This window comes from Rhipicephalus sanguineus, chromosome 1 (genome assembly GCF_013339695.2).
Source record: "Rhipicephalus sanguineus isolate Rsan-2018 chromosome 1, BIME_Rsan_1.4, whole genome shotgun sequence".
Taxonomy (NCBI): Eukaryota; Metazoa; Arthropoda; class Arachnida; order Ixodida; family Ixodidae; genus Rhipicephalus; species Rhipicephalus sanguineus.
In genome coordinates this window covers 282,672,411-282,733,687 of record NC_051176.1, presented here as the reverse complement: position 1 = coordinate 282,733,687, position 61,277 = coordinate 282,672,411, and the positions used below count along the sequence as shown (strand labels likewise).

General features: G+C 44.4%; 2 protein-coding genes across 2 annotated transcripts; both read left to right on the top strand.

The window, feature by feature from the left end:
• The first annotated feature begins 4,045 nt into the window (after positions 1-4,045).
• Positions 4,046-5,079, top strand: LOC119379141 (endoribonuclease LACTB2). The gene has a single exon (XM_037648332.2). It carries the CDS (start codon positions 4,204-4,206, stop codon positions 5,038-5,040), a length of 837 nt encoding a protein of 278 aa, XP_037504260.1. The 5' UTR covers positions 4,046-4,203; the 3' UTR covers positions 5,041-5,079.
• A 524-nt stretch (positions 5,080-5,603) lies between these two features.
• On the top strand, positions 5,604-40,096 carry LOC119379139 (actin-interacting protein 1). The gene is made up of 16 exons (XM_049411878.1): positions 5,604-5,787; positions 9,362-9,483; positions 14,772-14,862; positions 14,948-15,095; positions 15,160-15,340; positions 21,722-21,799; positions 21,890-21,967; positions 22,054-22,145; positions 24,370-24,511; positions 25,281-25,363; positions 25,464-25,616; positions 25,862-25,946; positions 28,496-28,606; positions 35,447-35,614; positions 37,981-38,131; positions 38,970-40,096. Exons 1-16 carry the CDS (start codon positions 5,772-5,774, stop codon positions 39,077-39,079), a joined length of 1,809 nt encoding a protein of 602 aa, XP_049267835.1. The 5' UTR covers positions 5,604-5,771; the 3' UTR covers positions 39,080-40,096.
• Positions 40,097-61,277: the final 21,181 nt, after the last annotated feature.

Below are 61,277 nucleotides of genomic sequence, written 5' to 3'. Positions count from 1 at the left end.
AAATGTGAACATGAGTTCAAGGGCACTGCAGCATGCTTGCTTCAGAGATATGCAAAAAAGAGAAAAAAAAACAAAAAAAAAAAAAACAAATGTACTCGTCGAGACCACATCGTAACGTTAATGATTTGGTTTGTAAACGCCGAATGACCCGAATAGGCGAGAGTATGAAGCTCTTTTAAGAACGCAGAAATGGAGGAAGAGGAAACCAGCGAGTCGGGCAGCAAGTTCTATTCATTAATTACTCGTGGAAAATAGCTATACTTAAAGGAGTCGATTTTTTAACGGCGAAGCTGTTTAGCAAATTGTTTCTTGTGAGTCGATCGCAGAAAACTATCATCTTAACGGGTATGTGCCACAGTGCGGTTACGTGAGAACGAGTAGAGAGAGAGAGAGAGAGAAACAAACAGACAGGAAAGAAAGATGTAAAGAGAAAAATTCTTGCCGAAAGAAATTATTCACGAGGCGGGATTCGAACCCGCGTACCCTCGATCCGAAGGCGAGCGTCGCAACTGTGGTGTAGTGTTCCTTCTTAGTCCAGTGTTCCAGTGTCCAGTTCAGTGTTCCTTTAGTCCTTCGATTTTCGCGCTAGCCAATTTTGAAGAATGTGGTGTAGTGGTTTCGGTTCCCTTTTCGGAACCGGTTCTCCTGCCCCCAGGGGGCACACTTCGATTGTATATATTCCACTGTACATATTAAACAGAGGGCGTTCGGTCTTCCGCACGGCACCCTGCTATGCCACCATAACCCTGCTGCGTGCCTTTCGTGGGCTTCGGGGCCACCGTTCCGGCGTGCACCCGGCGTTCCTTCGACGTGGCGTCTTAGGCGCCCACGTCGATACCACACTAACCACTCGGCTATCCAGGCACGCTAGCAGAGCATAGCATTGTATAAAAAAATCATAAGCCCTGACGAAGACCGGTCCCCCGGTCGAAACCGTTGGCAATTAAAATTAAGATAATCGCTTAGTTGTGTCTCTTAATCTCTTCCTATATATATATATATATATAGTCGTGCATTTACGACTAATTACTTTCATATGAGATAGCGCGCGCGACTTGCCATCTGGCGCGTTCGGGTCTGCGGGCGACATCGTTCCTGAAACTGTTCCAAGACAGCGTGCCTCACTGTGCGAGGAACTCCGTCAGTCGAGGTCACCATCGATTACCTAATAATTTAGTTGGCTATTGGTAAATATTCATCAGGGCCGGGTGGCCCTGATGCATATTTTACTATTACTGTCGCAAATTTTATGAGAACAATTCTACGTACTATATAAAACGCTATGCTTACCTTGACCCGGGCGACCGTTGTGCTCCTCCCGGCGACGTTCTTGTGGTCCTGTCCAAGGCTCGTGAAAGCCAAGCACGTTCGTCCGCGAGGCGCAAGCGCTCGGTGAACGTTCATCGGGGCCACAATTAACTTCTTCATCGTTCATTTTCTCTGTGGCACAAGCTGCAGTGGGAAAACACAAATTACCGGCGCAAAAAGCGGAGTCCTTGCTGATCCACGTCTCTTTTTGGGCCGTTCATTCGTGTTTTCCGACTAACAGCACACATCACGACGGATAGATTTGGCTCACATAACATTCAGAAAAAGTTTATCAGACCCAGTAGTGACGAAAACTTTGAAATTGAGTTGCAAAATTAGGCTGTACAGCAGTGGTAATTAAAGCTATGGCTATAATATTTGCAAGGAATTTTAAGATAGACGCAGGTTGCATTAGAGCTCAAGATTAGTTTTAAATTGTATTTATAGTGTTTTTTATTTTTTTTTTTCAGTTTTTCCACATATGTACTTTTTTGTTAAGATCTAATATATGCAGAGCATTGCGATTCTGTACAAGGGTAGCTACCAACTAAATTGTGAGCGTACAGCAAAAACTAGATTTGTTATGTTTTTTTACGTTTGTGTATGAACAATTGATCACTTGCGGCATATGGATGGTTTTTTATGCTAAAAAATACAAATGCACTTAGGCTACTGATTCTAGTTATGTATAAATACTACTAATTAACATATTTGTTAATTTTTGTTTTTTCATGTGCTATACTTCCCGAGAAAAGGTGCGCGAACTTCCAAAAATGTTGTTTTGAGAAAAACTAAGAGACCACGTAGGGGTGCACCCACATATTTCCTGTCAACATGTCGAAAAAAAAGGGCCAAGAATTATTGTTGAAACCGCGAGTATCCAAGTGAGATAATCAGATGATTGCAAAATTTGAAAATTGAATTTTTTGACCAAACGAATTTTCACCCCACTTTAATTTTTGTTTCCCTGGCGCAGCGATTTACCCGATTCAAGGATCATGGAAGTTCCCATTACAATTAGTTTCGTTGCCGCGTAATTACCTCCCTCAATTTTTACTTGCATAGATCAGGTTTATATATAGTGACTCCCCCTCTGTTCCTCTTCTGTAATCGGGAAGAAACGACTGGTGTACTTCTTTCTGTCCTGTCGCCGGTTCGCGACATTGAAGGAAAAAAAAGAATAGGTACACCTCTTCGAAAGCTGGGCCTGGAATCATCAGAACCGGTTATTCTTTCTTTTGGGGCCACTATACTCTGGAGGTTTTCTTCGCCATTGAGGAATTCTTCATTGAGACTAAAATAATAGCTTGTTATAAATTCTGCCGGCTTTAAATATTTCCTATACTGATAACTGGTACTTCAAATCAGTATATTAATTATCTCTATCACCTAGAAAATAATGGAAAAATTCGCCCACTCTCGCGGCCAATCCCCTGCAGTGACCCTGATCCATACTCAGAGGATAACAACAACAACTACTACTACGAGAATGTAGCTCTACATGTCTCCATGTAGAACGTACAATATATGTTGACATGGAGATGTTGCCCCAGCAATTGAAATGGAGGGGATGGAGGAGGAGAAGCTGTAGTTACTTTTTTTTTTGTCTGCGTCGATTTGGTCGCGCAGGACAAGCGACGTTAGTCAATCGTATTTATCAACATGTACAATTAAAACTCAACATGACACTACAGATACGGATACGGTGAACTTTATTGACAAGAGTACTGAGAGTCAGGCCGCCCTAAGAAAGCATGTCGGATTTATACCACGTTGGGACGGATAGGCCTCCGGACGACCTGGAATTAACCCTTTCACTGCCAATCCCGAGATAACTCGGACGACGACACACGCACAAGCCCTCCCAATCCCGAGTAAACTCGATCGTTTTGCCTGTTTGAATTCTCCCTGCCACTCGCGAGACAACTCTTGTAAAATAAAATAAAAAAAATAATGCGCGGGTGTCCCGCCATTTATGGAGAGAACATATAAACAAATGTAACTTCTAGTGAAATTTTTGAGAACATATGGAGCGCATGCTTCCACATCAATGTCGGTTCGCGTCCCTTTGTTCACGTCTCAGCAGCGCAGCCATATGGCGAGTAACCGTGCCACGTGCACGCGCTGTTTGATGATTATATAGTGGCTCAGCCACTCTGAATTATTGGCTAATTATATTATTTTGTTAATTAATTCACTACTTGTAATTTTCTTGTGAGTGCTACTTTTTATTTTATTAGATTACATCTCCTGAAGTTCTGTCTAGGAAACTCTATGGGTACTAGCTCGGTAGGTCGGAGCACCATTTTTCTTCGGTCAGAACTACAAATAATGTGTTCGAAATGACTGAACTTTCGGTAAGAACGGAGCCCATTTCCTTCTTCCAGCTCTATCGAACGAAGCTTTCCCAAGGCTTTCCGTCGAAAGGAAGAAAATCGTTACGAATTGAGAGAGTGCCTTCAGAAAAACAAAGGGATGAGCAGGAAATCTTGTGATTTTGTCGTGTTGACCTTTCTAGGAACTATCTTGGTCTCACGTCAGCGTACGTGGCTCTGCCGAAGTGTGCAAGAAGTTCTTGCTTTAGTGCTGCTTTCCCAATTTCTTGTCGAACACAATTTCGCTAAATCTAGTACGCACACGAGTGCACCGCGAACACGTGCGCACAACACTGTTACAGATGCGGCGGCCAATGCGGCGACGGCAGCGACGGCCGTCGGAGCCGACAGGCAGCGACCCCCAGATAACTTTTGTAGGTGTTGTTTCTGTCAGCTCTGTCAGGTGTTCTGTGGTTCTGTCCTGTGAGCCCAGCTGTCGCAGCAGCAACAGTTGGGCGGAGTTCTGTGTTGAGATAACAACCGGACTTCTTATTCTGTACAGTACGTCCGGTGCAGCAGCATGACGACGCTCATTCCAAAGGTAACGAAGTTGACGTCTCGCATAATTCGAGTTCTAGGATGCAACCCAGGTCCGATGACTCTGCAGGGAACTAATACGTATATTATTGGGACTGGAAAGGAGCGAATATTACTCGATACCGGAGAGCCCAATGTCCCCGAGTATATCGAGACCCTCAAAAGCGTTTTGGGAGAACAAGGCATATCGCTAGAGCAGATAATCGTTAGTCACTGGCATTTGGATCACGTTGGTGGTGTGGACGAAATACGGCGACAAGTTCAGCCTGGTTGCACCGTGAAGAAGTACGCTTTTCGTGATGACAAGGCTGAGCATTCTTTTCAGTACCTGAAGGACGGAGAGTGGATCCGCACCGAAGGAGCGTCTCTCAAGGTAATCGCCACTCCAGGCCACACGCAGGACCATATAGTGCTGTATCTGGACGAAGAAGACGCTTTGTTCAGCGGAGACTGCATATTAGGCGAAGGGTCGGCGGTGTTCGAAGACTTCCATTCCTACATGGGCTCCCTAAACGCCATTCTAGCGATTAAGCCGTCCGTTATTTATCCGGGACACGGACCTGTAATTTCAGACCCGGAGAAGAAGATAAAGGAATACATTGAGCACCGGCTTGAAAGGGAAAGACAGATTTTCGACTGCCTGCCAGAAACAGACGCTGGGTACAAATCAATCGCGGACATCGTCGAAGAGATTTACAAGGAGACGCCTGCTCATCTTCATGCAGCAGCTGCACGGAACGTGGAACATCACCTTAACAAGTTAATCAAAGACGGGAAAGTTGTGAAAATTGCCACCGAAAACACTTATCGACGGGTGTGACTGAAATATGTAATAGATAGAAGCAGTGCAATATATTATATATGTTACAAGCGAGGTTCGGTTACGTCATCACTTCTGTATTTTTGCACGAAAATAAAATTTTACGTGTTTGTTATAATTGCGAATGTCTGCATGCTTCTTGGCAGTGTTAGGCATTTTTTAGAAGTGTTGGTTGCTGTTCTTTTCTCTCACTCACTGTGATCATAGCCTAAAATGTGTGTTCGATCACTTTAACTACGCGCTCGTCGACCGATTGCAAAAAAAAAAAAAAAAAGTGTGCCGTCTAGAAATTTCGCCAGTAGATAGCGCACATACTTTCTTTTTTCGAAGTGCCATGCCATGGAGCAAAAGATGCTGCATACGTAGAGGAAAAAAAAAAACTTTTTTTTTTCCTTCTATTTCTCTGGCTGCATTCTATCTGGCAGGCCAACTAGAAGAACATTAAAAAAAAAAAAACGACTGCAAAGTGTCAAGGGCTCAGTAAGAGAAGACACCTTGACATGCAGCAGCTAGGTTTTGTATTTATGGGACACAGTGATCTATTTCTGGCGCCACTCTCTGAAACAGACTCGGGTTGGCAGCGAAATCGAAACCGCCTCGTAGGTCTCCCGCCTCTTGGACCTTCCCCGCCCACACGCACAAACGACGGGGGAATAGGTGGGGTGCAGCGTTTCCGGTTCCGCTAAAGCGGCCAGGGAGGTGTTGCTTACACGGTGCGCCGAGTTAAGAGAATGTCGTACAAAAACAGTAAGTTTTACTTGCATGTTTATTCGGGCTTCTTAAACGAATCACTTGTTTGCTTCGCGTGATTCTGCTCGCTCCGTTTGCACGGCCATTCGTAGCGAATGCCACCGGCGACACTCCGAAAAGCCCTTTCGACCCGGCACCCCGGTGAACCGGCGCGGCCCAAGGTGCCAAAAACGGCACCGAGACATTTGAGAGCCTAGCTTCCGTTCAAGCTTTAGCAAACGTCTGTGTCTAGCGACATCGAGTCTGGCGTTTCATTCGCAGCGCTCACTCTTTGTCGCTGTGTGATGTCTCGCAAACGCCCTTTCGCGGCTGGCTGCATGCACATTGTGTATATTTACTTTCTTTCGCTTGACAGAGCGAAGTTTATTGTCGGCAGAAGGCGGTCAACGAGCAAGGAAGCTTGTCGCTCTTCCCTCGTTAGTTCCGGTGCAGTTTGAAAGAATGCTGTGTGCAACATGCACTGCGGATTTTGCGTTCGGTGATAAGTTTTCTATGACCTTATTGAGCACACCAAAGCTATGAATCATCGTTGAAACGGGCCGGCTTCCGCTTGCCTACTTTGGAAGGAAGCTGTCGCCCTGTATCTCTGCTCATCGGGCTGTCACATTCAGTTTTCGTAAACATTTAGCGAGCGTTTCGTGCTGCTTAATGACTGGGCTATTATTACGCTTTGAGGGTGAGCGGTAGGATAACGATCGGTTCAACGTCGGCATTTGAAGAAGCTCTCGTTGCTGCATACCGAGGCAATTCATGACACAACATTCCCTCTTACGCAGGTATTGTTGCAGCTGTTAGAATTAAGCACGTGGTCGGTGTGCCATAAATACTGGAACGCGGCGGAAATGTGTGCCGGATTACACCGACTTGAGGTTTTTCGGAATGACCAAGTCTATCGGGCAAGCAGAATATTTGAATGGTGTAGTTGCACCCGTAGGCGGAGTGTTCTGATTTTTCCTGGGGGCTGGAGCAGGAGCTTTTCTCTCTGTGTGTGCCTCTCGACACTTTGCTCGTAATGCTTCAAGGCTTGATGTGTAACAGAGTTCGAAAAAATGACAACGTCATATCAATCCATAATTGTGAATATTCTGTACATGCACATACATCTGTTATATTGCTGTGTGTATTTTATTATTTTTCTCTGCTGTTGTCTGCTGTACTCGTGGTGCCAGGAGCCTAGTCAGGCGTGTATAAACACGCCTTTTGTTCCGGCACCATGACAATTCATGTCACATGTATTGTCAAAACTGTAAATAAACTTCAAACTAACAACTTAAATAATCATAGGCCCGTCCACGAAATTCCCATCCCCGAAACCAAATCGTTCTGGCTGGCTTCGGGAATCTGTATTCCACAGTTGCAGAATGAATTTCAAGAGAAAGAAAATTCGGCAGATCCCACGTACCGTGGGAGTCGATGCTATGCGAAGCATGTGGCGGGTAGGTGACTGTGGCGTAACTTTTTTTACTGAGCGACACCTTACAAAATGACGCTAAAGATTTGTATATATTTTACACGCACACATATATATGTTGAAGAGCCGCATATGTGTTATATAACCAGTTGTTTACGGTTGGGTAACGCAGCCAATGGCAACGTGGGTATTACCAAAACAAGAAGCGGTAAGCTGATATGTAGTGCTTATATGTGTCCCGAAAACGCACGCACATTTCACGAACCCCTGTGCATGTGTGCAAGAAGTTCTTGACAGTTCTTGAACAAGGGCATCATCACCATGATCAGTGAGCACCAACAGCTGGTCATGACTTGTTATAGGATCCGGTCGTGATCGCGGTGACGAGGGGTCCATGTGTAGTGAAGTATGTGGTATAGTAGAGCTGTTGGAATTCGTGGGTGCCTCGGTCATTTAGTCGACAAATTATCTGTCGACAGAGCCAGCGACGTGTCCGAACCTGGAGCCACTCTTCGTGTTGGTGAAGTATAGGCCGTCGAGGCTGGTAGGCCTGGATAGTGCTACGTAGACCAACTTCAATGGATGGTGTTTGTCGTATTCGTAGACTACCTGGGCGTATGTGGCCTACGTAGCCTAGTCTACAAAGCGGCTGTCAATTAATCTGGCATCATCCTCGGTCAGCATGGGGCCATCGCCCAGCCTCGTAAGAAATGAAGAGGACACTTCGTTGTTCTGGTGGACGAAGTGCACTTTATGGTGCTGTGATGTGGATATCATATGTAACATTCGTTAATGTATTCCTCCGGGGTCGAGCAATGCTCCAATATAGCTTCCTGAATCATAGGAATACAAATGTAATGTTTATTAGACTGCTATAAAAGAGGAGCCAACACTGGAACTACAGGCGTTCATCTGATATGACGCCTGTATCGTAGGAGTACACATCGTAGGAGTATGATGTAGTGTTTATTGCTTTCTTGTAAAATTAGATTGCCAGCACCACAACCACAATTGACGTTGCACCGTTAGTACGCCTGCGTAGGCTGTTTTTCCAAGCCAGTTTATAGACCTGGCGTGGCTCAGTGGTAGAATACCTTATTGCCACGCAGAATGCTTGGGTTCGATTCCTGCTGGGATCCTAAATTTTATTATTTCCATTCGCTGAGTCAACGCTGCCGATGTTGGTTTTCCTTAACGCTCTAGCATTTAAGTTACCAACGTCTGTTCTCGCCGTTCCTGGGTAGATATAAACTGTCAATCACCTGTGGCGCATACCCGTACACCGCGGCCCGTAGTAAACGGGTATGTGCCACACGTGTCTAGGGGAAAGGGTTTGACGACGTACGCGACAGGATTTTAACGTTATTCTTGTCATGACCCGGCAGTCATATTTGTCAAATCCTCTTACCCTCTCATGCAAATTTTGGTCTACACCAACTTAAGGAGGCGATCATGAGAGCACCCAGACGTAGGTGGCTAGATAGATAGATAGATAGATAGATAGATAGATAGATAGATAGATAGATAGATAGATAGACAGACGGACGGACGGACAGACGGACAGACAGACGGACAGATAGATAGATAGATAGATAGATACGCTCAAAGTGCCAGACGTTCGCTAAGAAATGCTTCGCATTTAAAATGTAGTGTGTGTCGACTGCAAGATATCGGGTGGCGTGATGAAATTGCGAATTTTACTGATGTAAGGTGAGGTCAGATTGCTTACATATTTGAGGTCACTGGAAGACGCCTTCTTAAATGAAACAGACGTAAATACAGGATAAGGATGGTTAAATACGGACTTAAGTTTGACTATATGAGTTCAAGTATAATTCATTTTCATTCAGAAGTATTTTGCGACTTTATTATGACAAAAATGGTTGCTAAATATTTTTAAGATTCATTCACCCAAATATTTTAAAACTGCAATAAAATTCTGCTGTTGTGTATACGTGTTACTAAGAGTATCAAATCCTAAAGGGTTAAATTTGAGAATGTTATAGCCTTACCATGGGTATGTGTTTAATACATGTGAGTACCTCCGTGATTGTGGTTATTAATGGGGGTTTGGAATAGAAAGTTGTGTTAACATGCCACCTTATAATTTGTAATTTATTGATCGCTCTATATTCACTACTAATGGCAGCACATTTTCAGGAAGCACATTTGCCACGCTGCCGCGCACTCAGCGTGGCATGCCTCTGGTCCTTGGTGGAGATCCAAAAGGGAAAAACTTTCTGTACACAAATGGAAACAGCGTGATCATAAGGGATATTGCCGTGAGTATTAGTACTGTTTATTCATATGTGTTAATGCCTGCCAGTATAAAATCACCAGCAAACAACACTTCGTTTCTTGGGGCGCCAATTGCTCCACGCTCCACAGAATGTCGTGCTTCTAGCATACATATCACTGGTCAGGCATAATTTTGAATACGCATACATATCTGAGGCCCACATCAAAATGATTTTGCTAATAGTCTTTTCAGTATTGTGCTGCCAGGTATTTTCATTCAACCTATTCATGGAAACGTATCATCCCTAAAAACAAAGTATGAGTTCAGTTCACTCCTGCACTGCCATGCTATAGCAGGCATTGGTCTTTTTTGTATGTTATTTTATAGCTTACTCAATTAAGTACCATATATCACCCTAAAAGGAAGGGTATCACAGCACACTAGTCATCAACTTCACTTTACAACCATGCTCGAACTGCCTTCACAGTTTCATTCGTTTTCCCACACAGCATCAGTTTGTTGGAGTGCCCTTCCCCACCATGTTGTCGCTACTACTACTCACTATATGTTCATTTCCGATGTTCTGTCTTGCCGAATGAACTGTTCATCTGAAGAGTGTATTTGCATATTATTGTTACCTTTTAGTCTTCTTTAAAGTGTAACTACCTTTTTCTCATGTACCATGTTCTTATGCTAAGCTTACCATCACTTGTGCTCCTCCCTTGTGCAACACTGCTGATAAAAATGCGCTTTGAGGAATTAAACTTTCTTGAATAGGCACTTTACTGTGAGCAGGGGTTTTGCTATGATGCTTTTATCAGCGCTTTGATAGCATTGTTCTCATGGCCAAAAAAGCTTCCAGTGATCCAATTCTGATAGCCAAGCTAAGTAATGAAAAGTCTGTATATTTTCCTGCAGTATGTACTCTTGGTGTGTTAGAATGTAAGGAATGTGCCCTGGGCATCTAGCTTATGTGTTGTGTTCTTGTTATAATGTTGTAAGTAGCAGTAAAATTGATTTGTCAGCTACTCTAGCTCTACATAGAAACTGGTGCCACTTGGAGGCTATTATTCATAGTCACTTGTAAATGCAGTTGCCTAGAAATAATAGCCTCCAAGTGGCACCAAGTGGATCTTTTGTGTGTAAATGTAGAATGGGCAGTGATGGAAGTGCTGCTCCAATTGCTCCAAACTTCTCCAAAAGAGAAATGCTGCTACAGGCTGCTCCAAACTGTGATCTTTGTTAGTAACTGCTCCAAACCTGCTCCTAAACGGCACCACAAAAATTGAGACGAGGAACTTTAACCGTGTGACCAACCTGCAAGCCCTAACGAAAACGAAAACAATCTGTATACTATTATCTTTGTATGCTACTAGTGCGCAGCTTTATCAACTCTGATTTCATTTATGCAACAGGAACTGGCGTATGAAGCATGTAGCTCTCGTTTAGCTGTTCTCTTTTTTTTTTCCTTCAAGTTGACATGTAGGCTATTTTGGCGAAATGTGAAAATGACAGCGATTGCTTTGGTGTCACACAGTTTATCAAGTGCTGCTTTCATGCCAATTATATGTGGCTGTAGTTACTTCTATAATGTGGCGCTCAGCTTTGCCAGTTTGATCTCTATTCTGCCACAAGTACTGGTATTTTAAATATATAGCTCATTTCACGGTGCATTCGATAACCAACCGTCTTTTTAATTGTTTTTTTCTTGCAATTTACTGATGGTTGTCTGTGAAATATTTTTCGGAATAATTATTAACATTTATGAGATGCTTCGGCGATGCTGTGAACACTAGAACTTGTATGGCACATTTTGCCATCTGCTTTTTAAAACGCCAATAGCTGCTCAAAACTAGCATTTTTCCTGCTTCAAAAACGCTAGTGGCTGCTCCAAAACAGCAATATTTCTGCTCCGAAATCTGCTCCAAAAAGTAAAAAGTCACTTCCATCACTGAATGGGTCTAAAGCTGGCTAACAAGCACTCTGTGAAAGTATAGTGATGCAGAAAAGGAACTAATCCTGTGTTTTCTGCACTGCTGTAACTACTACTTAACCCACGACTCTTGTTTACTTAAAATCAATGTTTGTCGAAATCGTTATTAACCAAATTTCATGCATGTTTTTTCATGCCTGTGTGCATGCACGTCTAAAAAGCTGTGTGATGTATATATTGATGCACTTTAAGTTACCGCTTGTCTGATCCGCTTGCGTGTCCTTGTTTACAATCTTGCCACTTTGCTTTTTTATCCTCGCTCAACTGTTTACTTTGTTAAGAGTGATGCAAACCACAAATCTGCCTTCAAAAGTGTGCTAAAACTTGAGGCCTTGGCTTTCTGAAAATACTTATAAGCGATTAAAATGCAATAATTGCTCAGAAAAGCATTCATAACAGGAATTATACTATGTACACTGGGTGATGCAAGGTTTCGAGGACATAATGATGACTTCAGCAATAGCAGTGCTATTTCAGACAAGATTTGGCAAATTCATTATAAATATTTAAATTTTTCTTTTTATATTTTTTTGGGGGGAGATGGGGGTATTTTTGGGACTGCCGAATAAAACAACCTAAATTACTGACTGAATTCGGCTTCGGATCAAATAGTACGTTTTGATGTTGTGCTGTGCTTCTACAACAGCACCCTTAGCTAGTATTGTGTGACTGTTTGTTGTTCTCTCTCTCTCTCGGTGACGTGTGTCATACATAATGACATACAAGTTCAGATATATGGAATTAAGGGCACTACATCAAGGATGACATGTCCACAGAAGTTCACTCTTGGACATTCTAGGGTCACACAAGTTCTTTGGAATCTAGGAAACTAATTATTTATTAGAGGCACCTGATGACATCGTGCACAGAAGCCTTGTCATGTGACTCTACCACATGAAGCTGCTTGGCAATGGCCATAATTGGCTTTTAGGCATTTTGTGGAGAAGCAGAAATGTAACAAAGTAAATAACCATTGCCTGAAGAGCATGCGACTACAGGCAGTGCTTATTTACTTTGGATTCTTGGCTCAACCCAGAAATGAAGGGTTTGCTGCTAATAGAGTGGCAATCTCCAAGTCGTTGTGGTGCATGTGTAAGGTATCTGGAACAACATGGGCCTTCAACTTTTTCCATCAGGCTGGAAGTTGCTATCCTGGAATAATTGTTCTGACTAGGTCAAAGACGGGTTTACGTTGACAGAGTTAAATGCCAAGACAGCTAAAACAAGAATTATGATAATTGTGAAGATAGGGACACTAAAGAGCAAAACGATTTTGCTCATATTAGTCAACTACTCTTTCACGATACCAAAAACACCACACTTGCTGCGAGAAGACGCTTAGTAAGCAAGAAAACGCGCAAAAACAAAATGTGGGTGGCGACGCCACCTTGAAATTTCCGCACCACTCGCCATGACGTCACGTTTTGACGGCACCTATTAGGGACTACGTAGTTCCTAATCGGTAAAAATGAAGTACATGGTCCTCTGAGGGGGCCATAGACTTAACATACCAAGTTTGGGGTAATTTTGTTGAGCCAATGGCACCAAAATACGATAAATACACTTTGAAATCTGTGATGGCACGCGGGGAGATTTCAGCGCGAAATTTAAAAATGAAACTTTGAACTTGATTTTCTTCTCTGTTAATAAACCTACGATGGCGAAATTAACGACATTAGAGTTCTCAGAGAACTTTTATCAATCTAAACCGATTCATTGTTTCTCTTTAGTCAGATAATGCAGCGCGACTTGGACGAAGACAGGAGACACATAAAACACAGAAGAACGCCTACTTACAACTGAGTTTATTTGCACTTCGACAGGCCTTTTTGTATGCACCAAACCAGGCTATACCAACCATTACACAGATGAGCTAGATAAACTACGACGAGAAAAGACACAATGATGCTGTAGGTAAAAAGAAAACAAAGAAAACACAAAAAAACTTTTCTCATCGAAATGCCAACATTTCTGCGCACCTATATCACACAAGGCGAACTGATCTTTTTTTTTTTTTTCATGACAAGACGCCACAAAGAATTACACTTCAAAAAACCCGCCCATTAAAACCAAGCCGAACACGCGCAGGACGTGAAATATCTAACTTGTCCTGGTGATGAGTGAAGTGGTATCTAAAAGAACAATGACCAACAAACCACACAAAAGCACGTGAGGATGAACCACTCAAATGACAACCTAAAGATCAGAAATCGGCGTCAGTTAAACAAACAGCCTGCTTGCGCTCTTAGTGAAACCAAGCAATACAAAACCAAAAGCACACAAAATCAATAAATGATATCAACGGACTGACCAAGATAATTCAGAACAACTTGGCACTGGGGTGACAACCACGCACTGTGAAAAAGGGACAGTCTTAAAGGGACACTCTTTAGTGTCCCTTTAAGGCTGTGTTCTTAAATACCTCACATACCTGTTATACAGGGTGCAGTATCAAAGGCTGTCTTCAGAAGCCCCTTTAACCTTCGTAAAATAATGAATAAAATATGTAAAAAGAAAAAAAAAAGATTTTTGTGTAACTACTTACCGTAGAAATAGTTTTGTTGAGTATTTGTATGTCTGTCTACTACAGTAAAAGCTGGTTAATTTGACACGTGATAATTCGGACATGTTTTCTGGTCCCGGCCAGCGTATGCATTGTTTAATGGCATCAAACTCTGGTTAAATCGGTCATATTTGGCTGCGACCTGGTTAATTCGGATGATCCTCGGAGTGTGCTAAGCGCGATGCGCCACTAATGTGCAACGCAAAGGAACAAAAACGGCGTTCACGGAAAGCCAAAACTGCCGCGGGCTTTCAGAAATGTGTGGTCGCCACCCACGATCCCGTTGTTGCTCCGTGATAAGGTATGGGTTGAGAGCATGTTTCGGATTAAGACACCGGGGTCCTGAGCCACGTTCATGTTGTGAAGGAAGTCTCAAATGACGAAAATTGCAACTTTGCACTGCTATTGTGCAACATAATTAATGGATTTACATATTACTCAATAAAATGAAAGTGCATTGATTAATAGACATTTATTTGTTGTTTCCTTGATACTTTCGATAATTCGGTTAATTCGAACAGTTTTGCCGACCCCGTGGAATCCGAATTAACAAGCTTTTACTGTATAGTGTTCTACACATTTTGTTATCAGCTGATTCAAGCACCCAAATGCTACTATTTTCAATAGTAGCATTCGGCTTGTCTTGCATCGCAATTTCCAGCAACTGGTCTTAAGTGTGTTGTGCTGTGGCCATTCATTCATCCCAAGTTTCAAGCAGTTTACAAAATGGTACTGAAAGTGTGTCAGGTGCATTCATCATTGCTTACTTTTGCAGAACCCTTCACTCTGTGACATTTACACGGAGCATTCCCAAATGACAACTGTCGCCAAGTACTCGCCGAGTGGGTTCTACATTGCTTCCGCTGGTATGTCCATAAATTACTGCATGGTAGCACAAGGGCACAACTTATTTTCCTTGTTTGCTTACATACACTGCTTCCCTTTTCCCAGATCAGACTGGGAAAATCCGGATTTGGGACACAGTCCAAAAGGAGCACATCTTGAAAAATGAATTTCAACCTTTTGTTGGTATTGTCAAGGACTTGGCATGGTCGCCAGACAGCCAGAGAATCATGGCTGTAGGCGAAGGTCGTGAAAGGTGACCTCAGCCACTTTTTTTTTTATTGCATGGCAGTGATTGACACATGCATTCGCACTTGCAGGTTTGGCCATGTGTTCATGGCTGAGACGGGCACCTCAGTTGGTGAGATTGGTGGCCACAGCAAACAGATTAATTCCTGCGACTTCCGGCCCACCCGGCCCTTTCGCATTATCACTGGCAGTGAAGACAACACTGTTGGCATCTATGAGGGACCTCCTTTCAAGTACAAGCTGACAATTAGCGTAAGCACGGAATTTGTCATTTATTTCCAAGTTCAGCTTACGGCTGAGCCCACTCTCTGAAGCAGTCATCATTGAATGCTTTTTCTGCTTTTTATTGGCTATGGCTATTGTAGCTGTTCGGGAGCTCTTCTTTCTTGGGTCTTCTTTCTTGGGGGCCATATGGAGGAAAAAGAACCACTTTTGGAATTATGCAAAAGTTCTTGCAGGGTGCTGAAAGGGCTGCTGAAATCATTGTGCTGTGCATGAAAATTGAACAGTATGTATAAAGTGAATAAGTAATTTATGTGCTCTACTTGACATAGAAGAAATGTACAGTCCATGATATTAAATGGAAGTCTATCACTGAATAAATGTATTAGCATAGTTCCAACTTTGTGGAAAATATTCTGGATTTTGGCTGATTTTTCTGTGTACATGGCAATGGTAGCACTAGTATTTCTTTTTTACATTTTTGTTACTGCAAAAATTGGACTGACATAGCCGTGGTACTATTCTTATTCTTATCACATACAATTTATAGATTTATCGTGAAGGTTTACGTGCTCTTAAAATGACACAAAGAGCAACAGTATCCTAGGTTAGACTGGTGAAGTATTATTTCAAAAATCCATTTGCTTTCCTTTGTCAGATGAGGGTTTGTAATGGAGAAAATAAGGATAACTTTGGGCAGTCTGCCTGGCTGAAGGTGCTGCCAAACATTAAGGTCTGGCTGCCGCCTGAGGAAAGGGGGGCTTTTCTAGTCTCCTAGGCCTTGCCTCCCTTGATGCCAGCAAGGACACAAAATAAAACTTTGTCTCTTTCTTCTCTTTCTTGAATTTAATGTTGGACCTCAGTGCTGGCACATCATTCACTGACACTTCGTATAAATCCATGACTATTCATGTCAATTCCAATGGTGGTTCTTTTTCTTGTAATGACTTCCAGGATATATAGGTACACAAGTTTAAGAAATGAGGTATTATTGCTGAATTAAAAATATACTTGCAGTGATGTGATAGCTGCACCTTTTGCACCAAGAGGTGAAATTTGCTACATCCTGCTACATTTCGGTAAAAATCTGGTAACTTGCTCTTTCAAAAAAAAAGTACGGCAGGCGCTAGAGATCCACATTTGCGTTACTACTTTTATTTCGAGTGGTCATGGGAATAGACAGGCGAGTGCTGTGTTGTTCGAACTACATAACACTCGCCATAGTAAGGGTGCCATCCTGCTGAACAATTTCAATCCGCCCATACTGCATAATTAAAGTTTTCTAATAGACCATACTGTGAGATTACGTTATTAGGTTCAACAAAATAGTTTCTGTTGTGGATCAAGTTAGAGAAAAGTAATAATTGGTGCATGTACAAGGTTTTAGGTTAACAGTCTTGCTTCTGCGATTGTACTACATAATTGCAGTCAGCAGTATGTGTACGTGAAACGGACTGCTTCGTTTTTAGTTAGTTTGTTTTAAAGAAATTGTAGTACCATTATAGTTTACTTCCAGGAGATTTCATGCAGGGCGCTTAAGTTTTAATGTCATACAATGGGCAGACTTTGTATGCTTCCATATTGCTAGCGAACATGCACAAAGGACGACATAGAAAGAGACAGGACAACCGCTAGACTTCAACTGATTTTTAATCAACATGAAGGGCACAGTATATTTCTTTGTGCACACGCAGGTGCCACGTCACAGTTTTTTCTCCCAAAAGAAAAAGAAAAGAGAAATTCTCCACCATCTATCGGTACCGCCAGTTTGCCCGTGGTTTCTTCTTACACAGATAGTCCAATTCTTTTTTCAACAACACGGTGGACGGAGTGCTGACACATGTGTCACCCGCCTTGTGAATCTTGACAACTTACGGAATAGTGAAAGCTCTGTTCTTAGCATTTTAGATATTTTTAAGGCTTGTGCGGGGGGGCTGCGTTTCACTCATGAAATGCCTGTGAATAGCACTATTCAGTTTTTAGAATTGTCTATCTGCTTTACGGGCGTGCACATATGCTTAATGTACAAGCCGCATTCCAAAAAAGAGGTTCTTAATTATGCATCAGCCCATTCGAAGCTGGTTAAGCGGGGGATTGTGACGAACAGCCTGCGTGCAGCCCTGCTGAAGTCCTGTCCGCACAATGTTCCGTCAAGTTTGAGTGGACAACTTGCACGTCTTCATAAGGCGGACTACCCTCGTCAAACCATGATGTCGGTTGCTGAAGCGCTCTTGAGAGAGCTCAAATCTAGCTTTAGCGGGAAAGCGGCCAAGGTGGACTCGGACAAACGCATGCTATGGGTTTCAATCCCGTACATTCATGGCGTTTCCCACGGGCTTAAAAAAGTGGCGCGAAATTGTGATCTTGGTGTCTTGTTCATGGCTCCTTATAAGCTGGCGCGGCTCTGTTCTGCTGTGATGGAACCTGAGAAGCCACGGTGTGCTAAGAAACACCAATCAAAGTTTGCAGCTTGTAGGACAGGAGTCGTGTACTATCGCGCTCAGTATGAGCTACACCGCGGTTGCGCGTGGCCAAGTGCAAACTAAGGTTGCACAATTGCGCCGATCGTGACATGTTTTCGAGTTATCGGGGGAGGGTTTGGCTGTTCCTGCAAGTGCGCATCACCTCCGCTTGCTTTCACGCTTGCCCTCGTTTTGTGCTGTGGTGATATCACTTTCGAAAATGATAACTTCAAGGGTGAAAGCAAGCTAGTGGGGGCAATGCGGACATGTAGGAATGGCCAAACTCTCTCGCGAAAACTCAAAAATATGTCACGATCGGCGCCACTGTACAACCTTGCAGTGCGCTCGGCCACACGCTCGCGTGATGTAGCTCGTACTGAGCGCGATAGTACACACTTCCACTTGCTTGTGGCAAGGTGTATATTGGCCAGACGGGCAGATGTGTCAATGAAAGGCTCAGGGAGCATTGTACGGCTGTTCGATCGCTTGCAGGGAGTGGTTTATTGGCGATGTACTATGAGAAGTGCGAGGGTTGTACCCCAGCATATGACGCCACCTCTGTGATGTACGTTGGCGGGCAACAGAGAAAGAGGGAAATAGTAGAGGCTATTGAAATTCACAAGGCGGGTGGCACATGTGTCAGCACTCTGTCCATTGCGTTGTCGAAAAAAGAATTGGACTATCTGTGTAAGAAGAAACCACGTGCGAACTGGCAGTACCGATAGGTGGCGGAGAATTTCCCTTTTCTTTTTCTTTTGAGAGTAAAAACTTTGTTTGTGACTTGGCACCTGCGTGTGTGCAAAGAAATATATTGTGCCCTTCATGTCGATTAAAAATCAGTTGAAGTCTAGCGGTTGTCCTGTCTCTTTCTATGTCGTCCTTTGTGTGTGTTCGCTAGCAATATGAAAGCATGCAATCAATACCAACTAGCCCAGCTTAATGCATTAACGGGCAGACTTTGCCAACAATTCCACGTGCTGGAGTGTACTATGGAATTTTGCTGAGAAAGCATGGTGTCCTTGTATCCTGGAATATCTTGTTTGGGTTTCTTGGCCATGGCAGCAGTACTACATGATAGAGCTTGTCAAAAGTAGGTGCGTAACCTCCTATTAGTGCAAATTTCATGGAGCATGCTTCATGAAACCTGTGCACAGATTGTATTTCAGGCACAAAGGACCAGTTACTAAGCCCTGTTTGTCATTATTCGCCCATGAACCAGGATTCTAATGATTCTCTCCATAAAGTACGACAGCAGGCATTTCTCCACAGAATAAAGGCCTAGGTTGTACTGAAAGCACGAACATAATCAGAATAGTTCTTTTGGATAGAAAGTAAAATGCATGAAAAATTTAGGTAGCAGGTGCTTCCAGTACTGTAACTAAAGCATCACGGAAGGCCAGATTCATTTAGAAATATGAAGTGAATTCCGGGGAAGTGTTAGGTGGCCCGAGGTCACGGGACTAAGCAAACTTACAACTGTCCGCAAAAAAACGAAGTCCGGTGACCTAATTTCATCTTTGAGAGTATTCTAAGTAAACATGTATGCATGTGTGCATAAAGCAATTTCGTTAAACATGTAGAACTGCTTCAGCTTAGAGATTTAAATGTAGCATTTTTTTCTCTAAAAGAGCCAAATGCAGAAATCTAAACTAGACTAAATTTTACAGGAACGTAAAGCACGCCTAAGTGTCTTTCACTTTTAAAACATTTGTAATCAAACTGGGGCAATCCCTGATTGTAACTTGAACTCAAAAAAGCAGTTTCAAATAAAAAATGTGCCAAATTCTGCACCTGTTTGAATCAAACTGAGCCAGATTGCGTTAACAATCGTGGCCAAATAAACCAACATGGCTGCATCCAATCAGCTTCACTTGTATCTTAGTTGCTTTGCTGTCGTGCTTTCTTTCCACAATTATTTCTTGGGCAAGTTGGTACACACTAAAGGACATGATGTTCTAGTGCAAAACTCGAATATAAAGAGTCTGACTTTCCTACTTCTTTCTGCCTCCTAGTGTTTCTTTTCGAGTTTAGCGCTACAGTATCATGGCCTTCTTTAGATCCAGATGGTATATTTGAAATGGAAAACAACTGAAATGAAGATACTGGGCACTGATCTATTCCTTGATGAAGAAGTGATCCTAAACAGCGCGGCATAAAACCAGCAAGGAAGATAAGAAGAGCTCAAAACATTTTTTTGAAGGCCTTCTATAGATCCCAAGAACAGGAAAACACTGCCGACAGTCCCGAATGGTGTGCCTGTTGCCTTAAAGGATGACTCGCTCTACAAGTCATCACCATTACGACCATGCAACAAAGGACAGCAGCAGTGAAAGCACAAGGATGATGTTAATTTCATTGCAAAATATTGCTATATCGTTAGAGTTGTGCGAATAGCAAAATTTTGGGTGCGAAGCGAATTCGAATATTGAAGTGTGAATGCGAATCGAATCAAATATTTTTTGAATATTTCTAGTATATTTTTCGAATACTTCGAAACGAAATTGCAAGAAAAGTTAGAAAGGATTCCTAAGCATATTCTTATGAGGTAGCAACATGAAAGTGTTTCTTTTCGCTAGGTTGATAAAGCACTGGCGGGGTGGTGTTTCATAGTTGTCTTATCAAGAATGAGGCAATGTAGAGGCCGGATTCTGTTTATGTACATGATTTGGTGCAACCAAAGTGTTGCCGACAACACTTTACACGTGATAGGCAAGGATGCCATTTTCTCAGCCTCTCCTCCTCTTTCAAATTCTGTGGAGGCCCAACTGATATGGCGGACAAGGGTGTGCTCTCTTCAAGTCCGGAGTTCCAAATCTGCCTCGTAGACGTCGATATATAAGAACATCTGAAATTTTGGATGCTAAAAAGCTTCGGCGTCCGATTTTTCGGACTTCCTGCCCAAATTTCAGGTCCAAAACAGCATTAATTGAGCCCCCACCTCTGCCACATCTTTCATCTCCATGTTGGAACCAGCGTTTTCTTGAGTTAGTACATTTGCGACCGTAACAGAGCTTGAAAGGCAGCTTTGCCGCAATACCGGGGTGTAATGAGTTGAAGCATATTGAAAATCTAGGGACCACTTCCAATCGGACGTTGACTGTCTTAGCAAAGTTCGACCGTAACTGAGCTTGAAAGGCAGCTTTGCCGCAATACGAGTGTGTAATGAGGTGAAGCATATTGAAAATCTGAAGGGGTCACTTTCAGTCGGACGTTGACTGTATTTGTTTTTGGGAAGTTCGAATAGTTCGAATAGTAAAATTCCAGTGCGAATCGAATAGCAAACACTATTCGAAAAATATTCGAAATTTTGAATATTCGCACACCCCTATATATAGTTCATTCACTGCCATTTAGACTGCTTTCGCGTAGCCAATTAAAGCCCAAATGAAATGTTCCAATCTATAAGAGCCAAATCCAAATTTTACTCTTGTGTACTGACGAAAGTGGGCTATATAGATTTTAGCCGCAGTATAAATTTTGAGTTTTGGTGACAGGAGCACACTAGCAAAAATTGTTCGAGCAGGTCCGATCATATTGTCAATAGAAAAAAACTGCATTTTTCTCAGTTTCACTTAAAGTGGACTTGGCTCTTTTAGAGCCACAAATATTTGCATTCAAAAATTTGTGACAGATAGGGTAACTGCTCCAAGAGGTTGTTTTGCTGCTCCAAAATGACATTTTATCTGCTCCGGAAGCTGCACTGCAGTGGCTTCAGTCAGTCACATCACTGTACTTGTTAGTTTGCTAATAGTCAACATTAGCATGGACTGACATAAAAGTTAGATGATGAAATTATGCCTATCCGCTTTTATGTTTCTTTCACATTGCATTAATATAGTATGTATTGTAAGATGTCGTGGATTTTGTGTGGTAATGATACGGTTTGCATGCACTACAAACAGTATTGTTCTGCTCTTCAAATAACTGACCAGGCATTTCTCATCCTCAGGACCATGCTCGCTTTGTCCAATCTGTTCGGTTCTCGCCTAATGGAGAACTGTTCGCAAGTGGAGGCTTTGATGGAAAGGTCAGCCTAGTTTCTCTCTGCCATAGTGTAATGGCATTTCAAACAGCATTTTTAGTACGACTGTGGGCCAACATACTTTCTTTTTTTCAGATGTTCCTCTACAATGCCAGCACATATGAAAAAGTCGGTGAATTTGGTTCGCCAGCACATAGTGGTGGTATTTATGCTGTAAGCATTATTGCTTTGTGTATAAAATAATGGGTATTCAAGGGCATAGTACATTTGTTTGCTCTAACAATTTAAACATTTTACAGGTCTCTTGGAGTCCTGACAACACCAAGATTCTTACTGCATCTGGGGACAAGACCTGCAAGATATGGGATGCGAGCACGTTATCAGTTGTCACGTATGTGCTCCTTTGGTCTTTGCTGTTGTTGGTTCACAGTTTTTCAGAAATGCAAAGGAAGATAATATAAAGCAGAAATGAGGGTTTACCCGCCACGGTGGTCTAGTCGTTATGGTGCTTGACTGCTGACCCGAAGGTCGCGGGATCGAATCCTGGCCGCCGCGGCCGCATTTTCGATGAAGACAAAAATGCTTGAGGCCCGTGTACTTATATTTAGGTGCACGTGAAAGAACCCTGGGTGGTCTAAATTTCCGGAGTCCTCCACTATGGTGTCCCTCGTAAACGTATTGTGGTCTTGGGATGTAAAACCCCAACAAATAATTAGAAATGAAGAGTTAGTTTTTGTCATTTTAATCTTTCAATTGCACCTTTCTGTTTCTGGCAAAGCAGCAAGCTGCTTTACAAAACTGCCCAACTTACCACTTGTCAGTTTTAATATTGTGACATGTTTGTTTCATTTAGTTAAACATTGTTTATATCAACCTTTTCTATTATGTTTTCTGCAAGTTAATGTTTAATGACAAATGTCCTGTTTGTTTTATTGTCTCACCAGTATGCCACAGTGTTTTTCAATTCTTTATTTTATGTGATGGGATTGTACAGATCAGTACGTAGAGGCATTGCACCTAGGATTGTAACGTTGGTAAGATCAAATATGTGAATGGGCCAATCTTGACAGCAGTGATATGTGTCCTCTCACAAGGTTTTAACCCTTTGAGGGTCAGATTTTTTCGTGAAATGCAGTCCACAAATGTGTAATTTTTTTATTGCTAAAATAAATTTTTCAGACAATTCTATTTCAGGAAAAAGTTGTCTCAAACTTTTTGCATGACTGTAAAGTGACAAAATAATTTTTGTTGCTACATACACATTGTTTATTCATAGTAACATCAAGCAAAATCCTAAAAAAAAACACTTATACGATTTTTATGAATAAGAATTATGCATTGTATTAAACATAGCTCATAGACATACATAAATAAGCGCACCAGAGTACTTTTCCGGTAAAAAGTGTTTGTGCTCTAACACTAAAAACTTTTCAGCGTGTGATAGTCCTTGAAGCATGGCTTTCAGATGTCGCCTACCTTGATCATCATCGAAGTCTGCCCTCGTCAGAAAATGCTCGTATGATGAACTGAAATCCAATGATTCAGATTCTGATTCGGCACTTGGGGAGTAGTCCGCATCGGAAGAATCGCCGCTCGACTCGCTATCAGAAGAGCAACCGGCGCGCGCTTCCATAGCTTAAGAGAACTGCGTGAGTGAGCACACAGAAGAAAACTTTATGGTTGTGCGACCGTCCAGAAAGCAAAACGAGTGAAAATGCTATAGTAATCCTTCGTCTTATCGCCAACGAGACGGAGTTAGTTTTTCCGAGTCCCCAAAATAGGAAGCGCAACCACAGCGGCATCGTTTGTGTAAATTAGCCCTGCACGGAAACAGATGTAATCGTCCCTTGGGGAGCAATAAACGAGAGAGTCACAAACGGTCACCCTTTGAGAGATTAGAAGCCAGACAGCCATCAGCTTTGCGGGTGCGAGAAGCGATAGCCACTCGAAGGATGAAACCGAAACCAGCCGCACCGTGTGCGCGCATTCTGATGTGCAAGTGAAAACTGGCGCGCCGCTTTGCAAAGCATATAAAAAACAACACAGAGACATTGGAGCATGAAAAAAATTCCACGTATTCCCGAAGCGTGGCAGCACATTTCAAGCAAGAGAAATGATTGAAAAATGTGTGTGTTTTAAACCAGCCTTGGATGTGCATGCGATAGCCGGCACGCTGCTTTGCAAAGGAAAAAAAAAAGAAACGGAGAGACATCAGAGCATGAAAAAAATTCTACGTATTCCCGAAGTGTGGCAGCGCATGCCACTCAAGAGAAATGATCGAGAAAGGCACGCGTTTTAAACATACAGGCAATACCGTACACGTACGGCGAAAATCCTTTGGTGTCTGTTAGGTGATGCCGTACATTTATGGCGAAAACCCTCAAAAGGTTAATGCAATAGCATTGCATCAATCAAAACTAGCACAAAACTAACATTTTGTGCGAGCTTATTTTTATTTCATTTGACCTGAAAAATTACCATTCACCATGGTGATAACAGTTGCACAACTGTTATCACCACACTCGATTTGTAGGCTTGACAGATGAGTTTGATGAAAAGTCAGATTGCTACAAAATGTGGCCCCATATTTCTTAATTGTTGTTTCTCTAATGCAGGGAGTTTGTCATGGGTGCGGATGTTATGGACCAGCAAGTGAGCTGTCTTTGGCAAGGTGACTACCTGCTTTCAGTGTCTCTATCAGGATTCATCAATTACCTCGATGTCAACAACCCTGAGAAGCCACGAAGAGTGGTCAAGGTGAGGGAAATGTTAAATTGTTCTGTTTGAGCTGCAGTTTTAAGTTTGTTAGCATCCTCCAAAGCATGCTACCTGTGCTGGGTTACTCTGGTCAGTCTCACCATGGAGCCTACATAAAAAAAATGATGTATTTATGTTTTAGACTATATGAAATAGACACCAGCTCTCACTTCTGTTTCGTAGCTGCTTGAGAAATGATGAAAAAGCCTTGAACAGGGGTGTCACTGGAGCCAATGTTTTGAGATGCAGTCTTATGTCCATCAAGTCGTGTCTAAACATTGGCTCCAGCGACACTCACGTTCAAGGATTTTTTTTTCTCTTCAAGCCTCCATCTCCTGAACTTCTGCTTGAGAAGTGTGGCTTTACCTCGGGCTTTTGTAGTGTCTGCAAAGCTGAAAGCAGCTTTACGTTGAAATTTGTTGCAAGAGAATTAGTGTGGACAGTTGTTTCAACTACTTCTGTGACAACTACTCTACACAAAACTTGTTTCCATACGAGTGCATATTTGTTTTTTTTTTCTTTTTATTACCATATCGCCCAGAAGGTTGCCTTCAGCGTTTTCTTGCTGAAAATGTATGTGTATGTTTAATGTATGGAATAATGAAAGAAATGAGGCAAGAGATACACCGAACCATGTTGTCCAGAGTATGGGAGTCATACAGTGAAGAAGATGGAACCTGCTCACTTCTAGCACTAATTATATAGCACTAATTTGATATGCATTTATTGCTTACATGGTAGTTGACCTATTTAAATAACTCTTTTGCAGGGCCATCACAAGTCCATCACGGCACTTGCTGTGAGTCCAAACAGAGAAACAATATACACTGGGAGTCACGATGGTTGCATCAGTATCCTTCTGAATAGTACATGCTTTGTGGGCGGCTTGTCTTTTGGGAATCTTGTGTGAGCTACCGACGGGCCTAGTTGTATTCCTTGACAGCAGCACATGCTTCTGGGATGCTGCATCGGGAGACCAGGATAGAGTGTCCGGGAACAGCCACAGCAACCAAGTACAGGACATGTGCACTGGCACAGACTCCATCTACACTTGTGGCCTAGATGACACTGTGCGGTCCATAAGCTTGCTGTCAAATCAGTACTCGTAAGTGATGTCAATTATTCTATGCATCTTTATTTTAGCCTGCAACAGACTTCGTGAGATGACTTTAAAGCTGCCTAGTGATATGACACTGTGGAATAAAATTTATCATTGTGCAACTTCAAAATCTTTCTTTTTCCGTTGTATACGTAAGTATGCGAGTCGTTATTGTCAAGTGTCGAGTTGGAGTGTGCCTATTTTTTAAACACCTTTAATACGCCAACATCCATGTGCATTTCTTTTGCCAGAAACCTCTGTGTCAAGATGGACTCCCAGCCACGTGGTATGGGTACGGCGGATGGAAACTTGGTCATTGTGGCAGACATTTGCGATGTGAGCGTTATTTTCCTCTCTTGATGAGCTTAGAAACTTGATTACATGATCTTTTATAGCTAAGCAAATGTCACACTTATTCACAGTGCTCCCGCTCTTGTGCCAAATGTGCCAAATTGCACCAAACGATATTTTCTGCGCCATCCTGGTAAAAAAGCAGGATTTTGTGCCTAAATGCGCCAAAACGTTACCTCCAAGATAGCATGCACAGCCTGATCTTGGAGGTCATGGCTAAAACGAGCGACAGCGCAAAATGTGTGTGGCAATAGGGGTCTGCAGATGTGCGTGACAATGTTTGACAAATTGGCTTAATCAATTGTGCTCACAGTTATCGAAATTCGCGTTTGCTACTTGAGACGTTTTCAAACCACACTGCCCATGCTGCACGGCCTGCTTGCCGTACTGTGCTGGCAGTCTGTCGTGTGCGGCAATGGACGAAAGAAAAACTTAGGAGGGAGCATCCACAAGCTAACCCTTATGGATGCTCCCTCTTAAGCTTGTGGATGCGCCTAGCATCCACAAGCTAACCTCCTCTGAATCCTCTCCATGCGGCAAACAGCTGCACCGTAGCTTTAATAGCTTTAATATAAAACTTCTGGAGCCACCTAGTGGCTAAGTAGAAATAAAGGATGAAGGCAACGGCTATTGCACACTTCTTTCTTAGCATGGTCAATTGTTGTGACTGTACTTTTCTTGCCTTTTCGTATTGCCTTGCCTGCGTCAATTGTTTTGTGACACTTTTCTTGTGTGGGACAATTATTGCCGAGTGCGGAAGGTTTCTAAGAGGACTGTTTGCGCCTATGCAGTGAAGAGAGTTAAGCTTTCGTGCAGATACTCGCGCGTTCCTTGCACATGCGTGTTTGTAGTGTATGCGTGACGTTGAGCGGCACCTTTCGCCTTGTTGAAAACATTCTAAAGAGATTCTATTTGGAAATGTAATTTGTATTTTTTTTTTTTCGAGTCTATATGGTCGTACTGCCACCAGTATTCGCAGAAACTTGCACCGCAGTAAGCTATTGTTTCATTTTGCGGGTCGACCGATGCGGTGCATGCTATTTATTTGCATCTTAGAAAATTCAAGTGCGAACTATGACAGGTGCAAGAGAGGGAGGGAATGAAACCAGTGTTTACAATCAACTGTAAGGAAGATCGAACATATATGCCCAACCAGAGCACGTCACCCACTGCACATGCGCACTGTTTCTAGGTGCAACACCAGGCACTATCATACTGTATCTATTTACGAACCCCTTTCCTTAAGCAGTTAAGGAAAGGCCCTTTCCTTAAGGAGTTAAGGAAAGGGGTTCCTGTCGCAATTCGCGCTTGAATTTTCTAAGATGTATATGTACCAACTAGCTCGCCTTTTGGTCTTACTTCTATTTATTTGCAGCACAGTTATCAGTCCTCACTTTGCTAAAACGTTGTGCGGGGATTCCGTTTGCTCGTGTAAGGGCTGCTCCTCCCCCAACTTGGCAGTCCAAATTTTGAAATAAAAAAAAAAAACCTCGTGGGCCATCCAGCAAGCCCGCGAGGCGGCGAAAAGGCAAGACCTCGACGTCCCCACGTGGGAGGCCTAGGCCAACGAACCTAAATTGCTGGTTCATAATAAAGTTTATTCCTCCCTCGCCAGCAAACGGCAGTGTCGTTGCGTCTTGCATACGGCGAATTTCGCGCGAGCCACCAAATGCCACCAATAGCTGTCCTACGGCTTCATCACATGGCGCTATCTGTGACCTTCAGGCGCACGGCACGATCTGGGAGATCTTGTCGCTTTTCTTGCCGGCGCCATTGATCCTTTGTGCCACCGTTCATTTTGACGACTTCCTATAGCACAACCGCTTGCAATTGTGCTATAGGCAGATATATGGCATGATTAAATAGGTTTTTACATACGTGGATCAAAAATTGAACAAAAATTTCACACTTCCGTGGAAGAGCCACACCCCATCAAGATCGCAGAGAAAAAGTGCGGCCCTTACACGAGTGTATACGGTAAGTCTCCACATTTCTCAGTAAGGTTTAAAGGCTAACTGGAATGAAACCTTACCTGAATTTATTACGAGTGAGTAGTAGATATATGCCACTGAAGAAATCTTAAGCAAGGCAGTGCGACTGCAAGGCAGTGCGACTGCAAGGCAGTGCAACTGCAAGGCAGTGCGGCTGCTTGTAAGCAGCCATTAGACAGCACCTAAGCAGACGGTGCATGCACCCGGTGGTTTTCGCTGTACATAGGTCCAAGTGTCTGCGATGCTTCAACGCTCCCTGATCTTGGAGGTCATGCTGAGAAACTGTGCATTCTAGGTTGTGCCATTGTTGTACATGACTTTGGAAAGCAGTAATGGTGGCGTTTTTTTAGATTTGATGTAAAAAAATAGCTTATTTTTTAAAGCCTTCCATGGCACATCCGCTTGTTCTTGAAACAATATTTTTGACGGAGGCTCCCCTGTACCTATGCCATCAGAAAATAGGCATTCTATGTGATCTAAAATTTTGTTACAGTTGTTATAGTTGTCCTTTGAGCTAGTCCTTCATTTTTGTTCCTGATGCAGATCTCGTTGGTGGAAAATGATATGAAGGTTGCTTCACATCCTGTGGACTATGAACCAAGCTGTGTCACTGTGCATCCCCAGGAGCCAGACTTTGCTGTTGGCGGGGCTAGGGTCAGTACCAACCTTGTGCTGTTGCTTCTAGTTTTTTTTTATTGAAAACACCCGGGTATGAAATCTTGTGTTCTAGCAGAGAAGGTCCTGAAGTTCGAAAATGCAGTGGGTAAGTACAGCCTGCTAAAAAAAAAATTGATCAAGGGGCGGAATCACAATGAAGCAAGGGTAAAAATAGTGCATCATCAGTTATGCAAGAAATGTTTAGCAGTAATACATAATATAACCCTTTGCGACATGCATTATGATCGACCGTCCATAAATGCGTGAAACTTCTACAATTTGTCGCCAAGGTTCTGGAGACTCAACCTAAAGCGAGTGGAAATGTTTGAATGAACTATAGTGTATTTTATAACAATTCATTGCAATTACAAACTAATTTATCTTATCACTGTACAGTTAGTATGCCATATTTCGTCATAAAACTAATTCAATTACCCACTCAAATTACATCCAGTGGTTATCTGCTGAAGCATTCCCAAAAAATAATAAAAAATATTTCGAAATTCCTGTAGGAACGCCCCACATCAAGCATCTTGTTAAACATGTCCTTCACCAAGCCTTCACCAAAGTGATTGTGTTTAGCAAAATATTTCACCTAGAAGTAATATATATGAACTTTAGGTAACAAGAAGGTTTAATTTAACCTTTGCGCATTGTTCGTTCTCTTTATTGCAACTAGTGCGCAGAAATTGCAAAAGTTGCATGTACAAATGTGCACGCCGTGTCGCAAAGGGATAAATTATTGTAAATGTGTCATATAGCAACTATAGTTTGGTACTTTAGTACATTATAGGTGCATTTGGGGGTTGGGGGGGTGGTTAGGTTGCTTGGCAAACAAATATTGGATGCAAAGCTATGCTTGACTATGGTTCACAAAAAGCAGACACAGCACTGCACACTTGGACAGATCCATGCAAGTACAGTGAGTATGGCTTGGCATCTTGTTCAGGCATGATGTTGAAAGCTTCCATGTGCTGCGAATGAGTGCATGGTAGGATAGAAGCAAACTAAGAAAGCTTAATTTGCTCATTGGATTTCCTTTGTGCATGAAGTTAGAAACTTCAGCACTGGTGCCAAAGCACACAAGTAATGAAGACACCAACAAGACAGCCATAGTGGAGAAATGCAGACATCCTCTGTTAGTTGTAGTTTCCAAGACTTGTAAAGGTCAAGCTCAAGCCATGGTTGATTTGTTTTCTGTCTTGTTGTCTGGGTTATCAGAAATCGATTACCATTGACTTCCAAGAACTTGGACTCGTTAGGACATGCTATAGGTTCAAATAATCTAATATAAGCTTGGCACGGATGAACACTGACTTTCAATAGAACATGAAACAAATGCTGTCTATCAACTGAAAGCTTAAAGGGGTTATGAAGCACCCCTTAGGCTTGTTGAAAAAACACATCCTGCGGAAAGCTGACACGGCTATGAACTGCTCTGCAAAATATTACAGTCGTGCGCGTCGCGTAAAGGCCACAAGCGGAGCGCGAAGTTGCCGTTTCCTCAGGCGCCCTCTTTTCAAACAGAGGCCGGTTCTCACTCTCGTCGGTGGGCGGGGCATCTGCACGTTGACGTCGCGGATCTGCCAGTTTACGTCACAAGAGATATAGCATGCTTAGTGGCCGATAGCCGGATGAGATGCGCTTCTTGCCATGGGGTGCCGCCACTTGCCCGCGCCGCACTCCTCAGTCTGCTAAATTTACACGGTAGCCGCACTCGCGCATGCGAATCACAGCGGGAGAGCGATCGCGCTTCATGACGCACGCTGACGTAACTTCGTTCCCTCGTGCCATCCCTCCCTATGTAGCTTCCAGTGCGCTCGTCGGCACGAGAAAAGAGAGAAAGCGCTGAGAGCGTGCGCCAAACCCCCGTAACTCCGCTCATTCTTGACGGATTCGAGAAATTTTCGCGGCAGTCGATTCGGGAGGCAGTAAACTCCGGTACTGAGGTCATTAGATCATTACTTGTAAAAGTGGTTCATGACCCCTTTAAAGCTTATCCAGAAAAATGTGCTCAAATATGACAGCCTTGATACCAATCAAGAAAATATGTAAGGTCCTTCTCTTAATTATTTGCTGTTCAAAGGAAATGAGTCAGCAATCTGCAATCAAATAGACCTATTTGGAATAATTTGATGGTCCTCAATAATTGGTCATGGGAGCAGTCACTGTACTAGGTTCTTGGTGCAAATATAGGCTAAAACTCGCTTTGTCCTTGTGCGCAAAGAACAGTCTTGTCTTTTTTTTTCTGGTCTTGCATTACATTTTCAAGCTTCCGTTTAAAAAGAAAATAATAAATTACCATTTCCCAATTGCCGAGATAGAACTCTTGGTAAGCAAAAAAAAACATGGAAGAAGGAAATACAGGTGTCTACACTACCTTAAGACTGCCGTACTAGCTTGGCATGACGTCATAGGTTTTTTTAGCATCTGCTAGGGCTTGCATACTACTTCTTTATTGGTAAAAATAACTTCATTGTGTTCTAAGGGAGCCAGAGACTTAACATAGCAAGTTTCAGGAATTTCGATTGAGCTAAAGTGGTCAAAATACGAAGAATACCTTGAAATAGACATCACACTGAAATTTACTAAGTGCTAAGTTTCGGCACAAAATAAAACTTTGACCTTCATTTTCTCTTCTAAATATTGAACCTATGTTGGTAAAAGTAATGACAATAGAGTCCTCCAAAAATAATTTCAGTCTAAACTAATCTAGTTTTTCACTTTAGTGTCCCTTTAAGTTGCTCTCAGTCTGTCATCATTGTACAGATTTTCTTCATGTGTCAATATGTAGTGTGTTACAATAGTAGTGTGTTTACCCAGCAGGGTTACAATATGTAGTGTGTTTTTAGCCAGCCACATTGTTTTATGCTAATTTACTGCTTAGTAAGCTCTGTGCTTATAGAAAGTCATGTGCTCTAAGTGTTGGTAGCACATGCCTCTAGGACACACTGTATCATCTGACATGAAGGACGACTACTATAGTTTTTTTATGTACTTTTTCTGCAATGTGACCTTGGTTTTTGAATGCAATGTAAAGTTGTGCGATCGTCAAAGTTGAAAGCGAGAACAACCGCCTCTGGATGCGGCGTGCATGCTTCTGAAGACAGCGGATATCACATTTACAATGCATTTGCGACTGATTTTATTGATGGATTGAGCAGCAGGAAGCCTGAGGATGTTGCCTTTTCATTGATGACGACGTGAACCGGCCCGGAACATTGGTTAGCTTTGTTCTCCGCTTCGGCCCGTCTCAGAGTTTACTAGAGAAACTAGAGTTTACTGCAAAATGTGCAGCGTTCCGCTATGCTTTACATTGAGGAACTGCTTCACTACGTGGCACGTTCAACTGTAGTGCTTGCTGTCAGATATTTATCAGGAGAGGCTTGTGCAATGAAAAATTTAGGATTTTTGGGAGGAAGTGCCAAGTAGATGGCAGTAAATTTTGTGTATCTTATAACTTCTTTACATTTTTTCTTAGTAGATAGAAGCATGTCTGTACTATGTTAAATTTTATCCCACAATCTTTAATCTGGCAATTTGTACCCTTTTCATAACGTACTTCTTGTCAGTAAAAGTTTTAGGCATGAAAAGTGTATTCATTCTGGTTTTCATTTATGTATTACATAAAATATTAGGTGCAGTAGTTCCTTCAGGAAAAAAAAAAGATTTGGCGTAACCTACAAAAAACACCCATTTTCCCCATGGTAGGGAAAGAGTTAAGTTGAGGACATTGCTGTTTGCAGGCCTCAGGCCTATCGCATAACCACTGTAACAGTACGAATGCATGGTTTTAGGCACACTATACAGTGCAGCATCTCAATACCAAAACTGAAAATGAGGAAACACATGGTAACTAAATGCCAAATGAATGTACAGAAAATTAACACACATGCACTTCAACCACATGCTGTGTGTTAAAGTAGCAACAGCGTGAGGATAAGGCAAATGCACTTACGTTCACTCTCATGTGTCGAAACCTGTTTTAGTGGAAATTTTTAACACTGTCTCAACCTTGCAGTGAATAAATGACATTAATAAATACTCCATCCATGCTTCACTAATGTATCAGTTTTATATATTTTTTAGTACAAATCTTAATGAAAGTTTAGTGAATGTCGCACTGTCTTCTCAGAAGTTGCTTTAATTTTTAGTTTTGTCACGAAAATATTGAAATCTGCATGTGTGCTGCAAAAACCTCTGAGTAAGAATGGGGAACAGAGGGACTTGATTTTTAGAGCGCAGCTCTCAGGTGCCCATTTCTTGGTTGAGCATCCGTTGGCCCTCGGCGTAACGGAGCAAACGAGCACAGTGAGAGATTTCCTGGCTTGCGTGCCTTGAACCACAAGACACTCTCCTTCTTTTGCCCTGCAATTCACGTCACTGAAAAAGAAAAAAATAAGAAATGAAAACAAAATAAAAATTATAAATATGATAAACAAATAAACAGAAATAGAAATTAAAGTGAAAATAAAGGAATAAATTAAAAAGTTGTCTCTAACTGTACCTACATACACGTCTCCCTCGAATTCTTCACTTCAATGTATCGCCAAATGAAAATACACATGCAGGTGCACTCAAGTTTTTCATTAGGGAGTATCCTAATCATTGATAATTATCAGTCACAACAATATGGAGGTTTTTTTATTTTATTTTTCAAAATCCTTTTAGCTGCTTAAATGCGTAAAACACTAAAAACTAGAGCTGTGCGAATAGCAAAATTTTGGGTGCGAAGCGAATTCGAATAATAAAGATTGAGTGCGAATTGAATCGAATAATTTCGAATAATTTTCGAATAATTCGAAGTGAAATTACATAAAAAGTTGCAGAGAATCCCTAAGTATGTTCTTGTGAGATAGCAACATGAAAGTGTTTCTTTTCGCCAGGTTGATGAAGCGCTGGTGGGGTCATATTTCATAGTTGTCTTTCTTATCAAGAATGAGGGCAATGTAGAGGCCGAATTGTATTTATGTACATGATTTGGTGCAACCAAAGTTGCCGGCAACACTTTACACGTGATAGGCAGAGATGCCATTTTCTCAGCCTCTCCTCCTCTTTCAACTGCTGTGGAAGGCCAACTGATGCGGCAGACAAGGGTGTGCTCCCTTCAAGTCCGGAGTTCCAAATCTGCCTTGTAGACGTCGATATATAAGAACATCTGAAATTTTGGATGCTAAAAAGCTTCGGCGTCCGATTTTTCGGACTTCCTGCCCAAATTTCAGGTCCAAAACAGCATTAATTGAGCCCCCAACTCTGCCACATCTTTCATCTCCATATTGGAACCAGCGTTTTCTTGAGTTAATACATTTGCGACCGTAGCGGAGCTTGAAAGGCAGCTTTGCCGCAATACGGGGGTGTGATGAGGTGAAGCATATTGAAAATCTAGGGACCACTTCCAAACGGACGTTGACTGTCTCTTGGCTAAGTTCAACCGTAACGGACCTTGAAAGGCAGCTTTGCCGCCATACGGGGTTGTGAGGAGGTGAAGCATATTGAAAATCTAGGGACCACTTCCAATCAGACGTTGGCTCTCTCTTGCCCAAGTTCGACCGTAACGGAGCTTGAAAGGCAGCTTTGCCGCAATACAAGGATGTGATGAGGTGAAGCATCTTAAAAATCTAGGGACCACTTCTAACCGGACTTTGTCTCTTGGCTAAGTTCGACCGTAACGGAGCTTGAAAGGCAGCTTTGCCGCAATACGAGAGTGTGATGAGGTGAAGCATATTGAAAATCTAGGGACCACTTTCAATCGGACGTTGTCTCTTGGCTAAGTTCGACCGTAACGGAGCTTGAAAGGCAGCTTTGCCGCAATACGAGATTGTAATGAGGTGAAGCATATTAAAAATTTGAAGGGGTCACTTTCAACCGGACGTTGACTGCACTTGTCTTTGCGAAGTTCGAATAGTTCGAATAGTAAAATTTCAGTGCGAATCGAATCGAATAGCAAACACTATTCGAAAAATATTCGAAATTTCGAATATTCGCACACCCCTACTAAAAACATATCTCAGTGCCCTGTATGTAAAGTAGCAGTGCCTTAATATGAAAATCAAACTAAAATTATGCTCATATATGCTTAAACAAGTGTTTGCATTCCCAAACAGTTTTCATGCAAAAGCATTCATTGCCCTGAACACTAATTTTGAATGGAGCTAATGTGGAAAATCTAGGGTCTAGTGGCATGGGTGTCGACAGGGGGTTGCAAAAGGGGCACTTGCCCGCCTCAAGCCACACCAGCACTTGCCCCCACCCAAGCTACACTAGCGGGCTCCCACTCCCCCAGCCGCAATGCAACACGGGTTTGCACACCCCAAGACAAAATCCTGCCGGCACTCATGTCTAGTGGTGCCAGTTGTGGAAGGGGAGTGGCCACATTGCAGTAGAGAGACTGGGGGAAGGAGATGGGGAATGCCATCTACATTGGCCATTGTTCAGCATTCAAATTTTTCATTGCTGATTTTGTTATATCTACTGCTGAAAAAACAGAAACAAAAAACAACCTGTCTGGTTGTTGGAATTTCCCTAGATTTCTTAAAGCATTAAGCTGCAGTGGAAGGGCACTATAGAACAAGGAGAACTACTGCAGCTAAACATGTGGCTATGCTACTGAGTGAGCAGTTTAATTTTACTTTGCCAACCATGCCTTAGGTAAGATGGAGAAGATGATGGATCGGAGTTTCTGTCAACCTGCAAAGGCCAATAAATGGGGCTTGCAATTGTGAATATCCTCTATTAACCAATGTCAAATTGAGGGAAGTCAGGCAATTGTAGTTGCATTGTTACAGCATTTTTTTTTGCAGTGGTTTACTCTTCGTTTTGTCTTGTATGCACCCTTAGGATCACAAGGTGCATGTGTACATCTTGAAATGTCACAGTATAACGGAGAAGAAAGTATTGGACCACAGTGGAGCAATTACAGACGTCAGATACTCGCCTGACGGCCTGTACCTGGCAGCGTCTGATGCCAACAGGATGGTTCGTCTGTATCTCAGCTCAAGCTATGAGGTATGGCACATAAGTTCTTGTTTATATCCTTTACTTTATCATAAGGCATGTGAGCTCACTTTATGTTAAAGCATTTACTCTGTGTTTACTCCTTTCACATTGGGTACAAATTGGTAAAATTAGCATGTTTTAGTTCAGCTATGCATGTCTTATTCCAGAAGGCAATATAATACACATATTTCAATGTACTGTAGCTTTTTAGACAAAGAGAAATAGTAGTTATCCTTGGCATAAGCTTTCTATCTACATACGACTAAACTCATTCATTTTGTGCGCTTAGTGTGGTGTGTTGTTTGTTCTTACACTTCGTCCTCATTTTTTCCGCGCTGTTTCCCGATACAAGATGTTCAACCAACTAACAAGTTCACCTTATCGTTCATTTTATATTTGCATGAATTCAGAAGTCATGAGATGCAGCAAGCAGTTTTAGCTGCATAACATGTGTGAAACATAGTTCTGTGGCTTTGCATAATTTCAGCACATTTGTTGCTGTTACAGGGATACCTTAAAGTGGCCCTGCAACACTTTTTTTTAACATAGTCAGAAATTGCCGTCGATCATTAGTCAGTGCTCCTACGAACATGTGAGCCAAGTACTGTTGTACTGCACATAGCAGGGAATTTACAATTTCGTGTCAAAGACTGCCAAAAATCGCTTGCTTCCCTAATGGCAAACTATGCCATAGGAGGGAACAGTTATGCAGTAGGCAAGACCCTGGCCATTGGCTGATTTCATGATCGTGAAGGCATCCTCAGTAATACTTTTGTTGTTCATTGTGAGTACAATAAATAAATATTGAGTGTGTCTCTAGCTTCAAAAACACCAAGATAGTATCCCATATTTGTTTTTTCAGTCTTGATCAACGGTTGGCTGCTTAATGTTTTCCTTTCTCCTACACCATGTGAGGCAGCGTCTGGTGTACTACACACATGCTCTTTCAAGCACTACGTGCTTGAGCTGGTCACTCGTCTTGTACTGAGCCTACTATAGCAGTAGTTATTGACGCATATTGTCATCCTTAACCCTTTGAGACGCTTTGTACAAAATTGTGTACACCTTTTGTTTTCCCTATTTGTATCCTCTAGGGAGAACTTCTTCTTGGCCTAGTTGGTATCGTTTACTGTATGACTTACTGCCATTTAGAAAAAACATACACACAAGAGAGACACATGCGACATATTACATATTATATTACAACATATGCTGCCCATGTGTCGTCCTGTTCGTGTCTCTCTTCTGTGTGTTTTTTCTAAGCGGCAGTATGTCATACAGTATCCACTAGGGGCTAAGAAAGAGCAAGGTACATTAAGCTTTGGATGAATTCAACCTCCTGCGTAATAAATTTGTCTTCATTTAACTTCATTTTGCAGTGTACTGTGGCATATGATCACTTTGCTGAAGGCACTGCCATATGCGACGAGTCATTCAACGTGCTGCTTCGCGCAACCCACATCAAAAGTGTAATTTTTTTTTGCTCAACATGGACATAACCGAAAATGAATTTGCACTATATTTCTAGCCTGAGATTTCATTCTATTTGTCCAAAAACAGAGCATGAATGGCTTCAGAATAAATAGATATTTAATTACGAAGTAATGAGTAAATAACATTGTATCGATTTGACGCATTTACAGGCAGTTATTCATAGGTGGCGTCTGAAAGGGTTAAACCACTGGCATGCTTGCCATTGCATTCTAACTCTCTTCTATGCACCTCATGAAGTAGACGCCTTGGCATGCATCACTTTGTATTTAATTAATTGAAAGTGCTTCAAAACGTGCAATCTGCATTTGGCTACTGTGCAGGATCTTGATTTGGTTACTATGCTCGACAAAGCCAGTGCACAGCTCGACCAGAGTTGAATAGGACAGTTGCACATCGCTTCTGCTGCATCATGTACAGTGTCATAGTAGTCGTTTATACATAGTGCAGCCACCACAGGGTGCCATTACGCGCTGGTGCTGCCCTTATCTGAACCGGAAGTAGTGGCAAACACATTTAAAGGAACAGAGAAGAGAAAATGCTTAAGGCCATAACGCGCAGTCATGTAACTTGTTGCCCCCCTCCCTCCCCCCTCTGTGTAACTTCCAATGCTCTCGTTAGATCGAAAGAAGAGAGGAAGCACTCAGACGGTGCAATAAACTCTGCTTATACTTGACAGATTTTAAAAATTTTCAGGGCAGGAGATTCGCGAGACCAGTAGTAAAGTCGTTCACTGATTACTTGGAAAAGTGTTGCAGGGTCCCTTGAAATCGAACTACTCTTGAGCACTCTTTGAAGCAGAGGTGCTTCACAAATTAGACATGGGGAGTGCAAAATGATTTCTGGTTTATATTCATGTAGATGTTTCATTATTTTCCTTCTAGCTGGCCCACAAGCTGGACTGGTGCTTCCACACAGCTCGGGTGAACTGCATTGGTTGGTCACCCGACTCAAAGTTTCTTGCTACTGGTAGTTTGGACACTGGTGTGATTGTTTGGAGCACAGAGCATCCCACAAAGCATATCAACATCAAGAGTAAGTTTTTTTTTTTATTGTATTGTTGTATACTATCTTTCCCACTATCCATGAGATTTCCTTTGCATTTTTGGAATTTTTGCTTGTTGTGGTAGTTCAGATATAATGACAAGAACTTTGTATGGGCTGCTAGTTGCTAGCTTTTTTTAGTGGATTACATTTAAATTCTAATTATGCTAAGCAAGGATTTGTTTGGTAAGTTAACTTATACCTTAGGTGGGTTTTTGCCTGTTATGGCGTACATTATCATCCACTAGCAAACATAATGATGCTCTTTGGCCTCTCCTGGACCTTGTGCCAAAGACACTGTGTATCATCATGGCCTGTTGCAGTATCCCTGTGGATATGGTGTTGCACTACTGAGCTTATAGTCATGTGTTTGATCCTTGTTCTGCTGGCTACATTCCAATGGGGTCAAAATGAAAAAATGCTTGTGTATATGCCAAGATTTAAGCTCGTGGTAAAGAACCTCGGGTGGTCAAAATTACTTTGGAATCTCCCACTATGGCACATGGTATGTAGATCTTTACATGTAAAATTCTAAATTCAAACTCCTTAAACTTTAACCGTGTTTTATGTAAGACTGCACAAAGAGAAATTCTGGTTTTATGATAAGTATGAAATGCATCTACTAGTGCAGCTCATGCCATTATACTGTATAAATCTTTTTTTTTTCTTGTTTAGGTTAGTTAAGTGCTTATGTTGCCTTCATTTAATTTTTTTCCTGGCTATCTTATTATAGTTTAGCTGCTGCATTTTTTTTCAGGTCTCTTAGCTGCTGTATTTTTTTCAGGCCCCTTTTTTTGTAGCCCTGACCAGTATGTTTTTTTTATTGCAGAGGCTCATCCCCAGAGCCAAATCACCAGGCTAGCATGGTTGGACAATTCGACAATTGTGTCGGCTGGCCAGGACAGTAATGTGAAGATTTGGGAGGTGACATTCTCCTGAAGTGGGTTTCCTTTCAACACTGCCACTACACAACACATGCCTGCACTGAGGCGGGGCTCTTGCCTTGGCCTCTTTTATGTTTTCCCCCCCACTTTACTGTGGAACAGTTCCTTTTGGGTTTGAGCTCTTCAACTTTCGTGCATTGCATCTTTAACAATTTGTTTCTTTTGTTTATGCATGTAACCAGATGTGGTTTAAGATCATTGCTGTTTTTTTTTTTTTTTTGCAGGCTTTGGCTGTGTATCCAAGTTCGCTTTTTTTTTTTTTAATTCTCGGTGTAGTGAATCGGAAGTGTGATGCAAGTAAATTATTGATGACCTGGAAACATATGAAGGGCCTTCTTTTGGCCAAAAGAGAAAAAGGACAGACAGAATAACTGATGGATTCTTAGTGTTGTTTTGAAGTGCTTGTGTGACGTAGAGTTGTGCCTACGTACCTGTGAAAACTGTGAACTGAATGCTGTGCTTGGACTAACTTGTACTGTGAAGTTGCCGTGACTTTTCTTTGGTAATGGACTTGAGTTCAGAGCAGAAGGAAACGCTCGTGGACGTTGCTGATGAATTCTTGTTGTTGCAGTTCTGTGTTTTAGTTGAGTCAGTTGCTTTATACTCTTTTGTTCCTTAGTTTTTTTTGGTTGAGTTTAAAATGGCCCCTTGTTTTTTCGGTCACTCCGTTTTGATGTATAACATGCCTATGTAAGTTTTATTCAGTGAAAACACGCCTTACATGGAGCCTTAAATAAGAAGGATGCCTTGCCACAATCTTAAACTTTTCTTTGTGAATGACTTTGTAGTTTCCCAGTGCGAGTCCATGAAAGTTGTGTCACTTGCGGTAAGTTGTCCAGTATTTATTGTGGCATGAATGATGGGATCAAGATAAAAAAAAGATATATAAGCATTTTGAAAATGGTTCGTGAAGCTTTTCTTTCTATGCTACATTTTGAGGAGTACTGTCTGTATTTTGTTAACTTTTAAAATATGCAGTTACCTTGCCAATAAAAGGGGAATTAGCATTTCATCTTGCCTCCTGTTTGTATGAAGAAAAAAAATTACCTTTTCTGGTTGCATACTGTCCATCAGAAGTGTACCATTTCAGAACATTTCCTTGTGTCTCATGCTGTAGCATGTATACATCACTGTAACTTCAGTAATAGGGATGGTCGATTAAAATTTTTAATCGATTAATCGTTAATCGTTAATCGATTTAGCCTTTAATCGATTAATTGCTTTCGGTGGAATATTTTAATCGATTAATCGATTAATCGACATTTTAATGGGTGCTTTAAAACCGTTATTTCTTAGAGAGGCATCGTTTAAATTTAATACAGGCCCAAATCTTTTCATCAGACGCATTGACGATCCAAAATTTCCACTTTCGAAAGTGTCGACGACGGGTCCCTTGTGTCCAGTGTGCGAAAATTCACACTTTCGCACACTGGACACAAGGGGCCCGTCGTCGTTGGTTGATGTGGCCATCATCTGTGGCCATCAAGAATCTGTGGCCATCATCCCTGGACTATTCGGCAGCAGGTCGTATTTTCTCGAAGCCTGCCTACTCGAGCTCATCGAAACCGGAGGCGCGTTCGGGGACCACACTGGTTGGAAAGTCGCAGTTGAAACATGCAGTGTGGCGGAGGGTGAGGAAATCCCGAGAAAGGTAAAAGGGAGACGAGGAGAAATTAAATAAGACGCTTGCTCTAGCAAGCAAGGCATCTTTCCTCGGTTTGTCGGTTAGATATTGTGGAAGCCCTACATAATACTATAATTGCGGACTGACGCGATCTTTTTCTTGAGGTCACCTATGCAGATATTACACAGAAATATACTGGCCTCAAACAGACCATCCGTAGAGGCAACTGCGGGAAATAGAAGGAAAGAAGATGACATTTAGGGGCTCGTTTTTCTTTGTTAGACACAATATTAATTAGGACTAACAGACAATATTGCCAAGAAAAAGTATAGGGGGTGTTATTTGTAATAATTGGGATATAAATCTGAAGAAAGTAAAGTGGACGGAAAGGTAACTTGTCGCCGGAAGGGACCGAACCTGCGACCTTCGAATAACGCGTCCTATGCTCTGCCACTAGCTACGGCAGCGGTCATCCCCCCGTCCACTTCATAAGGTATACGTGTGCATTTTTAAATCTAGGAGTGTTAGTCAGCGCCGATCACAGCCATGGCGGCGAGTGTGGAACACCCTTTTTCTGCCTTTTGGAGTCGCGTAGCAAGTGACCTTTTTTTACGAGCTTGCAGCTGACCAATAATCCCTCGCATACTACCTGAAGGCACCAAGTCTGCGAGAACGAGGCCCTCGCTATGAATGAAGGAAAGAAGATTACTTTTAGGGGCTCGTTTTTCTTTGTTAGACACAATATTAATTAGAACTAACAGACAATAATGCGAAGGAAAGTATAGGGTATGTTAAGGGTGTATGACAAAGAAAAACGAGCCCCTAAAAGTCACCCTCTTTCCTTCATTCATAGCGAGGGTCTCGTTCTGGCAAACTTGGTGCCTTCAGGTAGTATGCGAGGGATTATTGGTCAGCTGCCAGCTCGTAAAAAAAGGTCACTTGCTACGTGACTCCAAAAGGCAGAAAAAGGGTGTTCCACACTCGCCGCCATGGCTGTGATCGGCGCTGACTAACACTCCTAGGTTTAAATGCACATGTGTACCCTATGATGTGGACGGGGGGATGACCGTCGCCGTAGCTCTGTGGTAGAGCATCGGACGCGTTATTCGAAGGTCGCAGGTTCGGTCCCTTCCGGCGACAAGTTACCTTTCCGTCCACTTTACTTTCTTCACATTGATATCCCCAATTATTACAAATAACATCCTCTATACTTCCCTTGGCATTATTGTCTGTTAGTTCTAAATAATATTGCGGGAAATAGAGTGACATGAGTTTCTGCCTCCCGGCTAGAAAAAACAGCAGCTGCGCCAGTATACTCCGCAGGTTTCACCTGATCTTTGCCGTAACACGGCACCACTCACACCTTTTCAATCGTGCGTACATCCTGAACTGTGAGCGCTATCTAGTGTACCAGACATCACAACATAAATTGCGCGATTCTCCTTTCTTGTCACAGCAGAAGACGGGGGCCTCTAGCTGAAAGCTGTATTTCTCCCTAAATACGCGACCATGCAGTATTACCAAGTGCTTCAAGGTCACTTCTTCAATAGTAATGCACTGTATGCTAGACGTTCGGTAAACCGACGCGTAAAGTTGCGGATTATATAAAGGGTCTATAAGACCCATTTCACCATTCGCGAGTGCGCATACCTGCGCTACATTTTCTCTCAACTAATGGCAGCAACTTTCGTGCTTCAAGTGAAGACGAGGTCGTAGTTGCGCGTGCTGGCGTTTGTCTGTTATGCGTGTTCGTGTCAAGAGAGCGGAGTCTACACTTTCCGCGTCCCAGGGCAAGCAAACCGCGCTTGAACACTCTGTTTGAAGACGTGACTAGCTGCCAATTATTAGGCTAACTGCATCGTAGGAAAGTTAGCTCAACAATTATGAAAATGGTATATATACCCTATAAGAGGGACAGTTGGGCTAGTTGGTATACAGCATAATAAAAGATGGTTACTAGCGTCCTTCTCCTCTTTACGCTAGCAAACGTGTCTTATTTGTGTATATACGCATTACCTAATCATCTCCCCATCATTGTACTTCATCACTCTTTTTCCCCCGCTGCGTTTTCCCCGATGCAGAGTAGCAGGCAGGGGCGTACTAGCTCAGGCCACCCTCTCTGCCTTGTAATATATTTTCTCTCTCTCTTTCATTAGTAAACAATATTTTATTTGCTAAAGAGTAAAACAGAACGGCACTAAGAACCAGTGAGGAAATAAGCAGCGCATATTACAATGCCGCACTTGCACAAGAATCGAGTAAAATCTGAGGGTTGAATAAAATACAAAGAAAGTTTCGATTGACACTACAGGTGACGAAAACAACTCGTTTATCAAATGTAAGTAGACATGCGTTTATGCGGCAACACGATGAAACAGCGCGGCAAAAAACAAACACGAACAAAAGCTACAAGACGATGCGCTGGCACGTATGAAATTTACAGAAAAGAATAAACTTCTCTTTTGAAAGTTGGCGAATCCCCGAGCTGCTTACTTTCTCAACAGTCCCCTTTTTTGTTTTGTTTCATGGGGTTGCTACTCCGAACCGCATGCTTTTTTCTACTGAGCGAAGAAATGTCAGTTGCCCGAGATGCTCGGGCGACAACCGACACCTCCTTCGGTTCGCCACACATCCAGCATGCGAAAAAAAGCGCTCTGATGCTACTGACGTTGCAGGAATTGGCAAATACTCCAGTGAATTCGGATTGGTGCGGCGATCGACTACAGGGTTACTATAGTATGTCTTGAACTGAGAAGGCATTTAGTTCATCGGATCGTACTCCAGTGCAACGCAATTGCGTAGAAGTGCGCCATCGACGGCATCCCAAATAGAACCAGAAAAAGTAGTAGTATTCGGCTTTGCAACTTCCTGCGTCTAAGGATAGCGCGCCTCGCAGTCATGCGCTCCGGCCAAGGGGCGAGGTTGGGGGCGGGAGTGGGGGGTACCGTAATCGATTAATCGAATAGCTTTAATCGATTAATTCGATTAATCGAAAGACACAAATCGATTATGATTAATCGATTAACTGTGGACCTTTAATCGATTGATCGTTCATCGATTTTACCATCCCTATTCAGTAATGTATAAAATCTTTTTATTCAGCCCTAGCACAACAATTTTAAATGTACCCAGTGTTAGCACAGAACCATATTTTCAAGTTATTGGTAGCAGAAGCATTAGAGTTTATGTTTTGATGAAATACTATGCCTGAAATGCAGCACCAGTGTTATTAGGCAACCACTGAGCTTATTCTAATTAATTTTCTTTCATAAACAAGTAAACATCAACTAACTATTTAAACCTCACTTTTTGATGCTGGTGAGTCGAACGAAGACCACCAGTGTTCTTTAAAAATTATTGTACACATGCAGCACAAAGCTGCATTGCTTTGTGGCATAATCTTCCCCACTCTCAATGCAAGTTTGCCAGTAATTAGAAAATTTGCCTGTATTGCCATATAAAATTGTTTGGGAATGTGTACAACCACTCATGCACTGTGTGGTGTACCTCTTCTCGCCTCGGCCTTCCTTTGCTGTCGCAGTAAAACTTCGTTGTTATGAAACCCCAGGTAGACGACTGTGAGGTTCAAAATACATATGTTCTATGGACATGAAGTTCTAAAAAGTAAAACAGTTTGTTATATCGAGGTTTACCTGTGCCTTTCTGAAGAAATTTATAGCCAAGGTGGCTGCATTTTGGATTTGGGCGACCAGCTTAAACACCCGCGTGTTGAAATTTCCGTGCATGTTAAAGGGGCACTAAAGGCAAATAATAAGTCGACGTTGATTGTTGAAATAGCGGTCCAGAAACCTCGTAGTGCTACTTTTATGCCAAGGAAGTGCTTATTTTGAAATAAAATCACGTTTTAGTGGTCCGCATCGCGTTAGCGCACTTCAAATCACCCGCCAGAAATCCGACTTTCATACGTCACTGCTGCCGTGCCCAACATTGTCCGCCTTTACTGCGCGGCCGCCGACACTAGTAGCAGCAGAGCAAAAGTAGCGGGACCCACAGCAGCAACAATGGCCATCGAAGCCATCGAAGCTTGCCGCAATCGCCTCAATGGATGTGGACGGGGAACTTGACAACGAGACATTGGCTCGCGACGCTGGGCTCCAATTCAGCGACCTCAGTCCCGATGAACGCGGTATGCTGCTGAGGGCTCGTAGTGCCGGCGTCGTTGCATGCGGAATTTTGTCGAACTTTCTGTCGGAGCGATTTTCACGAACGCGCAAAACACACGCGGCAGTACGCGATCCCGAAACTACCACTGTTACGAGTGGGTGTTTGGATCCATCCCACCGCTGCAACCAGTTGTTACGAGCGGCGCCGTTGTCCGACGCGGACTCAGGGGGTAGCGTGGAGCTGAGTGGCAGGAGTCGTACCGCAGGCCCAGGGATGTCCAGAACCGCAGGAAGCCGAGGCAGAGAGACCGGCGTTGAGGAAACTTAACAGACGTTTATTTACAACATCATAGAGGACAGGATCGTCAGAACGACATCTAGTCCGACCGATCCCTGCCGAGCAGACGCTCTGCTGCTCCTTGAATACGCTTCATTCCCAAGATAAGGAAACTCCTTAATTGGAAATGTCCAATCACAAACGTGCATGCCTTTGAATGGTCCGTCTCTTCGACACATTGGTCACCGCCCCCAGGATAGAAATGCCAGGAACCAGTGCACTCTCACTCTCCACGTCCGACCAGTTTGGAAGAAAGGGGGAGGGGGGGGCAATGCCACCTCGGGGAACTGATAATCCTTTTACGAACAAAGGCACCAGCTTTAGCCAAAGCAAGCTCGTTGCAAACACGTGTTCCACGGAAGAGATCCGCGCGTAGCTGCCAGTTTCCCGCCGAAGCGCCCAGTTCAGGGAAAAGACGGCAGGTGTAGTGTCAAATCCGTTCTCCGAAGTGAGGGGGGGTGGTCCAAGAAGCGGGAAGACTCGCTTGGGGACAGCTGGCCCAGGACCCTCGTATCTGCTTTGTAACAGCTTCCCCGGCGGCAGGCTGAGACCTCGACGTACAAAGGTCAACCACCTTTGTGGGGAGAGGTCGATGAAGACGATGCGGGTGTGCCGAAGCCGTGCACACCCCGATGCTGCTCTGCTGCATTCCTCCGCCACCTCCAGTGATCTCGAACATCTGGTAGCGTCGTCCAAGTTCGGAGAAAAGCTTCTTGCTCTGCTGGCCAACATTCCTTCTCGAAAGACAGCACTTGTGTCAACCACACGAGAACCACCACCGCCAAGCAGGCAAGCGCCCGTACTCTCTCCCTGAGACCCACCAGGCTTTTACTCCAAACAAAATGACCTGTTCTCAATTACAATAGCAGCAGCAATTCCAACAACCAAACCTGAAATAGGCTGCTCAAATCCACAAACACATGTCGTGATGAAGCACGACCAGAACCAAAAACAAAAAAAAGGCAATTGTAAACCTGTCACAAAAAAAAATGAACCTAAATACACAAGCCAGAGTACCCGATGCCATCAAGTTCCCTGAATCGCACACAACACTAGCCGTCGGCTAAAACCCTTTCACTCATTGCACTTGGCAAATGAGTACTACATTAAGAAAACAAAGCGCTTCAAACTTAATATGAAATAAAACTGAAAATCAAACTCACACGTATACCATAATACAAAGTGAAAAGTTAAAACCATACTGACGCGCTTACTAGCACGTAACGCCAAAACAAATCAGTATGTAGCGAAGCGTTCGAACTTGGTAATGGGTCGTCCTCTCGAACACCTTCTAGTGGGTCGCCCTCTTCGGCTCGAAGAGAACGCAGCTCGCGCTGAGAGTCGGCCCCGCCTTGACTGTCTCTGTATCGTCGAATATCGTCGCCGCTAATAAACCTCTTTATAATTTGATGGAGGTGCTGGGTATCGATCCCAGTACCTCTTTTGATGTCGTCCATTTGATGTCGTCACCGACCATCATGCACTATGCTGGCTGTCGTCACTGAAGGATCGCTCAGGCCGTCTCGCCCGCTGGGCACTTCGCCTGCAAGACTACGACATCCGAGTGCTGTACCGCAACGGACGCCAGCATGCTGACGCCGACGCCCTCTCGCGCTCTCCCTTGCCTGACGACAATGCCCCTTGCTCAGTATCTCACATAGCTGTTGCTTCAATCGACGTTCACACCATCGCTACCGAACAGCGCAAGGATAAATGGATCACCTCGCTGATCGACTTGCTTACTGATCCGTCCGCAACACCATCCACTCGCGCGTTGCGTCGTCAAGCCCACCATTTCGCCGTTCGCGACGACCTACTGCACCGACGCAATTACGACGCCGACGGCCGCCAGTGGCTACTAGTGATACCCCGCAGTCTGCGTTCTGAAATATGCGAGGCCTTCCACTCTGACCCGCAATGCGCGCACTCTGGGGTATCCAAAACTTACCACCGCATTCGACAACGATACTTCTGGCGAGGGATGTACCGCTACGTGCAGAAGTTCGTTCGCTCCTGCCTCGATTGCCAACGCCGAAAACCTGCAACGCACGTGTCGCCACCAGGTCTACAACCATTACCTTGCCCTAACCGTCCGTTTGGGCGCGTGGGCATCGATTTGTACGGACCACTTCCTCTGACTTCGGCTGGTAACCGCTGGGCCATCGTCGCTGTTGACCATCTAACGCGATACGCTGAAACCGCCGCCCTCCCAGCGGCTACAGCGCGCGATGTTGCCTCCTTCCTACTACACCGATTCATACTGCGTCACGGACCACCCCAAGAGCTTCTCAGCGATCGAGGCCGTGTCTTCTTGTCGGAAGTCGTGGAAGCCATTCTCAAAGAGTGCCATGCTGTTCACCGCAAAACTACTGCTTACCACCCGCAGACGAATGGCCTAACCGAACGCTTTAACCGCACGCTCGGCGACATGCTCTTGATGTACGTCGCCGCCGATCACACCAATTGGGATGCCATTCTGCCCTTCGTCACCTACGCCTATAACACCGCCCCTCAGAGCACTACTGGTTTTTCACCCTTCTTCTTACTGTACGGAAGGCACCCGTCGCACACCATGGACACGATACTTCCATACAAGCCGGATCGCTCTGAATGTGCGCCTATTTCTGCCACAGCCAGACTTGCTGAGGAGTGTCGTGAGCTCTCCAAGACCTTCACTACGCATAACCAAGAGCGGCAGAAGAGCATTCGCGGTGACAACACCACTTCTGCGCCCACGTTCCTCCCTGGAGCGCTCGTTTGGCTCTCTGTCCCTACCACTGCAACTGGCCTCTCTTCCAAACTACTGCCCAAATACGAAGGCCCCTACCGTGTCGTCGAATGCACATCCCCGGTCAATTACCTCATCGAACCCATAGAACCGTCTTCGGACATGCGCCGTCGAGGGCGCGACATTGTCAACGTGGAGCGCCTGAAGCCCTACCACGACCCCCTCATAGTGACTTGTTGCTAGGTCGCCAGGTGGCTCCCTTTTCCTACCCGGGGTTTAACCCGGGGTAGGGTGCCTCAATGACCGCGCGCTCCCCCTCCGAGAGGGCGCGCGCATCGAGGCACCCTAACCCGGGGGTAATTGTAGCGAAGCGTTCGAACTTGGTAATGGGTCGTCCTCTCGAACACCTTCTAGTGGGTCGCCCTCTTCGGCTCGAAGAGAACGCAGCTCGCGCTGAGAGTCGGCCCCGCCTTGACTGTCGCTGTATCGTCGAATATCGTCGCCGCTAATAAACCTCTTTATAAGTAGTACGTTAAACAGAGGCCTTTAACATTCAGCCTTCATCTCTGTAACCACTACGAACAGCTCTACACGAGCGCTAACGGTCATGTCTCTTAAGTATCTCTGAGTCTGACCTAACGGTAGTCCCGACACTCTCTAAGTCAGCTAGCTCGCCCTGAGATGTCTGTTCAGTTTCGGGTGTTCTATCGCTGTCGTGGATAGCCCCTTTTCTCTGGCCTTCGAAGTCGGCCTCCTGCTCTTCGCGCGTTTGACGCTCTTCAAACTCACGCGCTTTGCGTAGCGCCTCACTCTCTTGCGCCACGCGAAGTGCTTCTTGCTCTCGCGCTCTCTGACGCGCTTCCTCATCTAGCGCTTTTCGACGCGCTTCATCCTCACGCGCCTTGCGGAGCACCTCAGCCTCTTGCGCCACGCGAAGCGCTTCTTCCTCTTTCGTCTTGCGTAGCGCTTCGTCCTCACGTGCTTTGAGACGGACCTCAATTTCTAGCGCTTTACAGCGTGCGTCATCCTCAAGCGCTTCAGCTCTGCCTTTGTTGCCTCGACTTTCGCAGTCAGCAGGACCTGAAGCACCTAAGTGGCGCAACAAGGCATCTTTGGCCTTATGAAAGTCTTGCGCTTCCTCCGTGGATAAGCGCTCCAAAACGCATGCAATTTGGCGCGGCAGCAACGTGACAAGCCTCTCCAACCAAAGGTCTCGGCTAACACCAACATCTTCGCAGACCTTTTCAAACTTAACGAGAAAAGACACAATGTCCTCGTCTATCTCGAAAATCTTGAGTTGACATTGTGCCAGTTGCCACTTAATCGCCTGAATTTCACGATCAAGTGTTTTCATTTTGTGAGCATGTTCTCGCGCCCGAGCTTGCCTCTCTTCGCGCCTTTCGCGTTCCTCTGCCTCTCGCTTTTCGCGCTTCAGCCTCTCATTTTTTTCTTCAGCTTCGCGCCTAAGCCTCTCATCTCTTTCTTCCTCAATTAGCTCTAGACACTCTGAGAGCTCGTCGTCGTCTGCCTCAAGGTTCTCAATAGCCTCGATAATCTCTGGCTTTCTCATTTGTTCTCGAACATCCAAACCCAAACTTTTAGCTAACTCTAGTAAAAGCGGTTTTTTTCAGTGCCTTCAGATTCATGGTTGCTGCAAGTGCTGCTAACTTCACTACTACTAAGACGCTACGTTCCTATGCACAGGTCAACGTAGAGTAGTTACCCAAAATTACCACCTTTCGAGACAAAGCCTGGTAAAATCTCAGTGAAGAAAGTCAAGCACTCACCACACCCTGCAGCCATGATCTCGGCGGAGACGATCCCAATGCTGGCCCGAGCTTGTTGCGACTTGGCGTGAGCAGAATCCCGTCGCTGCCATCCAGTTGTTACGACCGGGTATTTGGATCCATCCCACCGCTGCAACCAGTTGTTACGAGCGGCGCCGTTGTCCGACGCGGACTCAGGGGGTAGCGTGGAGCTGAGTGGCAGGAGTCGTACCGCAGGCCCAGGGATGTCCAGAACCGCAGGAAGCCGAGGCAGAGAGACCGGCGTTGAGGAAACTTAACAGACGTTTATTTACAACATCATAGAGGACAGGATCGTCAGAACGACATCTAGTCCGACCGATCCCTGCCGAGCAGACGCTCTGCTGCTCCCACGGTGTTAAAATAGTTTAGGTGGAGCGACGGCGCACTGGAATGAGGAGAAATCGGGGACCTCTTTCACTTTCTTGCCGAAAGGTGGCGCGCGCGGGACGGTGGCCACCCTAACCTGGCTATACCCAGCACAAATCTGACGCTTCTAACATTCGGTGTTTTAGCGTGTTTAGCAATATCGCAAGGCCCTGTGAGGATTGTGTGGTATTGTAATATCATATACATAAGTTAGATATAAAGACTTATTAGTGTTTTATGCATGACGGTTCGGCATGCGGCGTGAAGCTCATAAACACCACCTTCGGCCTCGGCAACACCGTGGCCTAGGCGATCGTGCCCGCATTTTGTCTACAAAATAAATCTGCAGTTGCGTGACGCGTGTTGAATTCACCCTTCATTTGCCCTCGAAATATTAATTAATGTATTTGCGGTCAGCATCATATAAAGAGCAGGTGTCATGTTAAGGGGCATTTCGCATATGAGATCAAGTGAGCCTTCAAAATCTTTTACTACGAACCGCTTATTTGAAATTTCTGTAAACATTTGCGAGAAGACGGATGCTTTGATGTAATGGAATAAAATAACTCTATGTCTTTCGGGGCGTGCACTAGCAGGTGACGCGCCGCTCTCACGTCGGAAAATACAGGATTGAAAGAGAATGCAATGAAGTGGGCGACAGCTTGTGGCCGATGACTACGGAGCCGCTGTTTGACATATTCAAAATAAATATACTGCAAGATATATACGTTATGGTGCGCCAAGAATTTTATCACAGTATTGGCACGATCTACGAATTTTACATATTTTTGCCTGAAAAAGCTGCTTTAGCTCGAGTATTGTATGGTGCGGCTAAATGATACGAAAGAATGTTTCCTCACAAGAACGTTTCCTTTTAAATAGCGCTTCCCATGATTTGGTGACAAATCGCGCATCAAAATGTTTTTCACAAACAAAATTTGTTGTTTGCAACTCGCGATTTTTCCGTGGAATAGCAGTGGCCACATTTTCAAGCGGTCACTACCCTTCGGAGCAGCGAAAAAGCAAATTTTCTCCGTGCACGATTTGTAGCCCGAGATGCATCGCGCAAAGAGCAATTCTTGCCCATCTGGACAATATAAGTTGTGTAAATAAGGACACGATGAACAAGGATAAGCTATTTCAAATAGGCTAGCATTTAGGCGGCAGGCGTTTTGACTGGCGAACGTATGTGCTCGAATGGGGCCTCGTCTGGTTTGGCGTGTTAGTTTTAACGGGTCAGACAGTGACGTCACGGAATATGGTGTCACTCTCAATTCCCGTCATTCCCGAAAGAAAAACTGGAAAGCAAATGGTTAGGACGCTGAAAAGGAAGCGGGCACGACCATTTCACGTTTGTGCACCCAGAGCAGGGCACAAAGTTCTACTTCTGCTACTGCAACAAACAGCATATATGTGACGAATAACAAGAGGCAGAATCAGAATGGCACATGGTGAGTCATGATGGATTGGTCGGTAAGCGGACGTTAACCTTCACTAACACGCGCCAGCCAGCACGTGTAAACGTTGCAAAGGCGGCTGAACAATAACACCATGAGCGGCTGCTTGAATCCATGCGATATGGTGCATGCAAAACGACACCATGAAAGGAATTTCTAACCTACCATTGTCAAATGTCTTGCTTTCTTCTTACAAGCATCATATAGAGAGACGTCAACCCCCCTCACCCCAGCTTTCTTTTTCAGGGAATACCTTTTTCTTTTTGACTAACCCAGTTCGGGTCCGCCATGGTGGACCAGTGGCTAAGGTGTTCGGCTGCTGACCCGAAGGTCGTGGGCACGGTGTTCCGTTGTCGCGGGTTCGATTCCGGCCGCGGCGGTCGCATTTCGGTAGAGGCGAAATGGTACAGGCCTGTGCGCGATGTCAGTGCACGTTAAAGAACACCAGATTGTCGAAATTTCCGGAGCCCTCCACTACGGCGTCTCTCATAATCATATCGTGGTTTTGGGACGTAAAACAGCAGATGTTATTATTAACCCAGTTTGTCGCGGTGGCCTCAACCAATTTGCCACGGTGGCCTTATTTGTGCACGAGCTAAAATATTTTTGAAATTCGTGTTCACCTGTAAACTCATTATCGCTGTTCGCAGAGGCTATATTTCCTATGTATTTCCATCTGTTGGCTACCGCCACTGAATTTCTTGATGTTGTGCATTTACTTTGAAATCAGATTGATATGTGCGGTTACCCTGATAAAAAAGGAACGGCCAGCAGTTGAAGAGTTGTCGCAAATGCAGCTTCGTAAGCGACGCGGCCCCCGTTGAAGCGGCTGACCTGAAGCCTCGATACACCCAGCGCAGCCTGTCGGAAAAAACGCGAAGCGCGTCCCCATGTTCGGCGAGGAGGCTGCGTGGCGGAGGCGGAACGTCGGTACACCTAACCTATTCTAACACCATGGTCCGGAGTCACGATTTACGAAGGCGTTTGGGAAACTGTCCAATCACAAACGTGCATGCCTTTGAATGGTCCGTCTCTTCGACACATTGGTCACCGCCCCCAGGATAGAAATGCCAGGGACCAGTGCACTCTCACTCTCCACGTCCGACAAGTTTGGAAGAAAGGGGGAGGGGGGGCAATGCCACCTCGGGGAACTGATAATCCTTTTACGAACAAAGGCACCAGCTTTAGCCAAAGCAAGCTCGTTGCAAACACGTGTTCCACGGAAGAGATCCGCGCGTAGCTGCCAGTTTCCCGCCGAAGCGCCCAGTTCAGGGAAAAGACGGCAGGTGTAGTGTCAAATCCGTTCTCCGAAGTGAGGGGGGGTGGTCCAAGAAGCGGGAAGACTCGCTTGGGGACAGCTGGCCCAGGACCCTCGTATCTGCTTTTGTAACACCACTAAGACGCGACCGCGTGAGCGAAGCAGGGCGCCGGGCGAAGCGCAGTTCGGCGAAAACGGAACATTTGAACCACGCGCGCCGTTCCCCATGGCAACTCCACAGAGGTTCTTTTTTCCATGAATCAAACGGAAACGAACAAACAGCATTTTATTACGTCTTTTTATGCACGGAAGGTTTTTTTTTATAGCTGCTAGTTTGATTACTAGTGATTTATTGTAGGCAGACTCTCATACGTCATCGGGATCACTTCGAAAATGTCCCACTCGTGGCGCTCATCATGTGATACATTTAGCTTAATTTCACGGTAAGTAGGGCACTGCTGTTGATAGTATTGCCGTTTTAGAAGTTGTCATACATTGAGCTTTCACTCTGACATAAATTATTTGCCTTTAGTGTCCCTTTAATTAATAACTGAAGCTTGCCTCCAGTCTGCTGCGGTGGCGCCTGTAAGTTTTGAGGCAAAATTGAGAAACATTTGTCAGTTGGCTTTGCAGTTTGAGAAAACATGTGGTGAGATGCATGGATACTGCCTTTCTCACTTTAAAATTCGTCGTTGCCGTTCTAGTAATTCAGTTTATTTTTTTCATCCAGCAGGTGGTCGTGTTTTACCCCATGCACTTGCAGTGCAGCCGTTTGAATGGGTAGACCTCCTGTAGCATATACAGTGACTCTAGGTATATCTAGAGCTGGGAGAGTTTGGCGATTTTTTCATCTCGCGCCCCGCCCCAGCACCGCCCACTTTTCGTGACGTGCAACCAATCTCCTTGCCGGCAGCGCCGCGCGGAGCGTTGGAGACGAGCCGCCATATTTACACCACTACTGAGCAGCGCGCGCGGGGCTTGTATATTCATCCAGGTATTCACGCGTGAACTGGTTGCGTGAATTGGTTGTTGTTGTGCGCTTGATTGCTGAAATCGTTGCTCTCTAGGAGTCCGATCGTTTAAGCTTAAAGGGACTGTCTACCGCTCGGAAAAAGTTTTAGATTGTTGTGAAAATGAGAAGATCCATCGTCACATCGGCGGCAACGAGCATGCTTTTGCTCCATAAAAAAATAATTATATTTTTAATTTGATGTTGAAAATCGTGAAAGAATGACCGCTAGCGTCTACCAACAGCGATGTGGTTAATCTTTTGGTAGGACAAGAAATCCTCGCAGGTAGACTCATTTTGCTTAAAAACAAACATGCATAACTTGAAATTGTATTTTACGCACTTGAGGCAGCTTTCGGTTGCGTCAGAGAGTAATTTTTTTGTTTTTTTTTTCTCGAGCATACAAAAATGCGCCCGGTGGCGCTGCTTGCGGCGCCGTCTTCGATTTCGTCTGATTCAACTCATGCGCTATGCCATGCGGCCCTCCGCCCTGGTCGTACTGTGCCGCTGTATTGTGGTTAGGATGTCTCACATGCTAAAATAAACGCATAGACTGCAATTACAGCAAAACAAGTGTTATGTAATCGTATAATAAGGCTTCATTTAACCGCTAGCGCGCTGAGAACGACTGTTACATTCATTACATTAGTGTTCAGCGAAAATAAAGTAATCCTACAGATATGACATGTGCTTTCGGTTTTAATTTTTACCGGCACTACAATCGGCATCGCGTCCACCAACCAGTGTTGTGGGCATATTTCACGCCAATGGAAGAAGACCGAACGCAGATCGAAAAATTCCGTTTTAAAAATTTCTGCTTACTTTCCAGAGAAACCGCTGCAAGTTTGGACACTTCAGACGGTACGCTTTCTATTGCGGTACAAAACAGAAAAGTGATGAAGGACGGTAGACAGTCCCTTTAATAAGTAATACTTATGAGATGCTTAAATTAAATAATGCTTTAAACTCAAGGAGTCGTTTGGAATATTTTGCCGTCTGCTCTGAAAATGTCAACAGCTGCTCCAAACTAGCATTTTTTCTGCTCCAGAGTGTGCTCCAAAAAGCAAAATGTCGCTTCCATCACTGCTTCCTACACATCACCTGGTTTTGCATTGCCTCCTTGATCGGCCCACCGATCACGGAGGCAATGCAAATCGACGATGCCATGTGATGACGATATCATGTGACGCAAGGTTATGGCGTCACAAATTTTGGTGGTCTGTGATGTCATGAGGACGTCATAAGGTGACGTCATGTGATTTTTGCATAACTCGTGTTGACGCTGCCGACTCGGGACGCCGAGGGTCAATTTTCGCGTTTGATCAGGAATCCAAGGCTTTCACCTTAAAAAATCAGCCTTGTTACAGCGCGGTAAAGAATAGCAATAACCAGCCAAAGGGGCCAAAAGAACGGTGGGAAAGAGTTTCCTTTTCCTGGACACATTCGCCGATTTTTCCTACTGTTTACCAAGCTGTTCTATCGGTGACAAGTGAAACACGAACAGGAGAGCGCGTTCCCCAAGCATTAGGAACTGTATAGTGCGCGCCGTCCTGTCATCGCCATTGACAGGCACGCACACCCGATTAGGCAGCACTGCGCAATCGAAAGCATGAATCTGGCTCACTAGTGGCAAACCGGAAGAGCGTATCTATCTCTAATGGTAAGGGTGCGAACTGTACCACGCGCACCACTGCTGGCATTTCATTCGGCGTCGATAGTATGTGTGACAAGTTTTAATGTGCATCCAACTTGCTCAATCTAGGCTAGTTGTCCGCAATAACCCGCTGATCTGTGAACGTACCAATTTCATTTTGTCGGCAAACGTTATGTGCGCACAAGTATTCGTTCAACTCAAGTCTGTTTACACTACGCTAACTTGCGAATAAGCCGTGAAATTGATCGCGCTTCGCTTCCAAAGCAGCGCAGACTCTTTAACTCGCTCTTTAACTCGCTTCACGTAAGCTATTTCAACGCCATTCAGCCCAGTGAGTGACGCCCTGACCGCGATGGCTCTACGTTAAAGGGGTCATGAAGCACCCCTTGGGCTTGTTGAAAAAAACACATCCTGCGGAAAGCTGACACGGCATGAACTGCTCTGCCAAATATTACAGTCGTGCGCGCCGCGTAAAGGCCACAAGCGGAGCGCGAAGTTGCCGTTTCCTTAGGCGCCCTCTTTTCAAACAGAGGCCGGTTCTCATTCTCGTCGGTGGGGGGGCGTCTGCACGTTGACGTCGCGGATCTGCCAGTTTACGTCGCAAGAGACATAGCATGCTTATTGGCCGATAGCCGACGTAAATTGAGAGCGGCGTTCGGATCAGATGCGCTTCTTGCCGCGGGGTGCCGCCACTTGCCGGCGCCGCACTCCTCAGTACACGGTAGCCGCACTCGCGCAAGCGAATCACAGCGGGAGAGGGATCGCGTTTCATGACGCGCGCCAAGAGGGTGTTGCGCGCGCTGACGTAACTTCTTTCCCCCGTGCCATCCCTCCCTGTCTAGCTTCCAGTGCGCTCGTCGGCACGAGAAAAGAGAGAAAGCGCTGGGAGCGTGCGCCAAACCCCCTTAACTCCGTTGATTCTTGACGGATTCGAGAAATTTTTGCGGCAATCGATTCGGGAGGCAGTAAACTCCGATACTGAGGTCATTAAATCATTACTTGGAAAAGTGGTTCATGACCCCTTTAAATGTTAGCGTTTCTTAACCTAGCTCCTGTAATGCTAGCAGCCTTCTAAAGAACTCTCATACAGAAAACACAGCTAGTAGTCGAGGAATGCCGTGCGACGCGAGTGAACTATAACTAAAATGCTGCTGTTCTAGACAGAGCCTAGCAGACGACAAAAGCCTAATCCCCGCTTTTGCGTCACCGGAGCGCCGTTCGCAGCGCCGCCATCGGTGGCGCATGATGCGAATACGGCTCTGGGTAGATCATCGTGCTCTTTTTTTTTCTTTTTTTTTGCGCTGTGAAGTGCTCCCTCCTGGGTTGCAGAAATAAGTGCCTTTTTCTTTTTCCTTCGCAACGACTACCACCACCCCACCACCACCACTCATCGCGGGCTTTCGCGCGCCTCCGTGCATAATCACGGAGGCGCGGTTATGCACGCCTCCGTGATGTGCTAAAGCAAAGAGCGCAATATTTTAAAAAGGTATGTCAATGAACGCACACGTATAGCGTTCAAGAAAACCAGAACGACAGTACTAAATGCGTGCGATAGATTACGACCACAAAACATTTAAACAACCAGCGTGCAGCGAAAGAGCATTACTCGGGCCGTTCTCTTTGTATACAGTTGAAAAGCGCGATCAATATTTTTGTTTGGTTTGCGATTTACCGCTCATGCACATGTCTATGCCTTGTTAATGTAGCAAAAGCTAGAACACACGCTACTGTACTGGGTGTAGAGATACCTGTGGCTAAAGAAATGAGCCGAGGAAAGCAGCACAGCGTTGCACAGGTCGCGCAGAAACAAATCGCAGTGGGAAATACAATGGAGATGTATTGCAGTGCAAGGTTATCTTAGAAGTTTGACAGTTACACCTTCTCTGCAACGAACACTTTTCTTGGACGCCTACCTCAGATCGGAAGCGCACGCCACTAGAGAACAACAGTTGGGCTTTGCGAAGCGGTGCGCCTCTTGCAGCTGCCGTCTGGATGAGTTTTTAAGCGCGCAGAGCTCCGATGTTGAATTCTCGTCGATTTGTGGCAGCACAATGAGGTTCGCTGACCGTTCGCCGCTGGATGACGAAAGAAACAGCCGCATTTCTTTAGTCCGAAAGCTTCGCCAACGACTGCGGCTCAGCCTCTCCGTGGCCTCTCCTTATGGAGACACTAGCAGAGGATGACGACTCCGCGACGGCACCAAAAAAAAAAAAAAAAAAAAATGGCGGACGCACCCAGTGTTGCCGGAGCACCAAGCGTTATGAATATCCCCTATTTCAACTCACGAGACGCACTGCAGTCCCTGAAGTCACCGCGCGCGCGAGATCAACTAGTCCTGGACATCAGGCGCTTAGGCAAAACTCTCAGGGTCCCTTATGCATTCGCCTAAGACGACTCGAAGGCGAAAGCCATCTTCTTGTTCTTCAGTTGACGTATTGATCCTACCCGCACCCCTCCGAAACCTTTCTGCACCTCACCTGGTTTTGCATTGCATCCGTGATCGGCCCAACGATCACGGAGGCAATTCAAGTGACGATGTCATATGATGTCATGGTGTGACGTCACGTTATATGACGCCATGATAACGTCATAGTTTTGGTGACCTGTGGCGTCACGATGACGTCATTTGGTGACGTCTTCGCGGGATGATTTTTGGGATCACTTGTGTTGACGCCGCCGACGCGGGACGCCGACTGTCAGTTTTAGCGTTTGATGAGGCATCTAAAGCTTCCGCATGAATAATGCGCCAGAAGGCGTACATCATATATAGTTGATATATTTGGACAGCGTTGGTTGTTTTGTGAAGTGATTAAACGCACCAACCGTATTGTGCAAGTGCGCCTTGTAGACGTATCTGACATACGAACTATATCGCTGAATGAACGAGCAAGCGAATGTATAAGATAGCTAGCGTGCCACCGTAAACGTTTCCTTCGCGAGAGCTCCACTCGCGGATGTAAACCTTCACACGAAATAGCTCGTAAACCTTAGCGCGAAATGGCACGTATAGTTGAGGTAGAGGGGCACTGCACGGGCTCGGGCCTACCCGAAAACCCGGGCCCGGGCCGGGCCGGGTAAAGTATGTGGTAAAGTATGTGTCCGTGTGTTCTTTCTTGTGTGTCCTCGTGTGTGTGCGCTAAAGTCCCAATATGCAGCAAAACCAACTAGCCCGCCTTTCCGTATTATTACGGGTAAAGTAGTTCTCATGGCGGGCCCGGGCCGGGCCCATGTTTCAGGTGGCGGGCTAGGGTCGGGCCGGGCTGGCACTCTGCTCAGTTCATAAAGGGACACTAAAGTGATACCACGAATCAGTTAAGACTGATATAGTGTACTCTGAGAACTCGAATATAATTAGTTTCACCATCATAAGGAGAAAATCAAGGGCAAAGTTCCATTTTTAAATCTCGCGCCGAAATCTCCGCGCGTGACGTCACGGATTTCAAACTGTATTTGTCGTATTTTTGGGTCATTCGTTCAACGAAACTTCTTGAAACTTGGTATGTTAAATAGGCGTATCTACCGGGGGGGGGGGGGGGGGCATGGGGGCGCTAGCACCCCTACTGAGAAATGTTAGGGGGGCGGAGCCCCCCTACTTTGGCACGTGGTTATTGTCGGCTGCAGACTGGGAAACTAACAAGTCAGGCAAAGTTTTTCTTGAACGCAGCAGTAACGTAATTATGCAATAAAATTTGTCCTACGATTCTGCTGTGACGACTGTCCTCTGTGTGTCATGACCACGCACTGCAGGCTACCTGCGGTGCGGGCTGCCTATTCCACGCTTGCGCGCCTTGCGCTCGAGCATAGAAGAGGAGGCATCGCTCAGCAGTGTCTCTATAGCATTACAGCAATCTGTCATGATTTTATTTTGCTCTGCCTGGCCTGAAATTTAAGTAATTGGCGACGCAAATATCGAGGGGAACCAGTAAACGTTTTACAGCCCGATCAAACGCTCTCCTTTTTCAGGAAATTCAGTTTCTTTGAAAACGAATAGCATCGCCATTGCTCCACATCCAAGCGGCTGTGTGTTGATGAGTGTGCAGAAGTGTCCAGTATTTTAGTTGTGCCTAGCCAGCTAAAATAGATTCCCACTTTAGTCTCCGATTAGCCTGCTTCACTTGGCTTATCATATGGTAGCTACCTGCCGCGATCGCGGCGGCTTGTAACAAGGCAGTGGACTCGAGCACATAGAGAAGCCTAGCTTTCAAGTTTGCCCCGTTACTTGATCTACCTCACCAGGGAGATGATCAGCATCCACGGTTTTCTGGACTAAGAAGACTGTCCACCTGCAAAGGATTGTGTCTGTTCCTAATAATGCTTATTTCTCTCTCTACCTCTTTGTCAGCAATGAAGAGTTCACAGAGAGTTGTATACACGTAAAAACAGCTCAACATCGTTATACTACAACTGAAAGTATCTATTATACACATATGAATCCATCTCGCCCACTGCTATAAGCAGCCGCTGCCAATGTGATTGGCGGGCAGCCTTTTTAAATTACGTTCAGAAAGAGACACTGTCTGGCTACTCCGAAAAGAATGAGTTATTGTTCAGCACAGTATTGTGCTGCTTATTGTGCACACTTCATTTTAACGCCGCAAGTTTTCGCAGACACGTGACGTCGCGTAGAGGCGATTTTATGGGACATTGAACATTTTTGAGGAATAGCGAAGAACCAATGACAAACAATACGCCGCATTGAAAATAGTTCCTTATTATTATTTTTTACGCAGTCATGCGTAAGTGGTAATTACGCGGTCGATCACTTACGCGTCACTTGTTGCGTCGTTTTACGAGCAGGTGCTGTGAGCATGACCCAGAAAATTTCAACCAATCATTAACAGCTAACGACCTATACGGAAAGAAACAATGCGGGGTAGTTTAACGTTATAATCGCCCACATTTTTTTTATAAGAAAGTTTGAGCTTGCACAGTTTACGTATGTAGGCTATTTACTTGAAGGAACCGGAGGGGAGGGGTAAAGGGCCACTTCACCGCTTTTCCGTCCACCCCCCGCCCAAGCTGGGTGAGGGGTGGACGGAAATAGGTGACATCTGCTAGAACCTATTCCTCCCTTTCCTGTAGGAAGTAGGAAAGGGAGGAATAGGTTCTAGCAGATGTCAGCTAACGTTGAAATTTTAAAGACCTTTTTAAGATTTCATATATGGGTCATTTCTGAAGGGTATTTGCCGGCATGTTTCCACCAATATATCGATACCTATCTCCAAAATGACTAAACTCTGGACGCCAATTCTGCAACACAGAGTTTTGTTTCACGGTTATGTATCAACGCATGGTGGCTGCAGGTGGTGCCTCACGAAAAAAAATGCTTTAGACCTGCATGCCTGTGTAGCTCAAGGACGTACTCATTAAGGAGAAAAAATAAAAAAAATGGACAAAGACAGCCATGTGCGGGCCGCAGGCCGCTAGCGAGAGGTCCGCGGGCCGCGTGTTCGAGACCCCTGCGCTATATAGTGCGAGAGCTACATGACACTGCCACAACAGCGTTGGAATGTGCAGGAATAGCATAAGTCCATTAAACATGTATATTCTTGTTTAAAGGCAAAGTATATTAGCTTGACGAAATATCTGGCCTGAAATAAGAATCACGAATTCCATGCCGGGGGATGTCCCCTTACCTCGAATCATATGCATCCAATGAGTAAACGTCAAGAAGCTTATTCGAACCATCATTACGAAACTGGAATGAACCCCGAAAATAGATCGAAATCACTTCGTCCACCTATTACCATTCCTACCAGTGCAGTCTTACCAGCGTAGGCCACCTTCTACCGGTACAACATCGTTAGGAAGGCATACACCATTATAAC

Bases quoted from the DNA above. Each gene is read 5' to 3' on its own strand.
- LOC119379141 (XM_037648332.2), top strand. From the start codon at position 4,204: ATGACGACGCTCATTCCAAAGGTAACGAAGTTGACGTCTCGCATAATT.
- LOC119379139 (XM_049411878.1), top strand. The intron at 21,968-22,053 runs GTAAGCATTATT...AACATTTTACAG, and splicing joins ATAGTGGTGGTATTTATGCT to GTCTCTTGGAGTCCTGACAA. The intron at 25,364-25,463 runs TATCCTTCTGAA...CAGCAGCACATG, and splicing joins AGTCACGATGGTTGCATCAG to CTTCTGGGATGCTGCATCGG.